The following is a 71,487-nucleotide window of genomic DNA, read 5'->3' as shown; positions in this document are numbered from 1 at the left end:
ATGTGTATTAGCTTAGGATTTATTTCATATTTTTATTAGAATCTCAGGTCATATAATTCATGATGTTTGTGGGTAACATCCCTGAAAACCCTCACGAGACAACACTCGTCCACTAGGGTAACCTAGGGGTTTAACGGCTTGTTGCACGTGCTAAGTGCAATCGTGATTCCTACGAAAGTGAGTACTTATCTTAATTTTTATGCAATTAGTTCTAATAAAACATCAAAGGATCAACCAACACTTTTTGTACTCTCATGTTATTGTTTACTCTGAATTGCTAGAGACTAGCATTAAGCTAGTTGGGGGGTGTGATGAGAGCACAAAAGTGCGATCTACATATCACTTAAATTAGTATTATTGCTAACAAATAATGATAAAAGTGCTGCATTAATATTATATTTTTGTGGGGTGCAGGTGATTATAAATCAAAGCTAAGATGCGCATTGGGTCCAAACATCACCGCAGGTGACCAGCCAACTGCATGTTTCAACCCCAGTTGCACACTAGAAGAAGTCTAAGTTCAGCCATCCAGTTCACTGCAACAAATTCCCAGCAGCCCGTGCAGCTCAGCCCGATGGAGCCCACGTGCAGCCCATCCTCTTCTCCCGTGAGCTATCCAAAGCGCCCAAGGCCATGCTATCAGCTCCTTCAGCCGTCCGCATGTGAATCTTCCGTGATCAGCTCGCTTCCGAGTTCCAAATCTCAGCTTCCTTCCGCTTCTCCCGCAAGCCAGAGCATACATCCCAGCCGTCACCACCGCATCATCTGTCGCGTCCGAAGATCCTGCATCCAGCTTCTCCCAGATCTAGGTCCCCGCGTCCACACTTCTTTCTCCCAGCAGCCCGTGCATCTCAACCCGATGGAGTCCCAGATTTCAGCTCCCACGCGATCAACGTCTGCTTCTGCCGCAGGGTCCGCGTCCAAGCCCCAATCTCGTCCGCGTTTCCAGCCTCCTCCCAGCCGTCCGCGTGCACCCTCCCAGCAAAGTCCAGCCATCTACGCGTTCATCCAGCCTTTTCCAGCATCCTGCGAGTGACCCACGTCGTCCGCTTCTTCCGCGAGCCAAGATTCTTTTCTTCCGCCCAGCTCTCCCGAGATCACACGCTCCCAGATCTTTCTCCCCACCAGCGCATCATCCGAGTCCGCGATTCCAACGGGGAAGAGATCGCGATCCATCCACGATCGGATCCTCCAGGCCACTGCAACCTCCCGAGATTCATCCTATCCATTCGTTTCCACCGCGTGCGAGGAAAGGGGGGATTGATATACCTCTCGGCTGGGATGGGTTGGGGGGGGGAGTTCATTTCGAAAAAAACAGAGTCTCAGCCCCATTCGAAAAAGAAGAAAAAAAAGAGAGGAAACAGGGCATTCCGAAAATAAAAAGAAAAAAAAAGAGAGAAGGAAGAGGAACAGGGGAGATTTCTTTTATGTTGATGGACGGCTAATTTCTTAGGGAGGGAGATGGAGGAATCTTTGATGTATTGCTCTTTAAAGTAAACTCTAAACTTTTGCCTGGAATGAATTATATTTACTGATATGTTTTTGATCCATGCATAGTTATTTCGTAGATAGCTCTTTAAGGGATTATGATTATTGATATATGGATTGCTTTAGTATTTGATTCGCCGTAGACGTAGAAAGCACGACGAATACTTAGAAATTGAGTTCATATGTTCATGAAACATATACCATGATTAGATCTATCCTACCATTCATTTTTAATCAAGAACCATAGAGTTTATTTCTTGGATGCAATATCATCAAGGGGGATTCCAGATCCCTACCATCTTTATTTCATTGAACTTTGTTTATTGCTATATTGTTCTCCGATTTTAATTTATGAAAATCAAAACATCATCTTAATCCACATATTTATTCAACTGAAAATTACATCTAAAAATTACGCTAATAATCTATAGATCGTTCCCTAAGGATTCGACCTCGGACTTCCGAGAATTTACTACTTGTGCGATTCTCCTATACTTGGGAGATTAGTTTCGCGAAAATATTTTTGCGAACGCGTCAGGGAGGCAGCGCTCGGCTGATCGGGAGACAAATCTTCCCAAGGCGGCGACCCGCCCGGTGAGCCGCTGCACTTCTTTAACTGTCCTTGGAGGTGTCATCTCTTGCAGCGCTCTGATTTTCTCGGGGTTGGCTTCAATTCCACGCTGGGTTACTATGAAGCCCAAGAATTTGCCCGAGGTAACTCCGAATGCGCACTTTGCGGGGTTGAGCTTCATTTAATATTTTCAGAGCTTAGAGAATGTTTCATTGAGGTCGGCCACATGGCGTTCCGCCGCTCGGCTCTTCACCAGCATGTCATCCACGTAGATTTCCATATTTCGGCCGATCTGGTCTTCAAAGATTTGGCTGACCAACCTTTGGTATGTGGCTCCGGCATTCTTCAGCCCGAATGGCATCACTTTGTAACAATAGGTGCCTTTGTCGGTGATGAAGGCCGTCCTCTCCTCATCTTCTGGCGCCATTCGGATCTGATTGTACCCCGAGAAGGCGTCCATAAAGGTCAGCAGCTGATGTCCCGAGGTGGAATCGACGAGCTGGTCAATACTGGGGAGGGTGATGACCCAAAGATTGAAGTAAAAAATGATTTTGATGATCACAAAACCTTGAAGTATAAATACTAATGTTTGTGTTGCAAGGAGAAAGATATTTATTTTGTAAGAAACATAGCAAGTTGGAAGAATGCAAGAAGGTCTCCAAAGCTCTCAAGAAAAGTTGGAAGAAAGCTACAATTTATTGGCCCAAGTTTCAAGTTTAAAGTATTCAAGTTGAAGGAACAAATTCTAAGGAAAAATTCAAAAGAATAGTTCTCGAGTCGACTCCTCGAAAATTCGAGTCGACTCCGATACATGCCGAGTCGACTCCCAACGTTTCCGAGTCGACTCAACAGAATAATAAAGGAAGGACAGAACAATAAATTTTAGCCTGCAACCGAGCCGACTCCAGAGGACCACGAGTCGACTCCGAAGTCAGGCAAGTCGACTCCTAATTATGCAAGAGTCGACTCCCAGAGAAAAGCAAGGCAAAAAGTCAGAGAGACAATTTCGGACACTGAGATCCGAGTCGACTCCCGCAAAGTCCGAGTCGACTCCGAGGCAGTTCAACCCCAAAGACAGAGGATCAGTTTTCGGGCTCTGAGAGCCGAGTCGACTCGAAGAGAATCCGAGTCGACTCGAGGAAGAAAATCAGAAAGTATGTCCTCTGGATTCCTGAGAATGAGCCGACCCCCAAGTGCCCGAGTCGTCTCCAGCTATTGGCGAGTCGACTCCAGTTTGGTCCGAGTCAACCCGAGGACAAGGCATGCACATTAATTCAAATTTGGAACAGTGGCCGAATCGTCTCCAGTCAAGCACGAGTCGACTCCTGCAACAGGCGAGTCGACTCCAGATCGCGCGAGTCGACTCCGATCCCAACGGAAATATTGTCAGGAGGTATAGACTGTGTCCAACGGCTCTATTTTCGTCTCTAACGGCTAGATTCTTGTTACCACGCCATCTAAAGCTATAAAATCAAGAGGAGAGCTAGGGAAGAAGGTATCGAAGTGGGAGAGAACACTTAGGAAAGAGATCTCAAAGAAGAATCTTCCAAAAGCACAAAAGGGCCATTCAAAGCAAAATAGAGAGAAGAAGAGCATCCGAGTGAATCCCAAAGCTTCCTCTCCAACTGTGTGCTGCCTCAGTGATCCTCTACCTCGTGCGAAATCAGAAGAGGGTCAAGTAAAGAAGAAGCCGAGTTTCCTCATCTACACAACTTGTTTGAGGGCTTCTCTTTACCTATTTGTTTATATTGTTATATTTGCTTGTTTAAGAAGCTTTGATTTGTTTTAAATTCGTGTTCTAATATCGTGTAACTTGATTCAATCAAGGGATTGAATCAAGGGGTTAAGGTTTGTTGGTGAGCCAAAGAGAAAACCAACATTGTAAGGTTGTGGTTGGTGAGCCTTTGGAAAAACCAACTGGATTGATTGTGAACCCGGAAAACAATCGTTGTAAGGTTGTGGTTGGTGAGCCTTTGGGAAAACCAACTGGGTTTGATTGTGAATCCGGAAAAACAATCGGTTGGTTCTAGTCGGTGAGCCTGTGAAAACCGATCGAGTTCGTTGTGATCTCGCAAAACAACAAGTTGGGTTGTGAGCTTGTAAAACAACCGGCTGTAATCTGGAGGATTATAGTGAAATTCCCAAGAGGTCTTGGGGAGTGGATGTAGGTGCTGGGGTGCACCGAACCACTATATGTTTGTTGTGTTTGTGATGCTTTTTGTCATTGTCTAACTTGCTCACTTACTTACTTAGATAAATTGCTTGCTTAACTCTTATCCGTGCATCCTTTAGTTGCAAGCATATTTAATTTACTTAATCAAGTCTCATTCAATAAATCAAACTGTTGCTAAGTTTAAATTCCACTGTGCATCTATACAACTTAGCATAATTAATTGAAAAGTTTTAGAAGTAGTATAAAAGATTTAAAAGACCCAATTCACCCCCCCCCCCCTCTTGGGTTGTATCTACTGGGCAACAGAGGGAAAAACTATCTTTCGGGCAGGCCTTGTTCAGGTCGGTGTAGTCCACGCACATGCGCCATTTTCCGTTGGCCTTCTTCACGAGGACTATATTGGCAAGCCAGTCTGGGTAGGAGACCTCCCGGATGAAGCCGGCCTCAAGGAGCTTATTCACTTCCTCGGCCGCAGCTTGCTGCCGCTCCGGGGCAAAGCCCCGTTTTTTCTGTTTTACAGGCCTGCAGGTCGGCTTCACCTGGAGTCGGTGGACCATGACCTCAGGGTCGATTCCTGGTATGTCGGCGGGCGACCAGGCAAAGACATCAACATTATCCTGTAGGAAGCTGATGAGGCGATCTCTCTCGCGAGCACCAAGGCCGGAGCCGACCTGCACGGTTAGCTCGGAAAAATTTTATCGTAGAGGAATTTGAATGAGAAGCTCACCGGGCTTTACTTGCTTCTTCCAGAGGTCGTCCCTCACGTCCAAGGTTTCTATGGGCAACGAGCGGCCCATTGCTTGAGTTGGCACCTCGGCTGATAGCTCTTGCCGACTCGACTCTTCAGTTGATTGCTTTGCTTTACAGCTCGCCATGTAGCACCGTTTAGCCATCAGTTGGTTCCCGTGGACCTCGCCTACCCCTTGGTTGGTAGGGAATCGCACGAGTAGGTGACAAGTTGAGACCACGGCCCGAAGGGCATTTAGCCCTAGTCGTCCGAGGATGGCGTTGTAGGCCGAGGGTAGGCGGACCACAAGGAAGTCCGTCCTTACTGTACTTTCTCGGGGGGCGAGGCCGACCGTCACAAGAAAGCTGATCTCGCCCTCGACCGGGACCGAGTCTCCAGTAAATCCGACCAGCGGGGCATTTATTTTCCGAAGCTGGCTTCCTGTTGACCCCATTTTTTGGTAGGCGTGGTAATACAAAACATTAGCTGAGCTTCCATTGTCAACCAAGACACGTTTTACATCAAATTTGTTTACAATCATAGAGATGACCACAGCGTCATCGTGAGGGGTCTCAACCCCTTCCAGGTCCTCATCCGAGAACGAGATGGCTTCAGAAGTGCGCTGGCGCTTTGGGGGGATTCCTTCCTGGGCGGGCTCTCCAGCCGAGGTCCCTCCAATTACATTGATGGTGCCGGCGATGGGCCTGTTGTCATTCGAATTTTCGGGCGGTATGGCATTTTCCACCGGCCTTCTTTCCCCACGTTGGTTCCTTACGAACCGATTGAGTACTCCGCGGTGAATAAGCGCCTCAATCTCATCTCGGAGCTGAAAACAGTCCTTCGTGTCGTGCCCGTGGTCTCGGTGGAAGCGACAGTACTTCCTGGGATTGCGCGGGACTCCCGTGTCCCGCATAGGAGGCGGGGGTCGGAAAAAATCTCGGCCTTCAATCTCCATCAGAATCTCGGCCCAGGGTGCGTTGATAGGTGTGTAATTTTCGTACCTCCCCAGGTGCATTCGAGGTCATAATGGGGACCCCGGCCGAGACGGGGACCTCGGTCGAAGCTGTCCCCGCTGTCGAGGTGGGCTTCTCAGCCGGGGGAGGTTCTTCTCTCGGCGGGGGGACCGGCTTCTTTGACAGCCGCGCTCCTCGCGGCGTTTCTTCTGCTTCTTTGAAGCCTGTTCAGTTGTACCCCGCCTGGAGGCGATAGCATCCTCAGCCTTAGCATACTTCCGAGCTCGGGCCAGCATCTCGGTGAAGTCGGCAGGGAAGCTCTTCTCGATAGAGAAGAGGAATCTGTAGGAACGAGCCCCAGTTTTTAGTGCCGACATGGCTATTGACTGGTCGAGCTCGCAAACCTCCCATGTGGCGGCGGTGAAGCGGTCAAGATACTCCTTGAGAGATTCTCCCTCCTTCTGCTTGATATCTAGGAGGGATTCCGACGTCCGCCGCTGGCGTCGGCTGGCAGCAAAGTTGGTGGCGAACTGTCTGCCGAGCTGCTCGAAAGAGGACACCGTGCTTGGCTTCAGCTCGGAAAACCAGAGCTGAGCTGTCCCTCGGAGGGTCGCTGAGAAGGCCTTGCAGAGCACGGACTCCGAGGAACCTTGCAGTGCCATGAGAGCCCGGTAGCTTTCCAGGTGGTCGAGGGGGTCGGTGGTTCCGCTGTAAGGCTCCACTGGAGGCATCTTGAACCTCGAGGGGATCGGCTCATCCTCAATCTGGCGGGAGAAGGGGGACTTGGTGGTGAATTCAAAGTCCCTCTCATGCCTTGCCTTCCTGCTGCGGAGCGCTTCAATCTGGCGCTCCAGGTTCTCGACTTTCCTGTCGAGCTCCTCAGCCCGGGGAATTGTCACCGTAGTTTGTTCCGGCTCGCGGTGGTCCGGTGCCGACTCAGCTTCGGAGAGCTGGGGTCTTCTGTCTAAAGATCCCCCCGGCAGCTCTCTCCGGGGAGACACTCGCTCTTCGTTGTTGGCTCTGAAAGAGCCGTGAAGGTTCTGGCCTTGGAAAATTGGGCCGTTCGGAGGAAGCACCGGTGGGACCTGGGCCTGCGGGGTAAGCGTATGTAGGGCTTCCTCGCGCCGCAGGCCTTGGACGATGGCGGCCGAGGCCTGGACTTGTTGTACCAGAGCGTTGAACTGTTCCGGCAGAACTCGGGGATCCGGATCAGCCGGAGAAGGCGAATTCTGGACAGTGTCCAGGATTATGCGGGGGACGCCGGGAAGCATTGGAGGCTCCCTTACTTCTCAACTTCATGACCGCGACTCGGGCCCTTCCTCTAGCGCCAACTGTTGTTGGAAATTGGACCCGGGGGCGGCCGTCGACTGAGGAGGAGGAGCTTCGGCGACCTCTGACGGGCGGCGATCTATCGGCGAGCGGCGTCCTCCGTGGAGGGGGGGACCTGCAAAAAGCCGGTGGCCGGGGTTTCCGGCGCCGGCCCTCCGATGCTTAAGTTAGAGGGGGTTTAAATTTAGGAGAGAGGTAGAGGGAAGAAGCGGTCTGCTTCCTTTCTTCTGTGTCCAACCCCCATTGAGGAGGGGTTCCTCTTTATAGGGGGGTCGGATTACCTGTGATGTGATGGGGCGAGGTCGCCGTACGGCTTAGTACGTCGCTCGAGTTGGTGCGCGATCAGGTGAATTAATGCTTCGATGTCGGAGGTGAGGCCGGGATCAGAGAGTTGTCATGGCTGACTGAATGCTGCCGAGCCGATTTGCCGTGGAGGACTGAGGATCCGTAGATAACAGGAGCCACGCGCATTGATTGTTGAGTGAGCCGGCGATACACATTAATTGTTGAATAAGTCAGAGATACATATTAATTGTTGAGTGAGTCGGGGATACACATTAATTGTTGAGTGAGTCGGGGGTTTGCAGAGGTCATGCGCATTAAATGCCGGAGGCGGTGGCAGGGTATGGCCCCTGACCAGACTTTGACAGGATGCAACCGCGGCAGGTGGGCGGCGAGGGCGGACTTCCAAGGCCGGGAGCTCTTCGGGTCGGATGTTCCGGGGTCGGGCACCGAGCTCGGCCGTCCGAGGTCGGCCGCCATCCGATCCTCTGACGGCAAGGTTCTCATGCACTCGGGGGGGAAGCTGCGCTCCCCCAATAAGGATGATCTTGGATTTTTGATCTCAAGGATGGTTGAATAATGTTGCTTATGCCTTGAGCGGCTGAGTTAGCTGCATTAAAGCTGGACGAGCAGGCCGGCACTTGTGCCGCACGGACCGCGTTGAGACCGCTAAGTCCGTGACAGCTAGCAAGCAAGCAGGCAAGCAAGAAATAAAAGCTAGGAAAACGTACTAAAGCGCGCTCTAACGCACAAAGGCGAAAATGGTGGCTCTACAGACCTATTATACTAGGGGAGACGGCATTGCGACTTAACCGCCACTCGCCAAGCTCCTTATGGTGGTGCTGTGAGAGTGAATTCCCAGTCTTCCGGACCAACTTCCAACAGCCGCGAGCCACCGCTTTCTCCCTCTTCGTTCTCCTTTCTTTCACGGGGCGTTATGCGTGATTTGGTTGGTGGTCAGTATCTCTGCTGGGTACCGGAGTGCGATCCCATAGCCAAGGGGCCTAGTGACGATCTAATCGCATTTTCCGTCGCCCTAAGTGTTCAGTTCCAACGCTACGATCGTCCGCGCGCACCGGTTGCACGCGTTAGCTACATAGAGGTGTGTAGCAGAAGAATCGCCATGTGAAGCTTACGAGCTTGTGATGGGCCGAGCCTAAGGCGTCCCTTCCTACCTGTGTGCGTTGGACAGCGCATATTTTCCGGGTCTCTTTCCGAACTTGGTACTAGCTTTCTTCTCTGTCTTACCTTGTTCTTGAGTTTCCAAGGCTCTTTCCCATCGAAGTCCTTGTTGGGCAGGTGCTATTCGGGCAGATTCAACTTCGAGCTAGGCTTTGCTGACTTGAAAGTCCAGGTGGAAGTAGTCAGAATTGCTGACAAGCGGAGCTCTACTGAACCTACTTTATAAATGCAATCGCCGGATGATTTCCCATCTCCTGAAAAATATCCTAAGTGAGGTGGACTTTATCCATACCGTACTGGCAGGTACGATGAGGTTTCTTAAGAATACCAATTCTTTCGGACCGAAGCGCGCTCAATGGCTTTTTGGGGCTTTTCGCGATGCCGAGATAACTAACTACCCCTCCTCCCAATGGGAATAGGGGTTACGTCATGTACGAAACTTTCTTTATAGTATACCACTTCTAACTTGACTACTTAATAGTATACCACTTCTGGCTGATTTATGGCATCATCGACTTGCTTTTCAACCTCAACGATTTCATAACCAGAAAGAAAAACCTCTCTTTCGGGATCAGTCTCGTCCCTAGATGTAGTAGTCAATCAGGGGGACATACATTTAAAGAAGCTATGGATGGGTATCCTATTATCGAATTGGATGGTGATTTGAAAAGTGAAGGTGATTTAAGAACACCATCTCATAGAATCTTCATGGTACAACCAAATACCGTGATCTCATCGTCTTCGTCCACGTCACCGATCACCCCTACCAAATGCCTCCAAAAGGCAACCTTTGGAGCTTCCCAACTTCCGTTTCCCCTGTTTCCCTTATCTCTCGAGTTCCGACCGCCTTCGTCCCCTTCTCTATATAGCCTCGGGTGCGAGCCATCGATCGAAGCGAGGGATCTAGCGATCGATCGGGGAGGGGCGTAAGGGCTGGGATTGGTCCGATCACCCAGGATTGGGAGCCCGTCGTGATCCGCAAGAAGGCCCCAACGCCGCCGCCAAGAAGGACGAGAAGGCTGTCAACGCCGCCCGACGTAGTGGAGCCGAGATCGACACGGTAAAGAAGTGTATGCGATTCTAACCTTCCCTTCTTTTCTATTTGATTGCCATGGATGCTAGGGTTTCTATCTTTCATCTCTTTGTTTTGCATGCCTCTCTCTTTTCTGTTGAAAATAATGGAATATCATTCGGACTTTGATTCCAAGTTTCTAGTTGATGCAATGAGTTCTCCTAGGTTTTGGGTGATTTCTGAGAACAATTTGTATACGAAAAATAGATTCTTCTTTCCCGATATGAGATTTTTTTTTGTTTGATTACTTGCTTTCTTATTCTGTGATTTTGGAGCTTTTTTCCCTTTTTTGGTTTATGCTCTTTTTGGTTGCCAAACAACTGAAAGCAAACAAAGATACATCACCGGAAGAAAAAAGAACATTAAGAAGAAAGAGAGAAAAAGAAAATTAGGTATTTTATTAAGGAAAATTATGACGAAATTTGAAAGTGGTTATGTGTGAGGATCTGTCCGGGCATGTGTTTTGTCCATCGGTTGTGCACTAGCAGGTTTGCGTACAGGGTAATGAACTAAAATGAGACTTTACGGCTAACTTTCTTGGGTGAAGTATGTGACATTGCAAATTGTATCAAAGGGGATCGGGCCCATTTGGAGCTAACCATGGACCGATTATGATAGGATTTGGTTGGATTTGGATCCTGACGAGGACGTCAAGGTTTAAATGGGGAGTATATAAGAACCAGCGATAGCATATGCTTAGTCCCCACATTAATTATGCATTAGAGAGTTCTTGGTTATATATACAGGCTAACGAGCTCAAATAATACCTAACACTTTCTAGCTAGCACTTTTAGGTGAGGTCCTAATTGTTACATATTATCTTGAACCACTTATTTACCTTTATTTTCTATTAAAATCACTACCTACCTTCTGGAGAAGAAAAATTTCAGGTTTGTTAGTGAAAATTTGGGTTTTATATGTTTCCTTTGATTTTCTCTTTGTGGATTTTCGTTCCAGTACCAAACAACTGAAAAGAGGATAAAATTGCCGATTTTCTCTTGATGGATTTCCTTTGATTTTCTGTTCATGGACTTCTCCAATATAGTTTCTTTTATTTCACTTTCCCAGCAACCAAATAGAGCCTAACTGTTGGCAATGGTTCTCTGTAAAGTAAACAGGCACACAGGAAGAAGATAAAATTGATGGTTCATAGGTTATTGTCAGCATATTACTATGATTTACTCCTCTTAACATTTCTTTCAGTTATGGGTATCGAGTGGGGAAAAAGATTTGACCAAGAGCAGCGCACTAGGATTGAATTTCGGGAGTAAATTCTTCTCTACCCAATCAAAAGTAGCCAATTTTCAGTCTCAACTCTTTGAGAATATTCAAATTCATTCAAAGTGTTATCTTTAATCATGAAGGAAAATGGCTACCCAAATGCAAAGTCAGAGGCTTTCTCTCCTCTAAATTAAAGGGGAAGCTGATCAACCCAGAACTTGCTAAGAATTTAAAGGCAGTTGCTGATTATTTTAATCCATTTATGAAAATGAAGTTTGAATTGGACATATGGAAAATTGTTGTTCTGTATTGTAAACATTTGATTGGGGAGAGTTTACAACATTTCTCCTGTTTTTTTTCCATCTTAAGTCCCAAAACCTTTTCATCATCATTAATTTATTATTGAAAATGTCATGTTTATTGTTAGCTCTTCAATTTTGTTGTTGGATATCAGCTTTTGCTCATCCTACTGTTGAAGTTCTAACTTTATACCCTCATGAAATTTCACATGTATTTGTCTTTTAAAAGTACTATTGTTTTTCTTAATATCACCATATGCCCCCAGGATTGTTATGCCCTGATTGTTAATACAAGTAAGAAGATTTATACTTTTATCTTGTTAAGAGTTCATGTGAAAGTGTTCTGTTTGGCAGTCAATTCAAGAATTTTGTTTATTCAATTGAGTGTAGTTGCTTATGCACTGGTGCACAAAATTTTATTTTTTGGCAATAATATTGTTAAGATAATATTTCTCCATATTATTTCAAAACTTTCAAATTCTACACACCGAAAGATAGTAGCTGTATGCTTATGATAGTTGTGAAATGATTCTCTGTTTTGCTGCTGTGCATTGTCCATTTTCAAATAATGTATTCCTTGATATCCAGAATATCTAATGAGCTAAACTATAACAGGATGTCAGACTTATAGGTTTAATTTTACTCTTCTTTATTCCTGTAGCTAATGCTGGTACAAACAAGGCTGCTTCTAGCAGCACAACTTTAAACACAAGGAAACTGGATGAGGAATCAGATAATCTCTCTCGTAAGTGCTCTTAGCTTAGTGGCAAACATTGTATTTGGTTCTTTATCGCCTTCTTTTTATTATTCTAATTTGCAGATTAATTTTTTGATTTAACTTTCCCATGTCAGAGTTTTGCATCCTAATTAACATGTCTTGCTTTTTTTCCTTCTCTGCCAATCATAATGCGTAATGTTGGTCTAAAAGAGAAGAGGGAAGGAGACTGCAGAATCATGTTAATTAACTTTTCTTTGACATGCTAAAACATTGTCTCTTGTTGCTAGAATTTAGTTTATTTCCTTCATTCCATTCCATATTCCATTATATAGGGATTTTGTGTTATGCTTTCTTTGCAAACATTAATTGTCTCTTCACATTTTTTAGTCCTGCAGGGAGTTATGATTATAATCTGAAGTATTACTTTATAAACAGTCTGAATGACAATGCGGGATTAAATTATGCTCCTAATCAAGTAGTCATTTGTATTATTTCCATATCATGTACTATGCAACATTCTTCTTCACCCTTTTGTTGTTTAATTATTTTGTAGCCCTTCTATCTTTATTTTGTACAAACAAATAACTACCTTGAGTGCAATATCTAGAATCTTAAGTACTACCAATATATAGGAACATATTGGACATTCTAGGGATCTTGATAACTATTGCAAACAGGTGTTCTCAACTCTATGAAACTTGACTTGGCAGTACCTTTTTAATGGAGGCATAAGAAAACATCTTTTTGCTTGTTTCATGACGACCCCGAGCAATGTTTTGGAGTTTTGAGTTCAATCTAGTGAAATACACCTATATAGAGTTTGGAATGTGCATTGTAACAGTACATCTACAAATTGGGCATGTACAAAAAGAAATAAATAGAGGATTTATATTAAAGTTGATCCAGAAGGATCACCATACTTGATGTGGACTACTTTGGCTATTATCGGTAAGGCTGAACAGAGTCTAAGAGTGAAATCTACCACATCGAGAAATCGAATTGCGCGCCAAACTTTCGGAGGCCATAACTTGGTCATACGATCCCCAATTGAGATGATCTTTTTTTTTTTTTTTTTTTGAAATTCGGTAACTTTTCGAGATCTACAACGTGGTGCCACCTCCTAAGAGGGGTCGTGCCCCTAGCGGTTGACTCAAATTTTATCATTTGGGCTTTGAAACGTGTTGATGAAATCGAAAAATTTCTTAATGGAAAAGATTTTGACTAGGTATATCTTCCAATTCGAGAAAAATTAGGTAGAGCGACAGAATGTAAAGTTGATGCAGGAGTCGAGATCAATTAAGTAGAGGATTTTAGCTTTTTCGTGTTTATTTCTACTGGTTATGTTTATTTTTGGAAAGCTATTTCTATTCGAATTAGGAGAGAAATCCCATCCGGATTGTGCAAGGACATACTCCACCATTATAACTAGAGGCAAAAGTACCTCAGTTTTGTGGTTATCAATGATCAATGAAAGAAAATGGCATGTAAACACTACCTTCACTATTTTTTCTACCTTTTTCTAAATTTCTTTTGAGATATTTAAGTTGACCGGGTTGAGGAAATTATTCCTTTCCCCCGATCGAATCAACAGTGGACCATTGTAAATTTCAAAGTAGTGATAGAAAAGGCCTTAAACAAAGACATCTGACTGTTAGTTCCTTTTGAGCTCTAGTTCGAGCTAGTCTTGATCACAGTGACAAGCGTCAGTAATTAGTCCTAGGCCTTAACAAAGACATCTGACTGCAAGTTCCTTTTGAGCTTTAGTTTGAGCTAGTCTTGATCACGGTGACAAGCCTCGGTAATTAGTCCTAGAAAGGTATTACGTTGACCTTTATACAAGTACAGACTTACTGAAGGGAATATAAGCTGTAGAATCTGTTAGTATGCTCGTCCAGATTCATTAGTAGCTGGTTTCTCTCCATCAACAAACGGGTCATCAAATACACCTCTAATATAAGTGAATGGGTGTTGCGTTGTTTCTTCCATGAAATGCTACTAGCGTCTTGCTCAAGGTCCGCCGTACCGGTACCGGTCGGCGTACCGGTGGCCGGCCGGTCCGGTCCGGTACCGGTCCGGCCGGTACCGGTACCGGTCCGGCCGGTACCGGTACCGTACCGGCCGGTACGCGGTGGTTTCAAAAACCACAGCGCGAGGCGCTGTGGTTCTATCAAAAAAAAATCGTACCGATGCGAACCGGCCGGTTCGGCTAAAAAATCAGGAAATACCGATTTTTTAGTGGTTCCGGTACCGGTCTAGGACCGGAACGGTACGTACCGGCCCGTACCGGCCGGTACGGGCCGGTACGGCATTCCATGGTCTTGCTTTTAGTTCTCATCTGGAAGCTCCATATATCATATCCTACCTTATTTAGTTTCTACTTGTAGTTGGTAATATCTAGCTTTCATTAAGTGTAGGACTCTTGTTTCCATAATCATGATTTTCAAGCAAAGTAATGGATAGATTACTGTTTTCATTCTGTTTATGGCTCTTATGACAAGGATTACAATGCTGAATTATTAACCAGTAATTTAATTGAAATTGTTCACTAAATTTAGCATCTTAGTAGTTTGAGACTGCCAAGGCCATTAATCATCCAAAAGTTGAGACCATGGTTTTCCTCTCACCATCAAATTTGCTGAAACTTTGCTCATATCTAAAGATATTCGACATGGGATATTACTAGTTATTTTTCTAATTACATTTCTTGGAGTTACTAATGATTGATTAATTGCTTTTTACTGTTCATATATGCATTAATAGAATTCTTATGAAAAAAGACCTTAGGGTGTGTTTGGTTGCAAGGAAATGCATGGTGAAGGAAAAGTAGAACTCTTCGATGGGAAAGGAAATGTTTTTTGGAGAACTATTTATAAACTTTTCAAATTTGTTAATTTTTAATTAAAGAAACAAACAAAAAACAAGATTTTCCCAAAAAAAATCCTACTAACTTTCCTTGCAACAAAGCATACCCTTAGATCATGAGGATTCTTCATATTGAACAGCATTTCATAGAAGTTGCATGATATTGCTTGTTAATAAGGTGAAACATGGTTTTAGAGTCCCATCCAAAGTCCATATCTTAGTACTGAGAACCATACTAGTACATTACCAATTCGGTATGGTACAAGTTGGTATAATATGGTATCCATCCTATACCGGAATAGTTCTTGAACCATTTTTTCATTTTTTATCTCGGTATACCTCGATGCAGGTCAGTACACTTCCGTATGGGTCGGTTTGTACTTCAGTCCGTCTCAATACGAGACAGTACACCTTGGTATGAGGCGGTATAGAGCCTGTACCGACCCGAATATGAGTTCTGTATTGGTTCCGATCTGGTACAATATGGTATGGCTCAAATTGGGCAGTTCGAGCGGTACATCAATATGTAGCCCCACCTATTTGGCAATTCCATATTATTCTGAATGTGTAATGTATGAGGTCCATAATGAGGATTTTTTATCATCAAGCCATTGAATCAGCAGAAATTGCAACTTCTGTATTTTGCTTTTCGCTATTCAAATGAGTATCACATTTTCACTTGTTGAAGGAAATCTAATCGTTAATTTGTGGGAAAATATTGGACCGATAATTGCGCAAGTTGACAGGTTTGAAAGTCCCAAGTACTAGATTATGTGTGATGTTTTTAAAAGCAGTTATTGATTTGATCGGGTACTGACAGCAATTTTAGATTTGGCTCGCTAATGGTGAATTCAACTTAAAAAAACCGAGAAAAAGGTCTTATGGAAGAAAATCTCCTAGAAGAGGATAAAACTCTAGTCTTAGTGAACTTGTGTGAGGAGTGCCTCATCACTATGTACAGTGTGAACCTTCTACAACAGATAGGCGTGTTCTAGATAAGAACATTCTATATTTCAATAAGTCACATGCTCTTATGGTCATTTCCATTGCTAATGAATGGGCAAAGCAATTCTAATTCCATTAAATACATCCCATAAGTCAGGAAAATGCATGGCTTCCAACCAATGTGTTTTCGAACTTTCACTAGGCATCTCAAGCATGAGAAATGGAATTTTGCTTTCAAATGTCTTAAATAGACTGCCAATGCATAAGGTTCCATTTTAGAGCCTTTGCCGATTGACATGGGATGAAGAATAACTATGCCTGGCTAAAATATATGTGAGGTTTTTTTGTGATAATACATGTAGTTCTCATCATGCCATTCTGTTGAAGAGGAAATATGCTTTTTATAGTACTCAGTGACAAGTTCACATATGCTATAAGTACAGGTGAAGGTATAGCAGATCCTAAACCAATCTATGCTGGACCTGAATTTGGCTACACACATGGTCAAAATTCTGGGTTGGGTATGGATTTTGCAGATCCTGGTGAAGCTGGACCTGGACCTCATTCAAACCATGTAAAATCCCAGCTACAAGCTGTCTGATCAATTAGAAAACCAGATGACAAGAACAAGAACAGAAGTCTCAGTCCTTATTTTATGAAGAGGTGGCACATAGCAATCCTGGTGCTATCATCCAGTATTGGAACGTGCATAAAGACAGATATCAAGCATATATGAAGCCTTTTAATACATATTTCACCTGCTGAACAATTAGCACTAAATTAACAATCAAACATCTTGAATTCTTAAATTGTTTTTACTTCCTCCGGGCAATTGCATCCCTTATCATTTTCTAGCCTTGGTCACATGATTTTCGGCAACTAGCCTGTTTTCAGCTTCAACTAGTGAAAGATGATGATAACTCCCAATTGCTTAAATTTACTGTTAAGCAATAGTGAGTGACATTCTGCTTACAAACCATATTATTCCTGTTGAGCTCATCCATTTTGGTGGGCTTATCTGGTGTATAAGGCCTACGATGTATGATTCATTACCTATACAACCTGTGTGAGCTGTTCATTATAAAGCAATTGGTTCTACCAGTTGAACAGTTTATTGAATCGATGAAATTCCCATTTCTCCAGCTCCATGACCCAGAGGATTATGTTATTCCTACCTAAGATGCCCAAGATACTCTTGCATCATAACAACACATTAGGTTCAACCAGTGAGTAGAACTACCTTTCGTGTTGCTATAGCCTCTTGAGCTATTTGGCTACGTGGAAGCCTGCCACTTATTTTCATATTCTTCTCTATGTTTCTACTGTCTTCTCAGTTTTCATGACAATGGAGTTTTAAAGAACCAATGGAAGCTTATGATATGAGAAAAGAACCCAATGTCATGTTGCACTGTGGTTGTTATGCAATCATACCTTCTGCCTTACCAGCCAACCACTTTCCTTGTGACCAGTTGCAAAACATTGTAAGTTTGATGTGCTAACGAGTATGATATTCTTGATCAATTAAATACACAAAAAAGAATATTATATGATATCTGAATTATTTAATGTTCTACCTAAATCATATTCTATAATCTACACTATTGCTTGATGGGGCTGGCCATAAGGAGTACCTTCTGTACACAGCAGACCCATCACCATCACAACATACATGGTCTATGATGGTTGGCCATAAAATGACATGGACCATATATACGAGCACCATAGAAGACCCATGACACGTCAGTCTCATAACCAACATGATTATTTTTTATGGTTAAAGTATTATGATATTTCTAACAATGTTTCACATAGTGGGCAATTTTGCATTTATTGCATATAGAATGGAACTACACTTATTCTGAGTACACATTGACATGTCAACTAAATAGAAAAACAGCAAATCAGTTGGTGGCACCTCAACCTTATTGTTTTTTGTCCAGATGTGGATCTTGGTTTTGGTATGCTATAACTTGTCTTTAGCTTTGTAAAGTTGTTTCTAAAATTATATGGGTGCGGACTGTTGGGCCGTTAGTTTAAATTTAGGTTTGAAATTTGACCTGGGGCAGACCTAAGTATTCATATTGGGGTGAAAATAGGTCGTATCAGGTCAGGATGGTGTTTCGTTCTGATGGGACCTACTTACAACCTACTTACAATTATTCTAACCAGATCAGGTACTGTATTACTTACCAGGCCTAAACTTGGAGCTGGGATTGATTAAAGAGGCTTAGTATTTGCACCTAAACTTTTTTCCAGCAGAAATTACAGAACTGCCTTCTCTTGTCTGTAATAAGAGAAGCAGCAGTTTGCATGCTTGAAGATTCTTACTGAAAGCATACAATGGGTAGATAACGCGGTCATTTTGTATAGGTTACCCTGAGCCTGAGCTTGTGAGAAATTTGAGTTTTACGTTTGAGCAGTTTCTAGCCAGATCATCTTCAGAGTTGAGCTGATCAGTTTTATGTTGTGTTTCATTGCTGTGTGAAGTGCTTCAATTTAACAATTAAATAATAGCTGTTCTTTGATTTCTAATGCTGTGAAAGAGGAGCATACTTTAATGGCAACAGTATCTATGCTTTTCACCTGAATCAGATGAACGAGTGTCAACGGAGCTCAAGAAGAATATCATGCAGGCTCGAATGGATAAAAAGTTGACTCAGGCACAACTTGCACAGGTACCTTTTATACTCCCTTTGTCCCTTAAATTGGAGTTGCTTTGACTTCTTTCACATTCTCTGACAATGTCCGATGTTACAGCTGATCAATGAGAAACTCCAAGTGATTCAAGAATACGAGTCTGGGAAGGCCATTCCAAATCAACAAATAATTACGGAACTTGAAAGAATTCTTGGGGCGAAACTGCAACGTAGAAAACGATGGCAAGCCAGCATGTGCTATCAACCGTCAAGTCTATAGTATGGAATTTCATGTGCAGCATTTGTATCTGTTTTGAGTCTGTGCGGTTTGGTTTTGGTCCATTTGTGAAAACTCTGTTGCTAAGGAAATGTTTTAGCTCTTTTAATTTGTATGTTTAAGCTGTAACTGTGAGATCAACATGCAAGTTATCCAATCGCCTTTATAAATAGTTCTCCTGGTTTGCAATCTCTTTACGTGCATGTTTTGGTCAGCCAGAGTAGTTAATTAGTAGGGTAAAATCCAACCATCCCATCAATGGCACTCGCATATATCTGGATTTGGCTTTATGATTGGATTCTGTGTCCTACGTCGACTTGAATTGACCTGGTCCTGAACTGGATTGCTCATTTGATCATGCACAAGGCACGCACCCCAAATACAAATAGGATTTCTACAAGCACCCATTGTTGCTTTGACATCCTCGCCGTCGCCAGCCAACTTATCTCGTGTTGAAAAGAATTTCCTATATAAATATCGCCATGCATCTATAGGGCTGATCATGCAGCCGTCAGTGATGTTGCTGTTCGTCATTGCCACCTGACGGTCATTGATGGGGGTGCTTTGGAAGCTAGCTTTATAAAGGTCGCAAAAATCTAGGATTTAGTAGTTGGAGACTCGGTGAAGAAATATTTTTGGATCCTCATGATGTTTATTTGTGATGTAGGCCCACAATTATCGTAGGATTTAAATTTAATTCACGTTGGATGTGATTAGTAATTGAATAATTACTTCTGGCTCGTTGTAATCCCGATTGAGATTGTAATCTCAACTAGTTTCATGGTAATTGGTTGATTCCTCTGGGGTCCTGTGCCTGGAGTGGCCTGGGAGAGCACAGTATTTAGCCTTTTCGGTCTTCTTTTAGAGTTTGTTGCCAGCCCAGTATTTAGCCTTTTCGGCAAAGAATTTCCTGACAGCGTGGAGCAAGGGATTAGAGCAGCCTATCTAGCTTATCATTACTGGTTAGATAGAAATGCCCGAGTTTTTGAGGACAAAGGTGCGCATCCAAGGTTGGTGGTAGACTGGGCCTCACTCATGTGGCGGAGGTCCTTCGCATTGCTGGCTAGGAGAATTTGAGGCTTTCATTCCGCTCTTATAGCACTCAGAACTATATCTGTATCTTGGGCGCCCCCACCCTCTGATTTTCGTAAGGTGAACTTTGACGACGGTGTTAGCAAGATTGGAGGCAACGGAGATGCTAGATATATCATCAGAGATTAGAAGGCCAGATTTGTGGTGGCCGAAGATCGATGGATCTTCGAGCAGACTGTAGTCAAGTGCCGAGGCCAGAGCTGCATGGAAGGGTATCTCATATGCGAGACAAGTATCTTTTTCGATTTTATGTGCTGTACATATATCCGTTGTGTGTGAACCATCGTCGTAAAAAATAAATATATATATATATATATATATATATATATAAAAGAGAAAAAAAAAAAAAAGAGTTTGCTGCCAGCAACTAGCGTTGAGCCATGTGGTCTCTCTTCACATGTTATTAATCCATGTAGGAGACCGCGAAGGGGAGGATACACGATGTCTTCGTTCGCACCATAGATCGGAAGGCTTGGGGCGTTCGTCCCCTTCTCGATGGATATCTCGGAAGTGCGATCCCTAAATTCCCTGGAATTGGCTCTGGAATACCCCCGGTAGGTGTCCTGGCGGCGGCGCCGCTGCCCTTGCCTGCTCCATTGTTAACTGGTTCCTGCGATGGTTCCGGCTCCCGGAGAATGCCGACATGGATGATATCAAGTGCTCGCTGGAACATGATGTGCTCAGCGTCACGGTTCCGAAGAAACTAAGTTACATGGTCAGCTCTTGAAAAAGAAAAAGAAATCAGTGTTGGATTCTCTCCGGCCTTCAATGATCGATATGGACTTGGAACCTTCAGTTCGAACGATGATACAACTCAGTTTTGAGGCAGTTCTTCTATTTCTGTCCTCTAGATCTAATCGATGATTAGCCACTCATGGGTACCTCTCAACAGTTCTATCAATCGCCCTCGTCCTATATCACTTTTCGTCAAAGGAAAAGCGCATTCGATTTCCTATCTTTAGAATTAGATATAGGATTCATTTGGCTCCTGAAAAGAATTTTTTCTCAGATCCCGTTTAGCTTAGTCCGACATGGAAAAATAAATCGCATATCATATTATTATGTTTGGTACGCAAAGTAGATTAAAAATATAGTAAAATAAATGGTAGATACTATATCTATATTTTTGAGAGTGAAATTAAAACAAATACGGCTTGAAAGCTGGTATTTATTTTTCAATCTAAAAATATTATTTTTTGACAAAAATATTTTTACTTATAATATATTAATAGTTTAAGATAAATGCATGCATTATTTGCACAAAGCTTTTATTGTCCCTTCTTTTTATTTTCACTCTTTTCTAAAAGCAACAAATCTTAACTACCAAAAATTTAAGATTTTAGAAGTGATTCAAGAAATTAAAATTTTTCACCATATATTGTTCGATCTAGTTTGTTTTTATCCTCAAGATTTTGGAAAAAAAAAGAGAGAGGAAAAATACCAAACTGGCCTTAGATTTTCCATTGCTTTCTTGTAACCAAACCAACCCTAACAGTAAAGTCATATATTCCAAGGAAAAAGAAGAAAAGAATTTCCCGTAACAAGCAAAAACACAAACAAAAAGGCTTTTATTGGGAAAGAAAACTAGCTTTCCAAAGAACAGAACCGTAGCAGCTACAAAGGAAACCACCAGCGAAAACATATGCCTCCAATAGGAAAGAAACTTGTTTTCCAGGGTTGACCTCGAAGGAGACCACCCCAAAAAAACATAAGCCTCAAACAACACAAAACCAGCTACCAAATCCTCCCTCACCTGGTTCACCAATTTCCTACATAGTTCAAACCAACCACTCGAGACTTGTTTTTTCTTTTCTTTTTTTATTTTTTTGAGTTCATCAGAAAACTAGACTGTTTAAGTTTCCACGGTTGGTGGCACAAGACATTACATTACATATCACAACTAAAAACTAGAAGAAAAGATTCTGAGATTGGATTGGTCTCATTGCCACGCCATAAAGTATACAATACATGACATGCAGATTAAATCCTGCGCAGATATGAATGCTCAAACAAGACTTCCCCATCCCAGCAAGAAAGGAACAAAAAGTCCCAGTCTCTACAGCTACAACACAACCACATACTGCAGGTTAACATATTCAGGGAGGTTTTTATCCACAGGCAAATTTTGTACCAAAGCTGGTAAGGCAGGTGGCAAATGCCAGGAAGGCTGAGAGTGGCTGCCGGTAGTCCATGGTAAACATGTCGTCACCAACCTTCCCAAACTGAAGCAGCACTGTTTCCTCATCTCCAATCCCCCATGGCTGGCTGGGATCTGCCGTTGCTACCAGCTTAAAATTTTTCACTGAAGCAACTGTGACCCGGCCATGGAAATTCAAGCACCAGCACTGCAGATGCTCTTGCCACCTAGGAGCTTTGTTCCTCAAAACTGCAAAACCCCCAGGGCTGTGTGCCTTCGACTTCTCAGAGTCATCCTTTGCAGTTTCTTGAGCTGCAGGGCATTGCAAAGTGCAGTGCATCCTTCTCGGTCCTCTTGATTTTAGTAGGTTGAATTTGTAATGTACCTGTCCAACTTTGAAATTACTGGATGAGACCTGCGGGCTGATTTGCTTGCTAGCAAAACGCCGGCTTGCTCGGCTGCTTGCTGCCTTTGCACCATCGTATGGTGGCCGGCTGTCATAGATTGTAAACTTTGTCCCCAAGAAGTCAGATCTGCAAGGGACATCTGGGCAACAAGTTAAATATAGGAAAAAGGTGTATTTAGTCAGCATGCTCACTCAAACTAGGGTGAATTGGTTGGCATGTAAAAATGGTTTATATTCTGAGATAGGAAAAGTAATTTACACAGAAAGGAGCAATTTCTTTAGCTCACACTCAGACAAGATGGCAGCTTCTGTTTGCATGTAAAACTGGTCCAACAAACTGATTTAAACATGCCTTAAGAATTCGTACATGGGGCGCAAAAGAGCACACTATTCAGCATGCGTTCAAAAACTAGGCTGCCAAAAAATTTGCAAGTAAAACAGGTAAATAAAGAAATCTTGAGATAAGCTTTGAAATGCAAAGTACAAGCATACAAATGGGTCAATCCTCTACCTTGTCTCTTATTTTAAAGATGAAAACTTGGAATTTTATACAACTTGCAGCATACAGCATAACAAATGCATATGTGTACAAATTTTAGTAGGCTAGAACTGGGCACATACATTTGAATGTGAGATATAAGATGAGTGCTTGGGGAGAAAATTAAGGTCCAGATGTCCAATTTTTTTTTGAAGAAAATATGTAGTCATCAGGACTCTAATGATAAGGCCCATGGGAGAGCTGAAGGCTTGGGGCAAATGTAAGGTGGCTCCGCCAGATATACCACCAGATGTATCAATATATGCATATGGAAATCAATGCCAACTAGCTATGTTTATGTACACATATCTACATGACAGAAAATGAACACATTTTTGTATTTATGTACATGTAATCTGTACATATATTTCCATCTAATTATTAGGCAAACAGTCCATACTGCTTGAACAAATATGAAAATCAGATGCATGTTCCAAGAAGTTGAGTGGAATTGTTAATTAGGGAAACCTCATAAGAAATGCAGTTTTTAATGCAGAATAATAGATAGAATAAGCAGGCATAGTTCCAGTTGGAGTTTCACCAAAGAACAACTAGAATAGAACTTGTTGAAGCAAAACCCGAATGTTGCTTGATGAGATTACAGATTCTATATAGTGCTTAAAGTAAGCAGACACTAGAATGCTGGAGGCTCACCTCAACTTCCCCATATATGCATTACTTCCTTGGGCCAGGTCATCAGCATCAAGAGAGATAATATACTCAGTGTGGGCACCATGCCTAAATCTTCGAGCTGCCAATAGGAATTTCCCTTTATCCGTGAATGCTGCAACAGATTTTTTTTTCCCATCATTCAAGGTTAACAAAAAGTACAATGTAGCAACACACTACAGGTTGATAAAACATCAAACGATCTTTTACTGCATTCACGAGTGCATAAATGCAGCCTCAAAAAATTCCTACTATAGAATTTGAAAGAATACAGAATATGCAGAAATCAAGTGACAAGATCGCCGCACCATGAAACTCTCACATCATCAAGTTAGCATTATTCTACCTTCATCCATGTTTTACTAAGATTATTGATAACTTAAAGTTGGTCTCCAAGAAACATAGGTTGCGGGTGACAGGGTCTTCCATTCTACAACACCATGAACAAGAGTTAGACACCTGCATGGTTTCACATTCCTACCCAGTCAACAGATTGTGTCATGTCACCCTTTAATAAGAAGCATATTCTTGTTGCCAGTTATAGATGGCAAAATGCTTAAAAATGTGGTTGCTTCAAAGATGTGAAGCAATTTTATTTAAAGATCAACCTGTAGAAAAATGCACAGATGTACAAAGCCCACAGATAGGGCACTCCTGTATATTCCTTGTAGGTACCAATAGTCCAAATCCTCCATCAAAGATAATTTATTTTGCATCCCCCCATCCTCACATATATGTATCCAATCCAAAGTAACATACTTCAATTGTTCTTGTGTAGACATGCACACTACCTAGAAACGTGGTCGAGTTTTGGTTAACTTATTTCAAAGCTGGTATCAGCTAAATCACTAGCCATAACAGCATAGTCAACAAGCCCTACATATGGGTTTAGACATGTAGATCTTGAGAAGCCATTAAAACCAAGCTGAAAAACCTTACAATGTGCTATACCAGGCTAGTTGAATTTAAATCAATTGGCAACTTCTCTAAAACCATGAACACAGATGCAGACCCAATCTGACTAGACCTAAATAAATAGGCATGGCAAGAAAGGAACAACAGGAGCAAGGAAGAAGAAGGGAACTGACTTACCACAAGTAATAGATAGAGAAGTAGTGTAAAGAAACTGATGTGGTAGCACAGAGCCTGATGTGGCAGAACACAAGCCGTTATAGCAGCTCATAAACTGATGTAGCATATTAGGAGTTGATATAACAACTCAGAAACTGATATGACAGACATATGTGTCAAGCTGATGTGACAATACATAATTTGATATGGCAAAATAGAAATTGACATAGCAGCTTAGAAACTGATGCGACAAATTAGAAAACTAATGCAGCAAACTGATATGTTTGGCAATACTGACGTAGCTAACTGATGTGGTAGACTAATGCATCCACCGACATGACTGACTAACACGGCAAATCAGTGTCTGTTGACGTGTTTGACTGATGTGACAAAATGACGTGTCTGCCAATGTGGCTAATTGACCTGTCTGATAATGTGGCAGCGAAAAGACGCATATAAGATAACAGTTGCAACGAGGATGGACAGAACTCAGAGAGAAGACAACTGAAGGTCAATGATTTTCGTAAACGGAGGCACCATTGAAGAGGAGCAAGAGACCTCGAACTAGATGGTGAAGGAGCCAAGGGCAGCAAAATAAAATCGGAGATGGAGAAAAAGGAACTGAGCGATAGTGAGGAGAGACGATCGAAGATCTGAAGCTAAGAAGAAAAGCGGTGGAGAGGAGCTGCGGATCCATAGAAAACAAAAGATCTTCGGATATTAATCCACCAAAAATGGAGAGTATGCAAATCTACTAAGGAATATGAGATCTTTGAATGTTGATTCACTAAGAAATAGAGGATCTGTGGTAAAACAGAAGATCTGTGGTAAAACAGAAGATCTGTGGATCCAAAAAAAATAAAGGATCTTCGGGTGTTGATTTATTCGAGAATAGAGATCGATAGATCAACAATGGAATCTTCAAAGCTTCTAGACGTGGCAACGACGACCACAACAATGACGGAAGAGATGGTGGCAGTAGATTAGATGATCGGTGGCTTTGATACCATATTAAAATATTTGTAAAAAAAAATAGAAAAAAATAAAGAGAAAAATGATTTTATTTTTTTGTTTTATTGCATTCGGTATATCTTAGGGGTTATATATACTTGTGTACAGACTCCATATAAGAAAAATAATATAGGTTGATACATGATCACACTAACAAAGAAAAAAATTATGGGTGATATAGGTTGTTATGTGATCCCTAAAATCACTTTAACAAGATCATGCTAACCCAAGAAAATAATATAGATTGATGCCGGATCATACTAATAAAGAAAAATATTATGGGTGATGCAGGTATTACATAATCCCTAAATTATGCTAATAGTAAATAACCAAGAACACAAGATTAAGGACTTCATACAATCCCGCAAGATGAACATATGATTTCAGTACCAACCTAAAACCTTTTTCAAAATAAAACATAAAGAGGTAGTTGAATTCTAGCTATCATATCAGGGTGATATTTTGTGATGAGCACGAGAGGCACTTAGAATGGCACTTGTTGGAGAGGGTTACTATAATTGAGTTGAGTTGAAATATTCATTCACATACATTTCACAGAAACCACAATCCATCACATAGTAACAAACATATCAGCAACCTAAATGAAGGCTATAAATTAGAATTCCTACAAATATAAAAGATATAATACTAATGAAGTAGTCAAGCATCCAACCACCACCTAGAAGTTAAAATTTCCCAAGGACATGCTAAGAAAGCTGGCCCTCAACCATTGCCACCATCATAATAAGGATCATGTTGCATGTAAAGTCCAATATCTAAATGGACCCATCCCATTACCAACCAAATTCAAAGACATAAGAAAACTGAAAGCTTTCTGTTCACAACTAGCCATTGCAAGCGAGCGTGTTCTTTTACCATCAGCCATAGATCAACTATATAGATGAAGAAAATATTGAAATAACACATCATGAGAAGACACATTATGTTCAAATATCTGCTTACTTTGTGTCAAGCTGAGATATAAGTAAAATGTTGAATTCTTCTTGTTCCTTTTGATGAAGCATTGGATTGGCAAGTCCTTTGGCCCCGGCTGCATTTAACCCCACATTTCACATCCAATTAATCTCAACCTTCCACAATTACATAAAATTATGGAAAAGTAAAAAAAAAACAAGTAATTTAAATGAACAATGGAACTAATCGATCCCCGAGTCGCTACGAAATCTCCCACAAGATGGGATTTTTCTGAAAAACAAAAATCCCCAACAAGAAGACCCAAGATCACAAGTTTCCACCAGATCCACGCCCAATCCTTGAATATTTAAGGGGCGAAAAAGAAATCAAGAGCAAAAACCACGCAGGCAAGGAGATAAAATGGGCGAAAAGTTCCGGCTTTACCTGTTTGAGGGAGGAAGGGAAGGTGATCCGCCCGCTTTCCAACGGCGATTGGACGATCCCCTTGGTGATCTCCCTCCACCGACGGCAGACGCAGGCACAGGACACCACGTTCTTCCTGAGCGGCCACCGCTCGCCGCCATCCTCCACCCTCTTCACGATCTCTTCCAGCAGCTCCGGCAGCATTTTCTCCCACCGTCCCTCCTCCTCCCCCGCCGCCACCGGCGGCGCTGCCTCCCCCTCCTCCTCCCCCTCCCGCGGCGGCGAGCTCCGCGCCTCCACGAACAGCTCGTCAGACGACACCGACGAGACCGACGACCCTCTCCTCGATTGAATTTCCCTCCGCCGGGATGCCATCTCGCTCTCTCTGCCGAAGAGAGAGATGGGTTTCTTCCTCTCCCGGGGCCTTTTTTCTCTCCTTATTTAATAATTTTTCACTTCTTGGTTGTGGGGAGGACGGGGAAAGGGAAGGAGGGACGCGGAGGGAGTCCGTGAAGATGGGACGGCGTATTTGTAATATAATTAATATTTAATCAAAACTTTTAATATAAGATTTTTTTAATCAATGAGATAGACATATCATTAATTAATATATATTGACTCGGTCGTCGGTAAAGTCCAAGATCTGATAATGTTAAGTTGTTTGCACTCAGGAAGACTATTTTGGCGAGGATCAGGGGTGGCCAATGTAAGTAAATTTTTTATGTAATTTTTTTTAAAAAAATATTAAATTTATATAATATTTTTTTAAAAAAATAATATTTGCATATATATAATATTTGTTTTGCTTGTATATCTTTTATTTTTTTTTTCTTGCATATAAGTCCATACCACCTAACGTTGTTAAAAAGTTAGTGGTTTAAAATTAAAAATAACTGAAATATTCTTAATGAATAATATGCAAAAAAAATATTTATAAGGGTATATATGTAAATAATACTTTACAAGAATATTCATACAATTTTACATATTTAAGAAGGTTTATATGCAAAAAATTCTAATTTTATTTTTTTATTTATAAAATCTTTATATCAATTTGAAGGGCATTTATAAAAAATTCAATATTTAAGAGGGTATTTACGCAAAAATTTAAGAATTTTTTGTGTGTGTACCCTCCTAAATATTTAAAATTGTATGGATACCTTCCAAAATTACTATTTGCATGTATATCCTTATAAACATTTCTTTTTGCATATTTACCCATTAATGATATTTTCGCCATTTTAATTTTAAACTGCTAACTTCTTAATGGCATTAAATGGCATGGGTACATATGTAAAAAGAAGAAGAAAAAAAAGGGTATACATACAAAACAAGTGTTTGATGAGGCATAAACATGCAAATATAAATTTTGGAAGCGTATTCACATTAATTTTAATCTTTAAGAGGATATGTACACAAAAAATCCAATGTAAATTGGATCCACCTCAAGCCAATCTTGGTTGATAATAGGCGCACCGCACCATGAAAGTTCTAGCTAAGACCTTCACTCATGATTGTGAATGAAAAGCTTTATAGAAGGATAGGTTTGGGGATCATTTTTTTCAAGTAGTTTGGAGGGTAACAACTTGTTTGGCCGGAGAAATCACCCGAAATTAGATATTTTTGGCTTGAATTTAAGTCCTACTTTCATCGTACGTTATGATCTCATTGATGTTAACCAACTTCGCCTTTCTTGTTAAAAATGTTTTCTTTGTCTCCATCTAGAAGCTCAGCTACATAAAATAGCGAGTCGAGCCTTTATTTTTAATAGATGTGATGGCACGTTTTCACTTCCCTTTATTTGGTTAGATCATACCTTCTTGCATCCTCCCTCTATTCTTATCAACCACCTCCTACTTTCTTATGAAAAAAACATATAGCAGACGTGAGACGAATACTGGATGAAGACCATATTATTCTCGAGGGCAACTCGATTATAGTAGTTGAGTGGATCCAGAAACAGGGATGGAAACGCATTGCTGAGGATTGGTTGCTGATCCTTGAGATTCGTAGGTTGATGGAGAAGTGCAACTCCTACCAAGCTTCACACGTGTTCAAAGAGGCCAATAGGACGGCCGACTGGATGATCTCCTATGCGGCCTACCACTTCGGTAGTTTTGTTTGGGTTGGGGTGGGTCTGTTCCAGAGCCATTACGTGGTGTTTTATTTTATGATTTTGTTGGCTGCATTCACACATGCAGTGTGTAAACCGCCATTGTACTAAAAAAAAAAACACATATAGCATCAGGGACAAAAGCCAAAAGCTTTTTGAACTAATGGTTGTATCATCAATACCACATTGTCGCCTTTCTCTAGCCAACGACTCATAGGGTCTTCCCTGTAACATTGCCCATTCGTCTTGTATAGCATTATTGCAATCTCTTTTCTTCTACATTTTGGAATAATTCAATGTGCGCTGTTTATCTTGAGGTATGGCCATATGGGTCTCATGATGGCACCCAACCTGACTTCCATGGGAAGGTAGCAGACAGATGGGCGTGCACTGGACTTCTGATGCATTCTTTGGTGGGGAATTGCATCCATAGTTTGCTGTGGGCCACTTGACATTTAAGTGCATGCCCACTGCCATTGAATGTAGCGTTTCTTTTTCTTCCTTTTTTTTTTGGCCCTTCTCCACCCTTGAGAAATTGGGCAGGGTGGGGAGGGAGTTATAGTTGGTTGATCTGGATAAAGAGGGGCCTAGGATTGGAAAATTTAGATTTGTATATAAGCATGGTGTGAGCTGGATTGGAGACATTCATTTGAGACACTCAATTATTGGATTGCGTCGGATTCCGTTACCACCGAATCTTGTTTTGGACCCATTGAGGGTGTGGATCTATATTTCAAGTCGAACATGATCCATCCAAGCATCGGGTTGGATCCGAATCAATAGAATAAGGCAAATATCACTCAGATTGGATCCAGTAAGTTTGGTTCCAAGGTTGGGTGTGATTGGGATCTAATCTAGGTCAAATACGATTATTTGGAAGTCTCAAGTTCATTCATCTGCTTAAAATTATCCATGATATATTTGCTTCGACGCATACCTAGGAAGTTTTATAAGAAATATGAGGTATAGGGACAAAATTTAATACTGCATATCAAGTAAACTATTGGGTAGGATAAGGTTAGGAGACTCTTTCTAGCTTGATTTGGTTTAAAAATAAAATAATAAAAATTATAATTTATTAAAATAGAATAATGTTATTCTAAGGGATTATCTTTTCTGTTTGCTTGTTTCTGTGGGCTACAAGGACGTCAACTAGGATATAGCCACAGATAAGAAATGCCCTAGTCCACCATAATATAATAAGAGTAGCTATGTGCACATCTCTTGGTCAATCAAAGCAACCATCTTAGCATTATATGTTTTTAGACTAGGTCGACGCCATTTAGAACACTATTTAGATGGTTTTGTGTGCAATAACGAATTAAATCCAGTGACGAACCAAGTTGAGTAAGTTCAAGCTTCACAATATCGAAACCTAATCTATATACAATTTTTTATCATAACATTGAGTGTATACTTGTGATTGATTTTTTCCCCTTGTGATAATAGAGAAAGTACTTAATCTGAAAATGGTCAATAGTAGACTGTCACTGATTTATGTCATAAAAGGGATTTGAACCTCCAATCAAGCATGATCCAAACACGAAGGTAAAGGTAATTTTGATTTTGTCATATATGTTACATCCCTTCCAAGAGTAATTAATTTTTCCTATGAGTAGGTAAATGCATGGATCTCCTAGAATCCATGCAGTGAAGTTTGACTTTTCAAACAAGCATGCTGATATTAAATTACCTATAATGAATTGGAAGCATCCACACAGAGAAGTGCACCAAATGCGGTTACATGGGATTTTGGGGATGATTCCAAATGGCACCAACCTTCACAACATTGATCTTATTCACTTGGATCCAAAGTCCTGCCAAAGGCCAAAGAAGGTCAAGATCATTACAGCTAACAGTATCTTCGAGGAGATGACAAGAAGAGCGACGCAACCTTGATGGTTCAAAGTTGTCAATGAGTAAGCAATATTACTTGCTTACTTCTCAGTTCTTATCACTCATATCATAACCATCTTACTAGGGTACACAGAGGCTCCATTTAACATAGTTCCAAGGTTTTCATGTCGGTGAAGACATTCATGCATGCTAGTTACATACCCTTACCTATGAGATATATACAAAATCTTAACCTTTATATTTTTAGCCCGTATAAATTTATATTTTCTAAGTTATCAACTGATATGATATCAAAATGATGGATAAGATGATCACTATTTCAGCTTTTAAGAACTTTGACATAGTTCATGCTTAAGGATATTTTTATATATATACACAAATACGCATGCACGCATCTATGTATGTATGTATTACTTGAGAGATGTGCAGCTGGGTTTTTTTTTTTGTTTGGTACATCGGCTCTCCATACCAAACGAATATGAGTGCAACTAACAAAAGAAGTTGTTTAAGTTGGGTGTTTGTTGGAGGGGTTGTTTAAACTTTTTTATAAGAAAACAAAAACTAACCTTGTTTAGCCTTCCTTATAACAAATGCCTGACACGTGTCATAATCCATCATATATTTTGCTTATTATGATAAACAATGAGATTTTTTTTTTTTTTTTTTTTTGCCAAAGAGAATGCAATACATCATATTATTATATTTTAATGACAAATAATTTGATTTCTATTATTAGATGACAGGGGACAAAGAAGGAGGAGAGAGAGCGAGGTCAAATGAGGAAATGGAGGCACGACGTGGACGGAGAGGGAAGAGCTGGTCAAAGTTGGAAAACCCGTCGATGGGACTTGGGAGGTTGGCGTTCGCGCGTCCGAACCCGACGGTTGCGGCGGGCCCACCCCTCTCCCGCCACGAAATCGCGCAGGAAAAAGCACACAGCCACCCAATTCCCCGCCGCCGGCGACTCGTACCCGCCGTCCCAAACTGCCTCATCATAGTGAGAGAAAGAACGAGAGTGGTCTAGGAGAAGAAGTTAGAAAACCTTATAACAAAATAATAATAATAATAATAATAAGAAGAAGAAGAAAAAACCAAAACCTAACGCGGAATCGGTAAAAAGAAAAAGAGAAAAAAAAGAAACAGAGAAAGTGAGACGCTGCCGAGCATTGGGCAAGAAAAGGATAGGCCCAAGGAGAAAGAGAGAGAGAGAGAGATGGCGTATGGAAGCCGTCGCCTAAAGATGATGAGGATTGGTGGTGGTGGTTGCTATTGAGAGGGACCTCTCCAAAAGAATACAGAAACAAAGGAAAGAAAAAGAAAAGAAAAGAAAAAAAAGAGGGTAAGTTGTCCGTGCTACTTTGATTTCCGAGTGTAGTATCATTTATTATTATTATTATTATTATTATTTGATCCAAAAAGTTTTCCTTTGGAAGTCGAATCGCTTGCAGATAAAGCATACTCAGATTCTCTGAAAAGAAATTATTCTTTCTTGACGACTATTTTTGTTCGATTCTGGTGTGTTTTTCCGTCACTCCAGATGGGCAGATTGCGATCGTAAGAGGAGTTTCTTGGGAATTTTTAGTAGAGGAGATGAGAGATTGGGAATTCGCAACCGCTTTCGCCGTCCCATGCTGAAGTTCTGCCGATTAGGAGGTTATGTATGGTGGAGATAATAACTTTGACAAGAATAGTTGGATTATGAAGCTATTCCCTCGTCGGCTTCGTGTCGGAGAAATCGAAGAGGGGAGTCTTTGTAGGTTTCAAGCATAGGAATTTTATTTTTTTTTGTGGTCAAATTTGAATTTTTGGGCACCAGAGATGGGGGGAAGGTGGAACCTGTTCACTTTCCAGCTGCACAAGGTTTTGTGCGCCGTGTTGTTGATCCATCTCCTAAGCGATGAATGCTTGTCGCTAAATCCTGAAGGTAATATGATAGCTAAGCTATTGATGCTTCTAGTATTAATAGTTGCAGTATTGCTAATGATGTTATTGTCATTCCTCTGATGATGCTTGTGAATTGGCGGGGATGAAGGATTTGCGCTGTTACAGTTCCGCGCAAGAGTGGAAGTCGATCCTTATGGAGTCTTTGAGAATTGGGATCCAAATGACAGCACTCCTTGCAATTGGACTGGCGTTCGTTGCATCGATGGTAATGTAATGATTCTGTAAGTTCATCATCCCTTGTTGTTATGCTTTTTTTTTCCCGGATCTTTCTGCAACTTGTTATATATCTTTTGATGTTTTAATTTTAACACATCAGTTTGTTACAGTTTAATATTGTTTAAGCTTGAATTTTCAGACTTTCCAAGAATCGTTAGCTCAGGTAATCATTGAACTGCTGTTTAATTCCCAATAAGATACATCACAATCTATTTCGGATTGGGTCGTCTCGACAGGCCTATGTACTTTCGAAACACTATTTTGCTAATCCGCACTTAGCTTGAATCTTTTCTTCCAACTTTCTTCTTGGTGGTTTGAAGTCTTCTCTTCTCGTTCTTTGATTCTTTCTCATAAATTTGTGCCCACTCTTTTGTTAGGTTTACGATATTTGTTATGCTTCATGTGACTACCTGTATTCAGTCTTAAATTTTGATCAGTACCGTGTTGCCAGCCTAATCACTGTCTCAAGAGGTTTCTCTTAAGTTGCTTTAGAATGCGGCAACAACTAGAGAGTGCTCTAAAATCATCCTCATTCTTCACCTTATTCACCCTGCTTGAGTGAAATTGGATAATGGGACTTGGCCTGGTAAATGGAGAGGTGTGGATTGTTGTGGAAGAGCTCGAAAGAAGGGAAAGAGGAAGAGGCATGCTAAACAGAAATGTGAAGACAGAGGAATAAGAGGCCAGAAAAATCTTGGTGGAAGCAAAAACTGCATAAAAGTTGGAGAACAGATTATAAAATGCTTGTATTGATGGGGACTTAGAAAGGTTGATTAAGTGAACACCAGTTATATGGGACAATGCTTGTTGCTTTTGGTTATCCTTATTTACATGGAACCTGGTTCGTGAACTGACAATTCAGTTTTAATGTGTGCCTTTACATGAAGTGCAATCAGAGTTGACTGTTGAGCGATAAAGATGTATCGACTCTATTTTGGTTGCGAGATTTCTCAGCTCTTTCTTTCAGTGTATTAAATTTCAACATATGAAATGGGCATTTCATTGTAATGCTTTTTCTTTTGCAGTTTTTTCTTTCTTTTTTTCCCATGAACTTTTATGATGAGAGATTATCTGAATCATTTGGCTGTTCTAAGGTCTGATAGCACTGCAAATTGCAGGAACCTAAAAGAGTCATCTCTGGAAGGGGTTTTGGCACCTGAGATTGGAAAGCTTAGCCACTTGAGAGCCCTGTAAGTAGTGTTTTATCTGTTTATTTTCACTCAAAATAATAATTGCTACAACTTGACCTATAACTGGATGGGTAGATAACTTCATAAACCATAAATCTTTTCCCCTTTGCCAAATGCTTAGTTTCATAATACCTTTTCAATATAAATCTGATCTCTCTCTCTCATGCGCGTGCGCACATGCATGTGCAAATGGTGGGGTACCCAGCGATTCATTTGGATATCTTTTCAATGGCCTGTCCTTCAATTAATTCAAGGTGGTAGAAAGGTGGAGGATGACATAAAACTATGACCTTTATAACTGTGTTACATGTGAGAGTGATTAAAAATTCAAATTTAGAAGAAGGAAGGGCCAAGAATAGTCTCATCATTCTATTTTGAAGTAATATAAGCATCCCATCTCAAATGAAATATTGATTGAGACTTACTCCTCCATTTTCTCCTCTAATATGGTTGTTGGTCCATCTCTTACTCCAATATCATCTACTAATCTCTGTTGCATCTAGAATTTTCTCATTTTTTCTTGTTTATGTGGCATCAAGGTGTTCAAAAGCACATCTAATATGGGTCTCTTAATGGCCTTTTCCTAGGCATTTGTACCTTGATCTTCATCTCTTTTCCTAGCTAGTCAATCATCTACTTTCATTTCACAGCAAACATAAATAAGCTCAATTTGTGTTTCACTCCATGTTCTCAAGCAGTAACCTCATAAATAACTCGATATCGACTTGACAGTTTCATAAATCAAATTTAATATGCTTCACATAATGGCCCAACACTTAGCATAATAACACTCCAGTTGCTTAATATTGAGAGTTGAGACCATTAAAATTGAACATGAAACATCCAATCTAGTTATGCAATAAACTACATTTCTATACAATTGAAGATAGTGTGCTTTGAATATCTGATATCTGTTAGTGTCTAGAAGATTGATTTGGTCATCAAAGCCAATCGACTTTTTGGCAACTTTCCATTTAGCAGGCAAAACGTAATTAAATGCAATAGTAGAGAATTCAAATAGACGCACCAGTTTTGTGCTTATATCTTTGAGTGGTGAGTGCACATATTAAGCAGATTGGAGGCCTTAATACCATGTAAATTTGAGGCAAGAAGCAAGGTTTAGAAACTGTTGCATTCATGCTATAGGCTCAAATGATGCAAGGCCATGTCCCTTCTATAGTATGTCTTTAGTACACTACAGTTCATATTCACATTACAGTTAATGTTGGATCCTCTATAAAACAATTTGTCTAACAGCTATCATATATGTATCAAAAAAAAGCAGCTATCATATAATATGTATATGGCTTACTTACCAAAAGAATATATATACAGTGTTTGGTAAAATCTAGGTCTTTAAAATGCATGATTGCTTAAAATATTTTTTTATCATTTTTTATAGATGCCAATTTTCTTAGTGTATTATTGATTATGTGTATTCTACTGGCAGAGTGCTTTACAAGAACAATTTTTCTGGCATCATACCTAAGGAGATTGGATACCTAAATATGCTGGAGCTCTTGGATTTGAGGAATAATAACTTGAATGGAACAATTCCAATGCAGATAGGAGAAATGCTATCACTTAAGCACCTGTATGTCTATTATCACATACATGTCTTTGCTTCATTTGCCAAGAGTACAAATTTATGAGAGATAGTTTCTGTTTTGTGTTACAGTCTGCTTTGCAGTAACAAATTTCAAGGCAGCATACCTTGGGTTGACAAGCCTAACATGCACTCAGATCTGATATATGATGGAAACCTTTCTTGTGATGAGGCTACTAATGTAGGTTGCTTAAACAGAAAATTTGGGCACTGGTAAGGCATTATTCATTGCTCAACATTTCAAGGTTGTGAAGGTTTTTTTGTCCAAGTAAATAGTTCTACCTTCATTAGATATGATCTAAAATTATTTGCTATCCGTAGTCAATTTCATCCTTTAGCTTTCTTCTTTTTTTGGTAATTTTGGTTTCCTCTTTTGGCTTTTTTCTGAATAGAGTTCAAATTAGAAAAGTAAATAGGTTGGTATTGAATCAATACCACAAGACACTGTCAAATGGTAACCCACATGTGATCGGGTCATAGAGGTTGATCCAATGAATAATAGTGTAAATATATCTACTATATGAGCTCAGTTGGTTATCAATGAAGCACAATTGTTGAAAAGCTAATATAATAGTGTCAATTTAAAAAAAAGGAAAATATAACCTTATATCTACTCAGGAGAAAGCTGGTCACTTCAGCTTAATGGGTAGAAGTTACTTTACTTCGGCTTCTTCCAGTTCAACAACAAGGGCAAGTCCTGACTCGTCAACAATACCATGCCAGGCACGAGCAGTAAGCACAGAGGCCCATTCTACCTTTAGTCTGTCTAGCCGTCTAGGAAAAAGAAGATCAATGCACATCTACTTTCCAAACAGTATTGAAGAGTGTTTGAGATTAAAGATCCACGCGAGAATAGAAGGCAACAATTCTTAGTGGTCACACTCTTAGATAAGCCACTGGCTTCAGATCTTCCTTGGGACAAGATAGGTAGAGACTTTTGGTGTGGAAAGTCTGTCTTATTGTCCTGCTGGAGACATGCCAACAATTCTTTGTGAAGAACCACTAGCTTGGATTAAATATGCAATCTGTCAACTTTCTTCTGTTTTTTTATGAAAGAAACAAATGATTATACAAAGAGTAGCAAAAAATAATGACATCCACTTAATGGAATGACTCTTTTAATGCTACTAATAACTCCTCTAAGCCACATCCTGATTGTTAGTGACTCAAGAATGCAATCCACTAGTTAAAGAAATCACTCTATAGGAATAAAGTTTGAAAACATTTTAGTGCCGTCACCTACCAAAGTTTAGAGTAGTGAGAGTTTGAGATTAAATTGGGTTGAAAATGGATTCTATTTGGATATTTGTGTTTATGACCATATCCATATCCACTTTTCTTGATGGATGTAAATATGGATACGGATATCAATTGAATGTTAGAGCACATTGGGTTGGATGTTATCCAATCCATTTTTGATATGGATTGTGGAAATTAGTGCAATTTCATTTTGAGTTACATAGCAATTTAGAACTGATTCGACTTTTATATCATGAAATTAGTTTATAACGGATGAAGCCATTTGTATTTTTCCTTTTTTTGAGAATAGGCGTTTGTGATTATATATTGATGCCAATATGTACTAGTACTTGTCTTGATATTATCTATATATGCATGGTATATTCAACAGTATGTGATGCTAATCTCCTTCTAGATATAAGTATATGATGTTAAATATTAGACAATTTGGGTGGGTTTTAATATTACAAAGAAAAGTGACATATTTTGTTTCCTTCTGAAAGCAATTCAATAAGCCATACCATCTATCATCTGACGCTACCAGTTTGATGCGGTCCTTAAATTTTAGAGTTTTTTCACTTTTCAGAAGATTTTATTCAATTCATTCGAATACATCTAAACAATTTTAGGAAAAAAAAAGAAGAAGAATTGTAAAAGATTCTAGTTAGTTGTATTCATGTTACTTTTCTTTTTGATGCACACACTTGTTGTTCTAAATGTGCATTTTGACATTGTATGCAACTACACATAATTTATCTAATTGCAAATATATGCCAATGTCATCTACATTTCAGCATCTGGCAGAGTGGCTTGCAAAAACTGAAAAAGATTAACTCTTTTTTGACCCATCTCAAAGGAAACATTCTACAAGTTTTGGACATGTTACCCATGTAAGTATCATTCTTGATCCCTTTCCTCTTTGTCCCTCATAGTATTGACTTCTACCATTATACATTCTGAATACAAATTTTAGAAACTTTTTCAACTACAGAAGCCTTTTACTGTCAAACTACGGCTTCAAAGGAGGCTCTATACAGGGATATGAAGAAAGACATGGTGACAATTTTCATGGTGAGTACGAATATGAAGAAAGATATCCATAACAGCAACAAGAATTTTCAGCCTAATAACATTACCAACAAAACTAACTATGATGATCTTTCTTATATGCAGCTGATTTTAGTGAGCCATATTTTGCACGAAGTGTATTTGTGGATACTGTTCGCCGTAGACTGCTTGAAGAAACCAGCAACCTTGCTGCTGCACCTGGAAGCAGTGCAAACCCTAAGGAAATTGTCACGGTTCCCTCTACGGGAAGTGGTTCATTTCCTGCTGTACCGAGTGGAAATGTTAAGAAGAAACCATCTCCAGCATCTACATCACCTGCAAGTCCACCTAATATTCCATCTAGGTCATCAAAGCCTCGAGATTCAGTGGAGAACAAACATGCATCAAGAAAAGGATCACTGAACTGGGTGTATATTCTGGTACTCCCAGTGCTTGCATTACTCCTTATTATCATGGCATGCATGATTTTCGTGTGCCGGCACAAGGGAGTGGCTACAATAGGTCCCTGGAGGACTGGATTAAGTGGTCAGTTACAGAAGGCATTTGTCACAGGTGCGTTCTTTATCCCTGTTCAATGTTATGAAATATCATGTAAGTGATGTGCTCCTTTACTGACATATGTAGGAGCAATGGTGAAACCTTTGTCAGAAGGCCATTTACTATTGTAGTTATAGTCCATATTTTATTAGAAATAGGTCAAGGGTCATCTCATTTTGCAAAACATATGTAGTTTAATATGGGAGCAGGCTGAGAAGAAGAGAAGGGGAAAACAATTGTAGTCAGTATAAGTGATGGCATTAGCCCCCGTTGAACACTATATATGACCGGTAATCATCAATATATACAGAGATGATCTTTCTTAATAAATTCTGTCTAGGGGTCAGCCCCATCCCGTTTCCAACTATGGTATCTAAATCTTAACCAACAAAACTCAATCTAGTCAAGTGGTTTGTCTTAAAATGAATCACACATTCTGCATAGTAGATGTAGTTTTTCAAGACAGAGTGGACAATTAGGTGTTTTATGGAATGAAGTCCAATTATATGCTCGTAGGTTTTATCTATTGCACACACTATTTAATCCTCAACTGATGAGGTATTAGAATATCAATTAGCAGAATCAACAGTTAATTCAAAGAATATGCTGTTTAATGCCATAATGGCATGGTTTCCAGCATTTCTGCTAATGATACATAATGGTATAGTTTTTTAGCGCCGCTACTGTTTTTTGTCTTTTAATTTCCCATTAAATGCAAGCATTTGGCTTTCTTTGAACATCTACAGGTGTACCAAAACTAAATCGTGCAGAACTAGAAGCTGCTTGTGAGGATTTTAGCAATATTGTCATCTCTTATCCAGATTACACTGTGTTTAAGGGAACATTGTCAAGCGGAGTCGAAATTGCAGTTGCATCCACTGCAGTTCCCTCTGCCAAAGAGTGGTCAAAGCGCTCTGAAATGCATTTCAGAAAAAAGGTTTTTCATTCTTGGTGTCTTCGTAAAGCATATTGCCTTCTCTACATGTTAATATCCCGTGTATGGCATGCCAAATAACTAACATTTTTTGGGGGTTCTTGGATCTACAGATAGACACATTATCACGAATAAACCACAAAAATTTTGTCAATCTTATTGGTTACTGTGAGGAAGATGAGCCTTTTATGAGGATGATGGTGTTTGAATACTCACCCAATGGGTCACTTTATGAGCATCTTCATGGTAAGAAAAATGAATGAGTGAAATTGATGAATGTTTTTATTTGAAGGCAATTCTGGACAGAAGGAACATACAGCTGGAAGTTTCTGTTTTGCAGATGAACAATTTGATCATCTTGATTGGAGTGCTAGAAAGAGGATCGTGATGGGGATTGCATACTGTCTTCAGCACATGCATGAGCTTAATCCACCTATCGCACACCCTGACCTACAGTCAACTTCTATCTTCATCGCAGATGATTATGCTGCTAAGGTCAGCAATTTTTTTTCTTGCAGTGCTTTCACATATTTGGTTTATATGCTCATGTAATTTTGTGCAGGTTGCGGATATCAATATTTGGAAAGAAGTTGCTGCTAAAGGAAAGATACTTGGAGATGATGATGCTGATTTCTCTGAATCTCCATCTTCAGATCTTGCAAGCAATGTTTACAGCTTTGGAACTATTTTATTAGAAATAATCTCTGGAAAAGTTCCATATTCTGAAGAACAAGGCTCCCTCATAAACTTGGTAACCTGATATGATATCCTTCTGTCAATACTGGAAATTCATATGCAAATATTTCTCGATTCTTTTTCTTTTCAGCTGTGTCAATGTTGTTGCAGTTTCCTCACTGAAGGATACTATGATGTGTCAACGAATCTAAGATTTCTACTTTGCTGAAATAACAGGCTGTGGAATGCTTGAACAATAACCGTGGTATTCGCTCTATGATTGATCTTTCATTGAAGTCCCATAAAGAAGAGGAGCTAGATATCATTTGTGATGTCATCCAAGATTGCATTCATGAGGATCCAAAGAAGAGGCCAATGATGAAGGAAGTTTCATCCAGATTGAGGAACGTGCTTGGGATTTCACCTGAAGCAGCAAACCCAAGACTTTCCCCGCTTTGGTGGGCTGAACTTGAGATCCTTTCAGTGGAAGCTAGTTGATTGGAAGGTCATTGCTCGCTCCAACCTGGGATCTCTTTGAAGATCTAATGCAACACCCCTGTATATTTCTTACCCTTCATGTCTTGTGGATTCTCAGTACTTGCCTACCCCTCCCTCCTTCTCTCCCTCTCCCTCTCTCTCTCTCTCTCCCCTTCCTCGGCATCACTATTTACTCCATCAGATCCCACATTTTCTTCTTTCTGAGCCATCACAGTTAATTGTGATCGAGAGTGTCTTGTTATAGAATATATACTTTATCTGAGAGACCAAGGTACAAGAAAATAGGATGCCTAAAGATCTCACGACGTTTTAATGACCTATGTTTCAAAAGTGCAACTTGATGCAGAATTGCACAAACAAGATGCAGTTATACAATAGATATATGGACTGTAAGTTTTCATGAATCCTTGGGTTTCAAGCTTTGAGTTTGGATTGTTCCTATAAACAGTTTACTTGTGTCTGATATGAGGTAGGCAGGGTGTCCAAGGCCATGGTGTTTTGAAAAAGGTTAAACATCCTTTTAAAGTCATGTTTGGTTGCCCTGTGAATGGATAGGGGGAAAACCATGTCAGCCCCAATCTGAATCAAATTTCAAGCTCTTGCCCAGATAGCAAGAGGTGATACCATCCAAGCAGATGCTCGGTGGTTGAAGCTTATAATATTATTCCTACTTTATTGTGGCAAGCCCTTTCCTTAAACCACTATTATACCATAAACCCCGGTTCTTGGTTACATGGTCATTACTTCAAATTTGTTAAAATGCTTCTGTTGGGACCTAGTATGGGCCATCAATGCATTGCCATTACGCTTCAGCTAGGTTAATCTATTTGACCTGTTATAAAAAAAAGAACTTAAAAGCAAAATACTTAATATTACGGCGATACATTTATACAAAACTTTTATCATGAGCATGCACAATGGAGCCGTAGATTTAAGAAAAGGAATGTCTATTTCATTATTTTTCGAGATCTTAAAAAAAAAGGTGGGGAAACACAAAACTTTAGAATAGAAATTGAAAAGGAATATAGCTTTAGTTCATTCGAAAATGTAAGATCTTTGGCTTTCATTTGGAAGTACTGAATATATCCATAATTCTGAGTTTCATGTTACTTTTTCCAAAACACATGTCAGAGCCAAGACATCCCATTCAATTTGATTGGGACGATAGTTTCTCAGTCCAAATCTATAATGAAATGGACAAATTTCTTTTCTCAGGAATACACAAAAAAATTATCCCATGGAGACATGTATACTTATTGGGTTTATACCAATGAACAAAAAAAAAATATAACTTCGAGCATCTTCTTTCAGTCATTCTTTACCCTCCGTCAATTAATAACAAAACAGATTAGTCTAACATATAAAATATAAATTCTAATAGCTTTTGCTACTATGACTTTCCTCAACCACGATTTTTTATTCCTTCTAGGCATTTCATCTAGAAATAGGAAATTTTAACGATACCATTACAAATATCAAGACTGGAATAACACTTGTGACCAAATCTCAAAACTAATTCAACTCATAGAATATAGAAGAAGTGGGTGAACCAAAAAAAATTGGGTAGAGTCGGATCCTAGTGTTGGCTAAGCAAGCATCCTGCAATATGAATAGCAGCAAGAGGAGTAGCATGGGGGCGGTGAAGATAGAACCCAATTAACTAGTTATACCTCATTAAAAAAAAAGACTTTTATGGAATTAACCATTTGCTGACTTGGTTTACGAATTTATTCTAATTATCAATGAATTCTTAAGATTTTAGGTGGAATGATCGAAAGATTGTCGAACGAAAAAATCTCTAATCCGTGTATTGGGAGTTATAAAAACGTCGCGGGGGCGCATATTGTTTTTTCTGGCTTGTACTTCTTGGTAGCTATCTGGCATTGGGCATCATGGTAAATGGAAGTTAGCAGTCTCGTGTCTTGATATTTCGAGCATGTTGAGAATTTCATAGTTAATTAAAGAACGTCCACAGATGCGTGATATTTGATCGACAATAAGAATCATTTCAGATATAGACCTCAAGAGGTCTGTGATCAAGCACAGGATTAGTGAACCATGAAATAGGATTTCTTGGCTCCTCAGCACATCAGCCTTACCATCGGATAAACCAGGAACAACATATACTGTCTAATCCTGTATTTGAGCATTGATGTTGGAGATGGTCTGCTATAGAACCTCGTTTACGATTTCAATTAAAGGTCTTCTTGATATCTCTCTTGGTGGTGTCGCTGCATTGATAAGAGATGTCTCATTTGTTTCATTTAGAGCAAATTAAATAGCTCGCATATCGTCGAACCAACTTGTACCCTCCGTGAAAGGAGTATATATCTAGCACGTAGCCAGCTGAAACTTGGTCCAGTGGATGTCTCCTTTGTCTTGGGCAGGAGAGTTTGGTTCAAATCCTTATTATACTCTAGGTGATACATATTAGCACTAGGAATGCAAATGGGTCGGGTTGAGCCATGACCCGACCTGGCCCAATTAAATTCGATCCGACTCATTTTAAAGGACCCATGAGACCGGGTTGGGTTTTAAAATTGGACCCATTCCATTTTAGGGGCTAGATCTGATTTTCTGAATTCTGACCCAATCCGACTCAACCTGATCCGATCCATTTGAAATTTGAGTAATTTTGGATTTCTAATCCTACAACCCGCCCCGCCTCGATCCGAACCTACAAAGCTATTCGGGCTAAAATTAGAATCCGAACAAAGAACCAAATTGGGTCGAGTCACTCATGACCTGGTCCGATCCGATCCATTTGCACCCACAATGAACTAAGTTCCACATTACTAAGTAGACAACCCATTACGAAGTAAATGTTTCTTAATTTATTAATCAACCAATTACTTGGTCACGCTTATGCGCGGGGTATCTAAATAGACGATCACGAAATTTACTGTCAGCATTCCATTAAAAATAAGAAAAGAACGAATGAAAGAAAGAAAGAAATCAGCACTTTTTGATAACTATAACGGTCGTTTAAATTAGAAATTATCAAGACACATCCCCTTCATCTTGTAGCATATTATAGGCAGCAAAGGATATGTTTCAATAACAATTCTTTATTTTTATTCACCAAAAGAAAAGGATATGCTTTAATATTAATTCCGTTTAACTAATTTTTATCAGAATTGAGCAGCGCAAGGCCTTGAAGTTTGAGAAGAGTTGGAGCATCCATGCTACTTTTTTCCACCCCAAAAAAAGGAAGAAGAAGAAGGTGAACTGGACTTTTCGGTTCTCAAGTGGAGTCAAGAAGATCTGAAATCAATGCAAATTCTCGGGGTTGTAGGTATTATTTACAATGAGAACATATGGTGGAGATTGATTAGTTATGCAATTTAAACCTGCAGCTAAATATGAGAAATATGATTAATTTTAACCTTTAATTCTATCAAAAATTACCATATATTTAAATTATAAAATTTTCTGCAATGTTGGTATATTGGAAAAGATTTGTCGTTTTGAACACTTGACATCAAAGTGCAAGCAAGATTTTAAATAATGCATAACAATGGACCCCACCATAACCATTATGGATTATTATAACCAGGTTGTAATGACTATTATTTATCTTAAGTAACTTTTAAACTTTTCATAGAATAATCATTTTTTTAATTTTTACTAGATAAGATTATTATCTTAGATTATACAATCATTTTTGTTACAGAATTTTGAGATAAAAATTAGATTTTGAAAATAATATTATTTTTTAAGAGGTGGCAGACCAAGCCTCCATTACGTGACAGCTGCCTAACATGCAATGGTCCTTTTGCCTTCAGAAGAAAACGGAGAGATCAGCATGGGACGTGCTAGGTTGTTCAATTAGGAGTTTATTCTCCTCCACCTGTGTTGATCCTATGCAACCAACTACAGATGGGTCAAGTTGCCGTGTGATCTAACCTGGTCCCGACATAATTAAACCCGGCCTGATCCAGGTACGAAGACTCATGACCTAGGTTGAGTTTAAAAATTAGAATCAGTCTAAATTACATTTTGGGTATACATCTCGTATTTTTTAATCAAACCTGTTCTGACTCAATCCTATATATCATCCGAGTCTAATTTGTGCCAATAAAAATGAACCTAACCAAACATGAACTAATTCCATCCGTCCGAAAATCCGAATCATATAAATTTACTTCTCTGCAACTTTACTCTTTTTCAATTTATTGAATGAACTCTTGTTTAAACTAATTTTCTTTTCAATCTCAGCAACTACTATTTTGGTAAAATCTTATTTATAATACCCTCAAGTTTATTAATATTGATGGGGAGCGAAATGGATAGTTCAGCCCACAGCTAAAAGGCCGTCTAGTTTTGGCCCAATAAACACCAACACCGACCGGTTGAATCCTCGGTCCGGCCCAGAATCAGCTCAGCCTCGGACTCTGCCCAAAAGTTCCATCGGCTTCGGATATTCGCTGACTCCTCCGACCAAGTTCGGGGCGCCTCCAATACTCGCCAACCCGCCCCGACAAAGCTCGGGGTACTCGCTTCAGTAGTACGCCCCAATCCTCGAGCTCGGGGCGCTCCACCGAGCACACCTCGGAATCCGGGGAGCCAAGCTACCCTCAGCACCCGTCAAACTGACCTCGCCAAATGTATGACCGACCTCTCAACGGGTTCGGCCTCGCCAACAACCGCACCCACGTGCGTGCCCACGCCCTCCTACGTGGTCGTACATTACAACACCACCGTGCCATGCTTCGATAGCTGGCCCTCAATAGTCAAAGAACGGCACCATGACTACTCCGGCCATACCCTGTTGTGACTGTCCATACCCAACCGTTCTCAAGAATGAACAATACCATACGCCACTAACCAGCCTTAGCTACGAGCCATTCGGCTCAAAGCCACGCTTCCGCTCATGATGAGGGCAAACAGTGCCTCTGCCACCTGGGCCTCTCCACCGAGACTATAAATAGCCCGGTTCAGTAACTTCTAAGGGACTTTTTGGCTGGACCAAATTTATCTCACTCTAACTTGATAGTCGGAGAGCTCTCACCGGAAACACCGTGAGGCTTTATGCAAGTTCGTTGCTGCCATTGCACAGGAGGTGGCCTCCGTCTTCTTCTTCCAACCACCTGCGCCTCCCTCGACTCCTTCGGCGTTGTCACCCTCGGGCCAAATTTGAACCAGAACAAATATATATATTAAAAATCATAGCTTTTAAATTCAAGAATGATCAAGTAATTTGATGAAATTAAAAGTTTTTGAATAAAAAATTCAAGTCTATGTTGGGTTCTTTTAATTCTAGTATTTTTTTTATAATTTTATATCAAATTATGCTCAACTCAAACTATAGATCCGATCTGATCGGATCCAATTTAGATTCAAATATATTGGGTTGAATCCAAGTTATATCAGACCTTGATTTTATCTGAATGACCAGCTAGGTCTCAAATCCTTTCCATGAATTTGACACAACCTAACCGATCAACTAATGCATTGTGTCTAGGTTCAAAATTATAATCCAAACATGAAATCAGATTAGGTTAAAGATCAAGCATACTCTAATCTGACCTAACCTATTTGCATCCCTAGCTTAAGCTACTACTTTCATTTGCTTATACCAATTAATCATGTCTAATAAATATGAGGAAGCAACAAAGCCATAAACTGACATAATGGGCTCTCAAAATTCATGGCCTTCGCTAGGTTCAACCTTCCTCCTTTTATTTAAAAAAAAGAAGGCTTATACAGCTACAATTTTATATTTTTAAACTATGAAAACAATTTACGTCGTAAGACAAAATGCGATACAAGATATACAGAAATATCATTCACGGTTTATCTTCTCTCTCTAAATATAAACAGCAGCCTAGCTTTAATAGTCTTTGATGGATCCCAAAACGGATGACCTCACCGAATCTCAGAATTTCCAGGAGGGTGCGGCAGTGACCTTCCACCAGGGTCAAGTCTAAAGCCTCCATCATGGCTGACGATGCATCTCAAACCTTTATTCATAGACCGTAGGCAATAGTTTCCATTCTATTTCTTTTCTTCTCTTGATGTACACAAGAATTGGTCATGGGTCAGATATAAGCACCAAAAATATTAAATTTTAAATAAATTTGATTTAAAGCCTGACTAATAATGAATATAGATGAGGCCAATCTGACCCACAGCCAATCTGATGTATATGGACCGACCTAAGTGATCTGTAGTCATCTACCCATGCCACAAGTTTTTTTTGGGCTACTTGCCACATATAGGGCTCGTTTGGTTCGTAGGAAAAGAAGGGGAGAATATATGGTCAATGGAAAAATAATGAGATGCCTTTTATTTGGTTGGAGTTTTCAAAGGAGAGAGATGGAAAAGTTGTATTCCCATGAGAATATGATTCCCACATTTCATGAAAAAGTCTTTTCTATTAAAAACATGGAAAAGTTACTTTCCCATGAGGCGGAAATCACTCCATCTTTATTTTTTCCTAAAAAAGCCCTTCAGCATTAAAGAGGTATTAAAAACCTAATTTTTATTAAAGATATAATAGGAATTACACATAACTTTTCTAGAAAAGTGGATGGTCAACCAAACATAAACACTCTAAAAATCTGTTACTCTTTCATATTTAACCAAACATGTCAAAAATACATTCTCAGACATTCTCTTTCTAGAATCTTCTTTCCAAGAATCATATTTCTATGAGGAAAAATGCTTCCCGCAAACCAAATGAGCCTATAACTTAATTACAAGCCTAGGTAATCTAGCTAATACTTAACAGTTGTTGGGCTCATCAATGCATTGTGTAGAACAAAATATTGGAATTAATATTTGGCGCCTACCTCTCCAAGACGAGCAATCTCAAATTCAAACTTGTATGGTAATAAATAATTCTAATATTCTTAAAAATAATATAAAATATTACAATTGGAACAACTAATAATTCTTTCTCACACTCAACTTTCTTGGGGACAAAATGTCTAGCCGAACCCGAATATGGTAATGATATTAGAAATATTAGGCGGAACCTTAGTTTGGGCGATAGAATACGGTCTTCAAATCTTAGAAGCACTATGTACCGAGAGAGAGAGAGAGAGAGAGAAAAAAAATCTTTTAAGCACCCGAAAGTGGGCAGTAAAAGGTGCATGACGTTTTTTTTTTTTTTTTTTTTTTTTTGCTAATGCAGGTGGATCAGACCTGACGGGACCGGATACACCAAATAAAGTCAGAAAATAGAATACCTCGGAGTGCCAAGGGCAACTCCCCATCGCCACTCCATAAGGTGCCTCCGGAGTGAGAAGCTACATACGCAGCTACCCAATCCGCAGCACCATTACCTTCACGGTAAATATGCTTGGCCCGAAAGGCCCATCCATCCCTCGCCATAACCCAAATGTCACGGAGCAAGGGATGGTCACACCCGCCACGCCTTGGACCCCCCTGGATCTAACTGACAATGGTGGCTGAGTCACTCTCCAGGATAATGGACCTAGCCCGTAGGACACATCGGGCATGGCAAAGGCCTGCCCAGGCTGCTGTCAGCTCCGCACTCGGAACTGAAGTGTCAAATAACTGACTGTCACCGGCAGCCACAACCCTGGCACACGGGTCCCGGATAACAAAATCCGCGCCTCCCCGCGTGCCACCATCCAAAACAGACCCATCAAAGTTGACCTTGAGGAAGCTCGGGGGTGGGGGCTCCCAGGTGAAAAATACCGTACGAGAGGCTGCCGAAGCAGAGTGGGAACCCCAGGTGTCCCGAGCTATCAAGGTCCCTCCAACAGGAATAGTGTAACACAGCTCTGCCGCCTGAGCGCAGGCACTCTCGACAACAAATCGCGGCGACGTACGTCGTTCGCTGAAGGTGCGAGCATTCATGGCCAACCAAATCTGGTAGGCAATACAGGTAGCTCGGACAACCTCCTGACGAAGCACCAAGGACTCCGATCCCTGACGCATGGCCTGTAAGAACAGGTCCCTACATCGCCATACCACCGGTGGGACCCCTGCCAACCGCCAAGTGTCCCTAGCCCATGTGCACCGAAACAGGGCATGGTCCACGGTCTCGGCCACACCACAAGCCCCACACACCAATGGGATCCTCACACCTCGACCTGCGAGTACAGCTCTCGTAGGGAGATGGTCCCAGGCCACCTTCCAGAGGAACAACGCGACCCTCGGGTGGAGCCCCAATCGCCAGATCCAGGCAAAATCCGGACCAGGCTCATAATTCTGCCGCAGGATATGGGAGAGATCGCCCATCCTGACCCTGGATCTGGTCGAGGAACCCCACACACGTACATCTGGTCCGCCACTCTGTGGTAATGGTAGTGAACGAACCCGCTCCGCCAAAAACTGCCCGAACAAACGGGCCAACTGAATCTCATCCCAGCCAGCCACCCCGGGGGTCATGAGATCACAAACCTGTAGATCCTCCCCAGCCTCGACACTAACCATAGTCGGCCAAAGCCGCAGCAGGAGGCCGTCGACCCATGGGTCTCCAGCTACATCGATGCTCCGTCCGTCGCCTATCAGCCATCGGGTGTGACTCAACACCAATGGCAAGTACGTCGCTATCTCACGCCATAGAAAGGAGCATCTCCGCCCTCCTCGGGCCCAGCCCTCCGGGCTTGCCCCCCCATAGCGGATAGTCATAATCCGGCTCCAGAGCCCCTGCGGCTCCAGGATGAGACGGGAAGCATGCTGGGCAAGAAGTAGCTCTCGTCTCTCCAGGAGAGACACCACCCCTAGACCACCCTCCCTGCGGGGAAGGCAGATACGCTCCCATGCCACCATGTGCACCCCACGACCCCCTCCATGTGAGCCCCATAAGAAGCCCCGAAGAAGTCGCTCAATCTTCAATAGAACAGACCTTGGCACCACCGTATTTGCCATAAGATAGATGGGCATGGAGCCCAGTACAGCTCGAATTAGCATGACTCTGCCCATCATAGACAGGGACGCTGCCCGCCAGCCCTCTAGTCTACTCTGAACCCGCTGCACCAGCCCGGTGCACTCAGAAACTCGCAAACTCCTGCCCGAGATCGGAACACCCAGATAGGTCCAGGTCCCGTCCTGCTCGGGCATCTCCAAAATCCTCCGAATCCCCCGTCAAACCCCGAGTGATGTGCTAGGGCTAAAGGAGATGGAGGATTTCTGGCTATTCACTCTCTGACCGGATACCGTGCAATAGGCAACCAAAACCCTCCTGATAGCCTGAGCATCAGCTACGCGAGCCCGGGTCAGGAGGAGACAGTCATCGGCAAATAGTAAATGTGATATCGGCTGGGCCCCTGGAGCTGGGACATAGGCCCCCAACTCACCGGCGGCACACGCAGCCCACAATGCCCACGACAAGACATCAGAGCAAATAATAAATAGATACGGAGATAACGGGCATCCCTGCCGAAGCCCTATAGTAGAACTGAAGAAAGGAGATGGGGAGCCATTGACCAAGATAGAGAACCTCGGTCCCCGGACACACCCCAGAACCCACCCAATCCAAGTCTCATGGAACCCCAGGCTCTCCAAAGCTAGCCTAAGAAAACTCCACCTGATTCTATCGTAAGCTCGTTCCATATCTAGCTTGACGGCCATCAAACTCCGCCGCTGCGAGGCCCGTCGAAGGTCCCACATCATCTCCTGGGCCACCATAACGTTATCGGAGATACTCCGACCCCTCACAAAAGCACCCTGCTCCTGACAGATGATGCCGGAGAGGAGGGGCTTCATACGATCCATCAGTATTCTTGCCACAACTTTGTATAAAGTATTACACAAGCTGATCGGCCTAAAATGACTCGGTTCGGCCGCGTCCTGACGCTTTGGTATAAGCGTGACAAATGTGGCTTTCCAATCGTCAGGCATACCTGCATGATTGAAAAAACACAAGACCGCTTCCACCACTGCAGTCCGAACGATCCCCCAGTATCTCCGGAAAAAGAAAGGTGGGAAGCCATCAGGACCAGGGGCCCTATCCGCACCCAGTGCCCAGATAGCCTCACGCACCTCCCCCTCCGTCACTGGACGAACCAACATAGCGTTCTCAGTCATATTGATTCGGGAAGCAGCCCTCGGGAGCTGACCGGCAGGATCGGACTCGCAATCCTCCGTCCAACGAGAGCGAAAGAAATCAAGCAGGATATGGGTGATGGCCGAATCGCCTTCAACCCGGTGACCCTGCTCATCCCGCAAGGATCGAATCATATTCCTCTGCCTCCTGATAATCGTAGAGCGGTGAAAGAAACTAGTGTTTCGATCACCCTCTCTGACCCATTGAATTCTGGATTTTTGCCTCTAGAAGATCTCATGTTGCCGCAAGATCGAGTGGTGAGTGGCGAGGAGTCCCCGAAGGCTGACCATATCGGCCTCGGGGAGCGCACCCATCTGGTCTTCTCTACTTTGGTGGTCGGCAATCGCAGCCTCCACCCCCTCCAACTTTCTAAAGATATCCCCCACTACCTCACGGTTCCAACGCCATAGCCGACGCTTAGTCAATTCCAAATTACGTGAAACCCTCTGCATGGGGTCACCACGAACCGGCAGACTCCAAGCTCCTCGGACAATGTCCCAGGATTGAGGGAGAGACAACCAAACCTTCTCGAAGCGGAAGAGGCACTGGTGAGAAGAACCAGATACAGTCGAAATCAACAAAGGACAGTGGTCCGAAGCAATCCGGGGTAGATGACTAACCCTGTAGGAAGGAAATCTGGTAAGCCAGTCAGTGGAAGCAATAGCCCTATCGAGCCGCTCCCACACCCTGGCTTGACCGGACTGGTTATTACACCAAGTAAATTGCGGGCCAGAGAATCCTAGATCCACTAGGCCGTTTCGCGAGAGAAAGTCTCGAAACTCCCTCCTATCCACAGTGTCAGTAAAAGCCCTACCTCCACGTTTCTCACTCCCCTCCAAGATACAATTAAAATCACCCACTATCGCCGTTGGAAAACCTTGAGCTATTAAGTGGGTGAGCTCATCCCACAGGACCCTCCTGGTCCGATGGTCAGTGCTAGCATACACACCACTCAGGACCCATGGTGCGGTGTTAGGTGCCGAAATAATCATCAGGACCTGTTGGGAACAGTTATGGAATACATCGACTGTAGCCCCACCCCGCTTCCACAGAGCCACAATACCCCCGGACAGCCCCTGGGACTCAACTACATATGACTCCCAGTCGACCTCAAACCGGCGTACTACACGATCCAGTCCACTACCGGATAGTCGTGTTTCATAGAGAAGGCAGATCTCTGGACTATGGATCTGAACCAACCGCCTAAAGGAAGACATGAAGGCCGGCTTAGCCGCCCCTCTACAATTCCACGCAAGAATCCTCATGGGGAAAAATCCGAGAGGTCGGCCACAGGTGCATCCACCCTCTGGGCCGCAGGGTCCATCATCAACTCATGATAAGGGTCGTCTCGCAGACCCTCATCCACGCTAGCCCCGGACACGACTCGTAACACTGCCGCCTTCACCCGTTGAACAACCGTCGAATGATCAGCGGACCTACTAACCGCCCCCTCAAGGCTACTCGAGTCCCCTACCCCTGGCTCCACGAATGCAGGCGCGTCCCGCCCTGCCAGAGGGTCCCTCGCAGGGCAGTCTCCGCAAACAGGGAGTGCACTAGCCATAGTCGCATCGCCCAAATCGGGCCCGCTCGCGACATCAACCCCCTGTCCCACATCCACCTCTAGAGGGCCCAAAGTAATAGGAACCTCAGACGGCGGAACCACCCCCAAGGCCTGGGCCCTAAACTGGAACCCAGGCGCACTGGGCCCCGCCAGCACAGCCAGCGACTCAGGCCCAATAGCAGGCCCCAAGTGGGCCATGAACAGTGGAAGGCCCCCGTCCACAGGGGCCTTCCCTGAGGCCTCTACGCGTGGCCCAGCCAAAATGGGCCACGCGCTCTCCACCGCGCGACGGGCCTGGGAGCCCGTCGCGTGATTCACCGCATGAACCACACGGTGCGCGCGATCTCCCATGGGTCCCGCGCGACCCTTACCGGGTTGACAGGCTACATCCAGTAGCGGCCCAGCATTTCTGGGCTGCTTCTTGGACTGGACCATGTGCTGGCCCACCCAACCAGCAGCCGGCCCGGCCTAAACCAACTGGCCAGCCCGGACCTCACACGGCCCACTCGAACTCGAACTCCCCCCTGTTGCCGAGTCAACACGTCCCATGACCGTGTCAACTCGGGAGCCCCCTTTCTGCCCACCGGAAGCCGGGGCCTCTACCACCACCGGCGGGGAGTGGCGACGGGCCACTTTGGTCGGCTTTTGCCAACCTTCTAGGTCCAGTGGTGACACCGGAGGCCTAGGCGAGGCGACCGGCGAGGAGGGCCGAGAAGGGGGAAGCCCACTGGAGGGCTCCGACACCTTCCCCGTTTGCGTCGGTGGCCCACGCGAGGGCTCCGTCGCCTTCCCCGACCGTGGTGGCACTTGCTCCCGTGGCTGCCGGGCGCGGGATGTCACCAACCACGGGCCATAGATCGGCCCGGGAACCTCCTCCCCCGGTAGGCTCACTCCCATCGGCGCCGGAACCCCAAATGGGCAGCCTAGCTCGAGGTGACCGATCCTACCGCACTGCACGCAGAGATCCGAGATACTCTCGAAGACGAACGGCTGCCAGAGAGCCTTCGTCCTTCCGAGTATCCGGATTCCAGGAAGGAGGGGGGCGGAGGCGTCAATCGCCACCTTGACACGCGCAAACCCCATGGCCCGGCGTCCCTCTGTGACACCGTCCACTGCCAACGGCCGCCCTGCCTTGGCAGCGATATCCATGATGGTCGAAGTCGACCAATATTCTGGAGGAAGCCCGGGAAGCCGGAGCCAGACTACCGCCGTTTTTCACCGGATTTTCCCTAGGTAGGAAATCCGGCGACCACGGCTCCATGGCAAGAAGTTGCCCCGCCACCACCCAGGGCCCCTCCACCAGGGCACAGTCCCGGCCCTCCGGCGACCTAAACCGCAGAGCGAAATGGTCCTCGGCAAGGGAAACCGCCACCACTTCGCCTGCATTCTTGAGCTGGGCGGCCACGTCCTTGGCCACCCACTCGACCGGCACCCGCCGACCGAGGCTCCGGCCAACCACGGCTAGGCCATCCCACTCCCGGCGCGCCGCCTCGATGGGCTCCCCCGGGAGCTCGAAGACCGACGAGAAGTGGTGGCTCAAACTAGCCACCTCCGTCTCCGTCAGCCGGTGAGTAACCCACGGTCCAGGCCGTGCCCGGCCAGCGGGACGCTCCCCTTTTTCCCCCAATGGCGTACCTTTCCCTTGAGCAGCGACCTGCGCCCACGTCCTCTTCATCGGCTCCGCAGGCAGCTCCGTCGGACCATTTCCTTCCACCGTCGACGACCCCGACGCCTGCTCCCCTACCGAGCCCGTCGATCCCACCTACGGCTGCTTCCCCTTCTTCCGGCCCATTAGCACCTGAAAAGAAAGATAAACTCAAACCAGGGCAAGCAATAGCTTGCCCGCCTCGATCTCCGCCGCCGAACACCGGGCAGCAGCAGAGCACTCCGACCACCGATGAAGATAGCCGTTACGGAACTTTCTCTCTCCTCTGAGTTTCTCCTCAGAGTTTGTTAGGTGCATGACGTTTGGTGTCGGGAGATCAAAGCTAACTAGGCGTTTAAAGCAGCGTAAGGGTAGAGTTGTCTGCAACCAAAATGAGGGGAGGCGTCTCCACCACGTGGCACGCTTGCAAGCCACAAACGGCTGAACGAGACACTTGCCGCTAACGCCGACCAACGGAGCAAAGGCCCTTTTAAAGGCAGCAGTGCTGCTGATAGTCTCGGACACCGACGTCAAAAATAACCCAACTTCCACGAGCCACGTGTCATGATTACTTGGTGGAGCCCAGTCGGCTCATCATGGGTACAAGCAGCATCAGCGGATCATCGTGTTTGCTGCTCTTCACCACACACGCCAAAATTCTCCTTGCTTCCGCCTGGAGGAGCTCGCCGCTCTCCTCTTTAAGCGGCAGGTGGCAGCGCTGCATGGGAGTTTAGAAGGCCATACACCGAGCACGAAGCTACCCAACGACCGCTCACCACGTGCTCCCTCGATATCCTTGTTGCATCCCCCCAAACCATACGTGGGAATGCGCTCGCTCCTGCCTCGGTCGTCGTCGTCGAACCTGGCCGCAAAGAATGCGTTTGTTGTTCGTCACCAAACACCACGCTATCGCATCCCCGCAGCTTTATCCGCGGCCTCTGCGACGGAGGCTCGGGCAAACCAAACCATACTCCCATACTCACAAAAAAACAAAAAGAAACCAAAAGAAAGAAAAAAAATAAGCCATCAGACTTGTGATTAAATCAAAATAGTTATTTCTCTTCTACTAGTACTACAATGGACAAACTATTTTTTTCACATTAAAGTTGTCACGCCATCATCTCTCGCTCTCCATCCCTTGCTAGTAGGATAAAACTACTGAGATCAATCATTCTTTTGCGCGAAAGATACGACCGGAACCAACTCGCAGTAGTCATACCAACTTTCTCTCTCTCTCTCTCTCTCTCACACACACACACACACACACAGAGGATATATATAGCCTTTCCATTTCAGTAGCATATAGCATATGACATCTTATACGTATTCACCCCTACGACGTACGGTATATAGTAGTAATAATACACGAGGCTCGGCTCAGCCTCGTTGGCGGCGGTGGAGGTCCCTCCGCTGGCCCCACTGGCGAACGGAGAGGTGGAGCTGCTTCGCTGCCACCAGGAGCTCCACAGCCTGCAGCGGGGTCAGTATCTCCACCACCAGAGTCCTCAGAGTCGCCACCCTCAGCATGTCCGCCTCCTCCACCATCCCCGCCAGCTTCTCTGCGTACACATTCATCGCCGCCTCTACCACCCCGTGCCCTCCGTTCCCTTCGGCCCTCTCCGCTCTCCTGCTTGCTCGATCCGTCGCGATGGGCAGCAGCGGCTTGTCCGCCACGTCCTCCTGCAGCGTGGCCATCTTGGAGGACAGCCTGTCCTCTTCCTTCAAAGTTTGGCAATGGAGGTCGTTGACCGTGGTCAGCTGGGCTGGGGAGAGACCCACCAGGCCTCTCCGGATGGAGGCGGCGGCGCCGCCGGGGGCGAGGAGGTCGTCGAGGTGGGCCTCGAGCTCGTAGCCGGAGATGGCGTAGAGGAGGCGGATGGACAGGGTTGGGCGGCAGCCGCCGAGCCAGAGGAAGGAATTCTCGAAGGCGGTGCACCACGGCGGGCAGAAGATGGTAGGCCCGTCCTCCCTCGCCAGCAGGCGCCGCTTGTCGGAGTACTCCTTGTAGTGCCTCATGCTCTTCTCCACCAACTCCCTCAGCTGTGCATCATTCTCCCTTCTCTCGCTTTGCATGACCTCCTGCAGCTCATTCAGGTCCGACTCCTGCTCTCGGACCCACTCCTCGAAGCAAGAATGAAACCGACTGTCCATTTCTCGACTTCTCTAGCAGTGTCTTTGATGGATATGTTATGGAGACCCAGTTTGGAATTGATGGGAGAGGAAGATGGCAGAGAATTTATAGGGAGTGGAGGTGGGGGCCGGGGTTCGTGGTTGGCATGGGGGAGTGAAGGAAAGAGAGCGAGGAGAAGACGATGGAAAAGGATGATATGTAAAGGGGCCCGGATCGGAACCGGAGGATTAGGTAGAAGGACAACCGGAGGTTCGACTTTCGAACTCTCCACTTTTTCTCTCTTCTCTATTTTATCGGTTTGTACTTTGTGTTCTTTTCTCGTCCTCGCGTTTGATTCCATCCAGACACTGTGTTTACACTTTTTCTTTTGGGTGAATACTGCGTTTAGACTTGCCACCCAGAGATGCATGCAAGGCAGGAGGCTTAACACGTACTATGTTTCCACTGGACCATAAACAATAATTACCGTCCGTCATTAAGATTTAAACTATTTACTAGTTGGGAAGGTTAATATTAGTGCTTAAATTAGAAGACTTTTCTATTAGTAGAGACATGATGGTGTCTGGAAGAAATTATATCCTACACCCGGTGTATTATGTTATCAGTATACTGGGCCACTAATATACCACCATGTTGACTTTTTGGCCACCTCAGCATAAAGCCAAAAAAAAAAAGGGCCAAGCACCCCTTCCCCTCCTCCGAGCGCTCTTCCTCTCATCTCCCTAGCGAGTGAAACATACACATAGAGCGGCTTCCAGAGTCATGAGGATCTGGAGCTTTCCGATTCCGACACCAAAGAAAAAAATATCAAAGAAGAAATACAAAGCACTCCTCATGATCCCCGCCGACCGAAGCCAATCCAAAATCTTAGCCTCGACTCCAACCTCCCTCGACGCCACTGACGAGAAGCTCCGATCCCTCCACATCGGCGGCAGCACCCGCACCGCCTACTCGATCACCTTCGAGAAGCTGATCACCTCCTCCTTCTCCTTCGCTCGCTCCTCCGACGACGTCAGCCCGGGGAGGTCCCCGAAGTTTTACGACGCGCGAGCATCAGAACTGTCTCTGATTACAGCTACGGCCTCAAAGCGATGGAGGAGAACAAGGGGAAGATCTCCGGAATAATTTCTTTCTTTCTTTTGTAATCTTATGCCGTGGTCACCAGCAAGTCCACGCGGCGGCATATTATTGCGTCGGTGTACCACCGAGCTGGTAAACTAGGCGGAGAATATAATTTCTCCAGTATCGACTTGTTGTTGACGTGATTTGAGGGAAGTAAGACAGATAACTGGGGCAATCTGAGGGGATGGTGTCTTGGACGAGCGGAGCGGAAAGAAGCAATGGGCCCAAATGGGGATGCCAATCTGGACGCTTGCGGGACAGGTGTCATCGTGCATGGTAATAGTGCCGCCAGCTGGAGCGTTTTGGCCTATTCTCGTTGGAGTTTCCCCGGTAATCACGTGATTATGGCGGGTAGCGCAGCCAGCCGTTGCATGCATGAAATGCGAACCTGTTCTTGTATTATATATAGATCCAAAGTGGCGCTTCTTTATCTCACCTTTTCTTTTTCTTTTCGGTGGATGATTCGGAAAGAAGCAACTGATAAATTTAGTACGAATCCATGCATCTCGAGTGCCGGCACGTATCCAAACCAAGGTTTTCAATGGACTATCTGTAAGTGGGTCCAGCCCACTTGAGGAGGCCCAATAGCCCATTGGGGCTTTATCTTTGTTTTTTCTTTGTAGGACCGCATGGGGGAGCGCGTGATGAAATAAAAAGGAACGCGTAAACTTGGGGGCTGGTGGCTGAGAAACAAAAGGAAAAAAAAAAAAAGGGAGCCAAGGGGTGCTATGACAAAAGGACAGAAGGGCAACTTGCACCAGCAGTGAATGAGATTTGCACACCGAACGGAGAAGAAGAAAGGAACTCAAAATAGGTTTTTTTTCTTTGCCTTTCTTGGGTGTGGTCTTTCACACAATGATTTAACAAATTAGGTTTCTATCTAAGAGTTGTATTGGATGCTATAGGAAATTGTAGTATTCATTGTTAGGGATCTCATTACATTATTCGGTTCATCACATTCAGGGGCGGCCCAATACATTTGGGGGCCTAAGGCGAGTCCAATGAATGAGGCCTTTTTTTTAATAATAAATTTTTTTAATAAATATAAAATGTTTAAAAAAATGATATGAAAATGGATAGCTATCAAGTACACTATTTCAACAAAGATACATGAATCTAACAAAGATAGGCAAGAAATCTTTTTAATTTAATATTATTTTTGAATGGAAGTGCAGAAAAGTAATTATCCTAAAAAAAGGGCCATAAAACTGATTAAATAACTGAGATAATGCTTGGCAATATTGTTTATCATGTCAAGCAAGAGCGGAATAGGAAAAGGTCATCTCATGGCACTTCTTGGTCAAGGTAAAGAAAAGTATTTGTCCAGAAAGGAGCTTCTCTATAAGAGAAAGTAGGGGCATTATGGGAAATTGACTCCATCTAATTAATAAAAGTCCCATCCCCCCATCTCCCCTTCAAGTGAGTACCCAAGCAGCAACCGCAACATCACAGCACAGCAGCCATTCAACCCCCTCCCTCCTTCTCTCTCTACCACCCAAGAGGGGAGAAGAAACCGAGAGGAGAAAATTAAAAGAATCTCCACCCTCCAAGAAGTCCATTTCCAATCCCCCTTTCTTCCTGATGGCCTAGCTGGATCAGGAGTAATGTGAGGGAAGGAAAACCAAGACCAAAACCAAACAAGAGAAGGGATGAAAGATAAGAGTGGCTTCAGGCGTGTATCAAGCCAACCAAATCCCTCCTCTCTCTCTCTCTCTCTCTCTCTCTCTCTCTCTCTCTCTCCATCCAAAACAAAACTACCGTCCCCAACTTCCTAAATTTCCCCTCTGCAGGTCAAGAAACTCTCCACCTCCCTTCCATCAAGGGGGAAGACTCGATATGGGGCCTTTGCTTCCTTTTGGTCACGCTCAGACCGACCCTCTCTCTCTCTCTCTCTCTCTCCACCTCCCGGGGGCCTTCCATTGGCCCGGGGCCTTAGGCGACCGCCTCGGTCGCCTAAGGCTCGGCCCGGCCCTGATCACATTATGGTGGTTTGGATGAGATCATTTTTACTCTTAGGGATGTGATATTGGAGTTTTCCCAATTTGTTGTGAACTCAAGTTTTGGACATAAACTTAAGGATTTTGTAAACTCTATATTTATTATAATGGATTGATTGGATTTGCCCCGTGGTTTTTTTCTCTACCCTAGAGGGTTTTCCACATAAATTTGGTGTGCTTTCTTTCTGCTCTTCAGGTGTTTGATATATTGCCTGTGTGAATATTGCTTCTAGTTGGCTTTGGTTTTGGCCTAGTTTATTCCATAATATCTCTGTTTTTAACCCAACAAGTGGTATCAGAGTTGAGGTTGTGTGGGTGTAGAGATGTTGTGGGAGTAGATGGAGAATTCTTCTGGTACCATAATGAAACTTAGTGCTTCTAATTATTCTATTTGGAAACCTATGATAGAGGATATCCTTTACTGTAAGGATTTATATGAGCCTATTGAAGGTGCTAATACTAAGCCAAAGGATATTAGTGATAATGACTGGAAGAAGATGCACAGAAAAGCTATTAGGTATATCAGACAGTGAATTGATCTCAATGTGTTCCATCACGTATCTTAAGAGACAGATGCCTACAATTTTTGGATGAAGTTAGAGGGTCTCTATGAGAGGAAGACAGCCCAAAACAAAGCCTTTGCAATTAGAAGGCTTGTGAATTTGAAGCTGAAAGAGGGAAGATCTGTTGCTGAGCATTTGAGTAAGTTCCAAGACTTGGTGAATTAGTTGACCATAATGAAGATAGTGCTAGATGATGAGTTGCAGGCATTATTACTGTTGAGTTTATTGCCTGACAGTTGGAAGACTTTGGTGGTGTCACTTAGCAACTCTACTCCTGATGGGGTGCTACAATTTACTTTGGTGAAAGATAGCTTGTTTAATGAAGAAACAAGAATAAGAGACATGGGTAAGGACAGTGCACAGGCTCTCGTTACAGAAAAAAGGAGAAGAGGTAAGAGCAGAGATTTTAAGGGGCGCGGTACTTTCAAAAGTCAGTCTAGTACAAGAGAAAAAGTCAAGTGCTACTACTGTAATAAAGGGGGTCATATGAAGAAACACTGCGAGGCTTGGAAATTGAAATTGAATGAGGAAAAAAAATCAGAAGAAGGTCAACAATGAAGACACCACTGCTTGTATTTCAGATGAAGCAGTATCAGTTCTCTATGTGAGAGAGGACCAGTTTTGTCATGTTGCAGATCCCGATGTGAAGTAGGTAATTGACTCAGCATGTTCCTGTCATATCACTCCAAGGAGAGAGCTCTTCATTACTTACAGAGCAGGTAAATTTGGCAGGGTGAAGATGGAAAATGACAGTTATGCTGATATTGTGAGAATTGGTGATATCTATTTTGTTACCAATGTTGGATGCTCCTTTACACTCAAGGATGTGCGACATGTTCCAGATATGCATCTGGATCTAATCTCTACTAATGCTCTTGATATAGCTAGGTATGATAATTATTTTAGCAACAGGAGATGGAAACTATCAAGGGGGTCAACGGTATTTGCTAGAGGAAAGCTTTGTTGCACACTCTATAAAACACAAGTAAAGTTGTACGGTGGTACAGTGAATATGACTAAAGACGATGCTTTACCAGATCTGTGGCATAGACATCTGGCTCACATGAGTGAGAAGGGATTGTAGATTTTGGGAAGGAAGTCCTTCATTCTTTTTCATACAAGTATGCCATTGAATCCCTTTGATTACTATTTACTTGGCAAGCATCATAGAATTTATTTTCAGAAAGCCTCTAGTAGAAAACTCAATATATTAGATTTGATATATTCTGATGTGTGTGGTCCCATTGAAGTGGAGTCCTTAGGTGGCCGCAAATATTTTGTTACCTTTATTGATGATACTTCACGAAAAGTGTGGGTTTATGTTTTAAAAACAAAAGACCATGTATTTCAGTGCTTTAAGCAGTTTCATACCTTGGTGGAAAGAGAAACAGAGAAGCCATTGAACTGTCTTTGTATAAATAATGGAGGTGAGTACACATCTAATGAGTTTGAGAATTACTGCTCAGAGCATGGTATTAGACATGAGAAGATAGTTCCCAGTACCCCACAGCATAATAGTGTTGCAGAGAGGATGAATCACACCATTATAGAAAAAGTCAGATGTATGTTGAGGATGGCTAAACTGCCTAAGTCATTCTAGGGTGAAGCTGTACTTACTGCGTGCTACTTAATCAATCGGTCTCCATCTGTTCCTTTAAGTTTTGATATTCCTGAAAAAGTGTGGACAAGGAAGGATGTTTCCTACTCTCATTTGAAGGTATTTGGGTGCAAGGCATTTGCACATGTGCCTAAGGAACAACGAGCAAAGCTTGATGATAAGGCTATTCCTTGCATATTTGTTGGTTATGGAGATGCAAAATTTGGTTACAAGCTATGGGATCTAGAGAAGAAAAAAATCGACAGAAGTAGAGATGTAGTTTTTCATGAAGACTAGACCTTGGCAGACTTTGAAAAGGTAGAGAAGCCCAGTCAAACAGTTGAAGGTGTTCCTGACTTTACATCTATCTCTTTGCCTCCAGAAAGTACCACTGATAGAGAAGAGATGCAAGTTGAAGACCAAGGTGATGAGCCAGTTGTTGATGAGGACGATTTGTTTGAGCAAGGGGAGCAGTCTACTATGCCAGAGAGTGTTGAGCAGGGGGAGCAGCCTACTGCGGTAGAGCCTCAGGTTGGGAGGTCTACCAAGGAGCGTCTTCCATTAACTAAATACCCTGAATCAGAGTTTGTTTTGCTTACTAAAGAGGGGGAGCAAGAGAGCTTTTAGAAAGTGCAGACTCATAAGGACAAGCAGAGCTAGGTGAAGGCTATGCAGGAAAAGATGAGTTCTCTACCGAAGAATGACACTTATGAATTGGTAGAGCTTCCTAAAGGTAAAGGGCTCTAGGAAACAAATGGGTGTTCAAGCTAAAGATGGATGGTGAAAAGCTAGTGAAGTACAAAGCTCGATTGGTGATAAAAGGCTTCAAGCAGAAGAAAGGTATTGACTTTGATGAGTTCCAGTTATCAAGATGAGTTCCATTCGAGTTATTCTGGATTTGGCAGCTAGCTTGGATCTTGAACTTGAGCAATTAGATATGAAGACTGCTTTTTTTAATGATGATTTGGAGGAAGAGATCTACATGGTTTAGCCAGAAGGATTTGAAGTAAAGGAAAAAGAGCACATAGTTTGCAGGTTGAAGAAGAGTCTGTATGGGTTAAAGCAGGCTCCAAGGTAATGGTATAAGAAGTTTGATTCATTCATGATGGGTCATGGCTATACCAAGACAGAGGCATATCATTGTGTGTATGTCAGAAAATTTTCTAATTGTAATTCATTATTCTTTTTTTATATATAGATGACATGTTGATAGTAGGATCAAATGTTCCGTTGATTCGCAGTTTGAAGATAGAGTTGTCCAAGTACTTTAACATGAAAGACCTTGGGGCAGCACAACAGATTTTGGGTATGCAGATTTTTCGTGATGGAAAAGCCAAGAAGTTGTGGTTATCACAAGAGAAGTATATTGAGCGGGTACTTGAAAGGTTTAACATGAAACAGGCTAAACCAGTCAGTACATCTTTTGGTAGTCACTTCAGACTGAGTAAGAAGACTTGTCCTTCTACAGAGGAAGAGAAAGATAGCATGACAGTAGTTTCTTACTCCTCTGCAGTCGGAAGTTTGATGTATGCTATAGTTTGCACATGCCTAGACATTGCTCATGCTGTTGGAGTTGTTAGCAGGTTCCTTGTTAATTCTAAAAAAGATAACTGGCAAGCAATGAAGTGGATCTTCAGATACTTGAGAGGTAGCTCCAAGATGTGTTTGACTTTTGGGGGCTCAAATCCAATTTTGGAGGGTTATACAGATTCAGATATGGCGGGTGACTTTAATGGAAGAAAATCAATTTCAGAGCATTTGTTTACTTTTGCAGGAGGAGCTGTATCTTGGTAGTCAAAACTGCAGAAATGTGTTGCCTTATCTACCACTGAGGCTGAGTATATTGTAGCTACTGAAGCAGGGAAAGAGATGCTTTGGATGAGACGGTTTCTTCAAGATTTGGGTTTGAAGCAAGATGAGTACGTAGTTCATTGTGACAGTCAAAGTGCATTGGACTTGAGCAAGAATGCTACATATCATTCACACACGAAGCACATAGATGTAAGATACCATTGGCTACGTCAGGTAGTTGCAGAACAGTTAGTACAACTACAGAAAATTCACACTAACAAGAACCAAGCTGACATGATGACAAAAGTTGTGACAAGAGAAAAGTTGAAACTTTGTGCCAGATTGGACGGCATGGATTCTTACTAGCAAGTTAGAGTTCAGTCTCCTTCCTCTATGGGCTGGAGGGAGAGATTGTAAGTGGGTCCAGCCCACTTGGAGGAGGCCCAATAGCCCATTAGGGCTTGATCTTTGTTTTTTTTAAGGACCGCATGGGAGAGCGCGTGATGAAATAAAAAGGGACGCGTGAACTGGGGGCTGGTGGCTGAGAAACAAAAGAAAAAAAAGGGAGCCAAGGGGTGCTGTGACAAAAGGACAGAAGGGTAACTTGCAGCAGTAGTGAATGAGATTTGCACGCCGAACGGAGAAGAAGAAAGGAACCCAAAATAGGTTTTTTTTCTTTGCCTTTCTTGGGTGTGGTTTTTCACACAGTAATTTAACAAATTGGGTTTTTATCTAAGAGTTATATTGGATGGTATAAGGAGTTGTAGTATTCATTGTTAGGATCTCATTACATTCTTAGATTCATCATATTGCGGTGGTTTGGATGAGATCATTGTTACCCTTAGGGAGGTGATATTGGAGTTTTCCCAATTTATTGCGAACTCAAGTTTTGGGCATAAACTCAAGGATTGTAAACTCTATATTTATTATAGTGGATTGATTGGATTTGCCCCGTAGTTTTTTTCTCTACACTGGAGGGTTTTCCATGTAAATTTGGTGTGTTTTCTTTCTGCTCTTCAGGTGTTTGATATATTGCCTGTGTGAATATTGCTTCTAGTTGGCTTTGGTTTTGGCTTAGTTTATTCCGCAATATTCCTGTTTTGGCCCCAACACTATCAAAGCTCTGGTGTAGTACTTGAAAACTTTTATACAAATGCCTGTAAAATTTCTCTTTTTTACGTATGCTTGAACAGCATGTCGAACAATAAAAGAAAGCGTTTCTTTCTGGAGGACATTGATTGATGATTAGTTAATATCAGAATCCTTTCCATGTAAAAGGTGACAAAAGGAAGTGAATTGGCAAAATTTCCCAAGATTTAATATAATGTGGATTGTTCTATGCAGCAATATATCTAGATTATTACCACGGGAATTACCAATATTACCGACTGATGAAATCACCTCCAGCGTTGCAGCTTGAGATGCCCTGTGAGAATTTTCAGAGGATGAAATTTAGGTGGTTTAGTGTAATGTCCGGGCCCAATACAGACTAGGCCCAATACTGTAGGGCCCAGTTTGAGGGTATTGGGCCAGGATGCAGGGTTAGCAGGCCCAGAAAGAATAGGCTCCCATCTTCCCCGAGGGCTGAAAAGACAGGATCACAGATGGCCAACGGAGAGACCCCCACAGGCATGCACAACCGGAGCCCGCCACCTCCCTCCTCCTCGGCAGCTGGGCCTCGAGCTGGCCTGAAGAGGGGGGGGGGGTAGCTGGTGGCTGCCGAAGCCCTGAGCAAGGAGAGGATGCCACCTCTCCTTGGGGTCAAATCACAAGCTTAGTTTTTATAGACCTAAGCCCTGCTAACCCTAATCTTGGATATACCCTCTTAAGCCTCTAACCCTCTGATATTCGGCACCAGAGAGCCAAGCCTTGGAGCTGGAGGCGGAAGGGACCCTGCAGCCCTAGGAGAGGAAGGAGGGAGTTGCCGAGAAGGAGATACTGCCCAACTCCAGTCAACCGAATCAAGGTAAGGCTCTGTAAGTAGGGTCTCTAGGCAAGGACAGAGTGGAGGTACCCCTCTGTGGGGTATTCTCCCCTCTGTTTCACTGATGAAACAGAGGGGAGGAGACTGGCACAGAGAGGAGGAGACCGGCACGGGAGAGAAAAACAGGAGGAGGGCCGTGGGCCGGACCCACGGGCTGCGGGCCGGACCAACAGGCCGCGTGCCGGCCTGAGAACGGCCCAAGCCGAGCCCAACGCCACCCGGGCCGAGCCCAGCCGGACTCGGCCTGCGGGTGACAGGCCCCGGCCATGGCTGCCCTAGGGCTGAGGGGCAGCCAAGGGCCGCCGGGTCTGCCGTGCCGGTGACCAACGCGGCCTCAAGGCCGCCAGCCCCAGCCGAGCCCCACCTCTCCGCCGGCCGAGAGGTGGTGGCGAGACCCCCACAAGAAAAAGGAAAAAGGGGGAAGAGGGAAACAGAAGAAGAAGAAAGACAAAAAAAAAATATTAAAATACTTACCTCGGGCCACGGCCTTACCTAGCCGTGGTCGGAGCCGGTGAAGACCCCCCCCGGAGGAGGTCCGGCCTCGATCTCACCTCCCGGCCCTTCCCCCCTCTTCTCCGGCAACACTTCGGAGAAGGGAAGAAGGGGCCGGCCTCCCGCCGCCGTTGCCCGAGGGAGGAGCACCCTTTTTCGGCCGGTGGATCGGGGGGCGTTGCATCCCCCGGTCGTCCGCGAAGGAGAGAAGACGGTCGGGAAGGGGCTTCGGCCAGAGCGGGAGGGATTGGAGGCGGAGGAGGCCGGGAAGGGGCTTCGGCCAGAGCGGGAGGGACCGGAGGCGGAGGAGGCCGAAGAAGGGAGAGGGGCGTGCGAAAGAGGCAGAAGCCTCTAGAACCCCCTGGAAAAGGCCCTTAACGGGTCTGCCTAGCGGGTCGGATCTGAGTCCGGATCCGAAACCCGTTAGGCCTAAATCCTTTAATTCGATTTGGGTGAGTCCGATGAGGGATTGATTCCAGCCCAATCGAGTTAAACGGGTCAATTAAGCCTAATTGGTGTTGAGTCTGAACCCAATCAAGCCTGATTGAACCCGAATTAAGTAGATTGGGCTAAATCCAAACCCAATAGGAACTGAACCGAGCCCAATTGAATGAAATGGGTTAAATTAAACCCAATTGAGCTGGGCCTGAACCCCCATTTATGCAATAGTAATCCCAGCAGGCCTAATTAATTGTAAATCAGGCCCAGTCCAAGCTAATTAAATTGGCAGAGGGCCTAATTGGCTGAAAGAGGCTGGACTTAGTTTTAAATCAGGCCCAACCCTGTCATTAAAAAGCCCAATTAACCATATGGACCCAAATGGCTTTAAATGAACACCAAGGGCTTCAAATTGGCTAAATTAAAATGGGCTAAGATCCTTGGTTGGGACCCAAGCAAGTCCATGATAAGATGAACCAAATTCTATAATAAATAGAGAATAATATGATTCCTATAATGTGGTTTTAGGAATCAATGATTTGCCACCAAGACCTTGGATAACGAATTTGCTGTAAGTAATCTGTTTTAATCCTATCGTAGATCTTGTATTACGAACCAGTGTTTTTTTTATACAATTTGAATTGTATGCATGATTAGTGAAGAATGTAAGTAACCTGTCCTAATCCTGTTATGGATCATGTCATTAATGTTTCCTACGCATTTATTTTAAGTATATATGTTTCATGCATGATATGTTACAATGCATAAGTAACTTGCATGATCCCAGAAGCTATGGCTATGTATGCAACATGATGATACTGATATTTTAATCATGCATGTAAGTTTATAAAGTCTTAGCTAGCCCAGAGGCACTATAATGGGCTCAAAAATGCTACTGAGAATGACTGAGCCGCCAGTGGCTGAATAGTAACTGAGCTTACCCCGCCAGTGGCTGAATAGTAACTGAGCTGCCCCGCCAGTGGCTGAATAGTAACTGAGCCTGCCCCGCCAGTGGCTGAATTGGAATTGGGCCTGCCCCGCCAGTGGCTGAATAGTAACTGAGCTTGCCCCGCCAGTGGCTGAATAATAACTGAGCCTGCCCCGCCAGTGGCTGAATAGTAACTGAGCTGGCCCCGCCAGTGGTCGAGTCTGACTTCGCAGTAGCATCCGAGAGAAAAAAGACCACGGCATGCCGGGGGCACGGTTTGATATGCATATATTATGAAAATTTTTGTGATTTTGCACTACTGCTTTGTTTAATTTGCTTACATGTTATGCCATGATGATTATTAGATAAACATGCATGTCAGCTTCTCAAACCCTGATTTACATGTTTAGCCTACTGGTTGATCCGGTAGGATTATGCAGGATTACTTACTGAGCCGTGTAGCTCACATCTGTTTATGCTTCGTTTTCTTTCAGATCCTCATCAGTGATCGCCATCAGATATGTTTTTGTCTATTTTGTTACAGAGCTTCGTATTTTTGGAGAAGCTTATATACTTTTGTACATTTGAATAGCATAGAAGCTCTGTATTTTTTTGGTTTCAAACTTGAAGGTTGTACTGCAAACTTTTAACATGTATATAAGTTTGAATCCTTGTGGGTACTTGTTACCCCTGTATGAGGCTGCGTGCTACTGTGGGCCATAGTCGGCAATAGCACGGCCGTGTCACGGATCCGGGTCCGGGGCGTGACATCTAGTGGTATCAGAGCCTTAGGTTAAACAATAGAATAACCATAAAATGCCTAAGGAAAGGGGTAGTTAAGAATGTCACCGTCATAGAAAATGTTATAATATGCTAGTTTATCATAATCTCACTTTAAAAAAAAAAAAATTGACTGCTAGGCGATCATTAGGAAGACATGGACGACGACCGGAGACCACCCTCCCCAGAGCCCAGCGAGCGGTCAGCTTCCCCGGATACTCCACGGTCTGCAGCAGGTCAAGCAGGCCTTGCCGGGGTATATCAGCTTATGGCACAAGTGCTGCAACAGCAACAGATGATGCAGCTGGCCGCTATGCCACCGGCAGGCACCTGCTATGAGAGGTTTCGCCGACTAAACCCTCCGACCTTTGAGGGTGGGCCTGACCCTATGGCAGCAGAAGCATGGATCCGGGAAATAGAGAAGATGTTCCGAGCTCTTCTTTTCCCCGATGAGGTGAAGGTCCGGCTGGCGGCCTCTATGCTGACAGGAAACGCCGAATACTGGTGGACGGCCATGGAGACGGCTTATGCCGTTGACGGACTTACATGGAGGGACTTCAAGAGGTTGTTTTACAACCAATATTTTCCGGATTCAATCAACCAGTCTAAGCAGAATGAATTCTTGGTGCTGACCCAGACCGACCGGATGTCTGTTCTGGAGTATGCCAATAAATTCAACGAGCTGGGACGATTTTGCCCCCAGTTCATGGAGGAGGAGAGAAGTAAGGTGAACCGGTTTGAACAGGGATTGAGGTACGGGATTCGATCCCGAATATCCTCCCATCTGTTCTCAAGCTACAAGGATGTACTGGACCGAGCCTTGAAGGTTGAGGCTGACCTGGTACGGTCCGGGAGAGAGAGGGAGGACCTGAAGAGGACCCGGTCATCGGGAGCACCGAGTAGTGGGTCTGGAGGCAGCAAGGGGTCTGTGCCCAAGAAGAGACAGAGCAGAGGCTGCCCCACCTGTGGCGGAAACCATAAGGGTACCTGCATGAAGAAGACCGGAGCTTGTTATTCTTGCGGGCAGACAGGACACATCGCCCGCAACTGCCCTAGCCGAGAGAAGGACGAGCCCAGACACACTGCACCAGAGGACCAGAGATCGAGGGGTAACCCTCGAGTTTTCGCACTGACTCGACAGGATGCCAGTGCTAGCGATCAGGTGGTGACAGGTACACTTCTGGTCAACTCGGTTCCTGCCCTCATTCTATTTGATTCTGGTTCTATGCATTCTTTCGTGTCAATTAGCTTTTCCAGACAATTACTTAGCACATCTGAGAAATTAGTGGAACCATGGCATGTTGCTACACCCCTTCAGAAAACCGCAATTGTTGACACTAAATATAAAGATTGCATAATTCAGATAGGGGAAAAAGAATTAGAGACAAATCTTTTACAGCTTGACATGCAAGACTTTGATATTATCTTGGGCATGGACTGGATGTCACAGTATCACGCCCACATTGATTGTTACCACAAGAGGGTGGTATTTCGGATACCTGGGGAGCAAGAATTTTTCTTTCAGGGCGATATACCCCTTCAAGGTGCTCCTACACTACACTTTATTTCAGCCTTGAAAGCTGGAAAGGCTCTGAGAAAAGGGTGTATGGCCTATCTGGCCTGTGTAATGGATACCCAGAAAGAGACCAAACTGGAAGATATTCCAGTAGTCAGAGAATATCCGGATGTCTTCCCGGAGGAATTACCAGGATTACCCCCAGACCGAGAGATCGAATTCACTATCGACCTCGCACCAGGAGAGGGGCCAGTCTCCAAGGCTCCTGATTAAGCAAAGGCTTCAGGCTGCCCAAGACAGACAGAAAAGATGGGCTGACAGAGGAAGAAGGGCCTTGGAATTTTTGGAGGGAAACTTTGCCTACCTGAAAATGTTCTTTTCAAGGGTGTTGCCCGATTTGGGCGATACGGCAAAATGAGTCCTCGCTACATCGGTCCACTTGAGGTGTGACTAATTTCGAGGACGAAATTTATTTAAGGGGGGAAGGATGTAATGTCCGGGCCCAATACAGACTAGGCCCAATACTGTAGGGCCCAGTTTGAGGGTATTGGGCCAGGATGCAGGGTTAGCAGGCCCAGAAAGAATAGGCTCCCATCTTCCCCGAGGGCTGAAAAGACAGGATCACAGATGGCCAACGGAGAGACCCCCACAGGCATGCACAACCGGAGCCCGCCACCTCCCTCCTCTTCGGCAGCTGGGCCTCGAGCTGGCCTGAAGAGGGGGGGGGGGGTAGCTGGTGGCTCCCGAAGCCCTGAGCAAGGAGAGGATGCCACCTTTCCTTGGGGTCAAATCACAAGCTTAGTTTTTATAGACCTAAGCCCTGCTAACCCTAATCTTGGATATACCCTCTTAAGCCTCTAACCCTCTGATATTCGGCACCAGAGAGCCAAGCCTTGGAGCTGGAGGCGGAAGGGACCCTGCAGCCCTAGGAGAGGAAGGAGGGAGTTGCCGAGAAGGAGATACTGCCCAACTCCAGTCAACCGAATCAAGGTAAGGCTCTGTAAGTAGGGTCTCTAGGCAAGGACAGAGTGGAGGTACCCCTCTGTGGGGTATTCTCCCCTCTGTTTTACTGATGAAACAGAGGGGAGGAGACTGGCACAGAGAGGAGGAGACCGGCACGGGAGAGAAAAACAGGAGGAGGGCCGTGGGCCGGACCCACGGGCTGCGGGCCGGACCAACAGGCCGCGGGCCGGCCTGAGAACGGCCCAAGCCGAGCCCAACGCCACCCGGGCCGAGCCCAGCCGGACTCGGCCTGCGGGTGACAGGCCCCGGCCATGGCTGCCCTAGGGCTGAGGGGCAGCCAAGGGCCGCCGGGTCTGCCGTGCCGGCGACCAACGCGGCCTCATGGCCGCCAGCCCCAGCCGAGCCCTACCTCTCCGCCGGCCGAGAGGTGGTGGCGAGACCCCCACAAGAAAAAGGAAAAAGGGGGAAGAGGGAAACAGAAGAAGAAGAAAGACAAAAAAAAATATTAAAATACTTACCTCGGGCCACGGCCTTACCTAGCCGTGGTCGGAGCCGGTGAAGACCCCCCCCGGAGGAGGTCCGGCCTCGATCTCACCTCCCGGCCCTTCCCCCCTCTTCTCCGGCAACACTTCGGAGAAGGGAAGAAGGGGCCGGCCTCCCGCCGCCGTTGCCCGAGGGAGGAGCACCCTTTTTCGGCCGGTGGATCGGGGGGCGTTGCATCCCCCGGTCGTCCGCGAAGGAGAGAAGACGGTCGGGAAGGGGCTTCGGCCAGAGCGGGAGGGATTGGAGGCGGAGGAGGCCGGGAAGGGGCTTCGGCCAGAGCGGGAGGGACCGGAGGCGGAGGAGGCCGAAGAAGGAAGAGGGGCGCGCGAAAGAGGCGGAAGCCTCTGGAACCCCCTGGAAAAGGCCCTTAACGGGTCTGCCTAGCGGGTCGGATCCGAGTCCGGATCCGAAACCAGTTAGGCCTAAATCCTTTAATTCGATTTGGGTGAGTCCGATGAGGGATTGATTCCAGCCCAATCGAGTTAAACGGGTCAATTAAGCCTAATTGGTGTTGAGTTTGAACCCAATCAAGCCTGAT

At 43.7% G+C, this 71,487-nt stretch overlaps 4 protein-coding genes and 1 pseudogene across 5 annotated transcripts; 2 read left to right on the top strand and 3 right to left on the bottom strand.

Moving 5' to 3' along the window:
* The first annotated feature begins 9,332 nt into the window (after positions 1-9,332).
* Positions 9,333-18,924, top strand: LOC103706911 (annotated as a pseudogene).
* A 2,811-nt stretch (positions 18,925-21,735) lies between these two features.
* Positions 21,736-27,503, bottom strand: LOC103706886 (tubby-like F-box protein 1). The gene is made up of 4 exons (XM_008791150.3): positions 27,019-27,503; positions 26,623-26,710; positions 23,563-23,692; positions 21,736-22,497 (listed from the first exon to the last, which is right to left on the bottom strand). Exons 1-4 carry the CDS (start codon positions 27,370-27,372, stop codon positions 21,936-21,938), a joined length of 1,134 nt encoding a protein of 377 aa, XP_008789372.2. The 5' UTR covers positions 27,373-27,503; the 3' UTR covers positions 21,736-21,935.
* Positions 27,504-32,086: 4,583 nt separating this feature from the next.
* LOC103706885 (protein MALE DISCOVERER 2-like) lies at positions 32,087-41,292 on the top strand. 2 transcript variants are annotated; one of them, XM_008791149.3, is made up of 14 exons: positions 32,087-32,306; positions 32,505-32,891; positions 33,000-33,132; positions 34,246-34,317; positions 35,768-35,911; positions 35,996-36,136; positions 37,957-38,052; positions 38,136-38,233; positions 38,336-38,782; positions 39,514-39,704; positions 39,815-39,947; positions 40,042-40,196; positions 40,264-40,452; positions 40,614-41,292. In XM_008791149.3, exons 2-14 carry the CDS (start codon positions 32,786-32,788, stop codon positions 40,872-40,874), a joined length of 2,166 nt encoding a protein of 721 aa, XP_008789371.2. In that variant the 5' UTR covers positions 32,087-32,306; positions 32,505-32,785; the 3' UTR covers positions 40,875-41,292. The 2 variants fall into 2 exon arrangements, with proteins under 2 accessions (XP_008789371.2, XP_017698210.2); XM_017842721.3 differs by lacking the exon at positions 32,087-32,306 and having other exon boundaries at positions 32,347-32,891; positions 38,154-38,233.
* Positions 41,293-51,122: 9,830 nt separating this feature from the next.
* Positions 51,123-52,163, bottom strand: LOC120110621. The gene has a single exon (XM_039126189.1). The coding sequence runs from the start codon at positions 52,161-52,163 to the stop codon at positions 51,123-51,125; it is 1,041 nt and encodes a 346-aa protein (XP_038982117.1).
* Positions 52,164-55,168: 3,005 nt separating this feature from the next.
* Positions 55,169-56,321, bottom strand: LOC103706883 (protein DOG1-like 3). Its single transcript, XM_026804546.2, has one exon. The coding sequence runs from the start codon at positions 56,253-56,255 to the stop codon at positions 55,482-55,484; it is 774 nt and encodes a 257-aa protein (XP_026660347.2). The 5' UTR covers positions 56,256-56,321; the 3' UTR covers positions 55,169-55,481.
* Between the last annotated feature and the right edge of the window lie 15,166 nt (positions 56,322-71,487).

Source organism: Phoenix dactylifera, chromosome 4 (assembly GCF_009389715.1).
Source record: "Phoenix dactylifera cultivar Barhee BC4 chromosome 4, palm_55x_up_171113_PBpolish2nd_filt_p, whole genome shotgun sequence".
In the NCBI taxonomy this organism is placed as follows: Eukaryota; Viridiplantae; Streptophyta; class Magnoliopsida; order Arecales; family Arecaceae; genus Phoenix; species Phoenix dactylifera.
The sequence above is the reverse complement of the archived record's forward strand: the minus strand, read 5'-3'. Positions and strand labels throughout refer to the sequence as shown.

Coding starts and splice junctions, on each gene's coding strand:
- LOC103706886 (XM_008791150.3), bottom strand. CDS start 27,372: ATGGCATCCCGGCGGAGGGAAATTCAATCGAGGAGAGGGTCGTCGGTC. Junction 23,693..26,622: donor ATATCTCAGCTTGACACAAA/GTAAGCAGATAT, acceptor AATCTGTTGCAG/CATTCACGGATAAAGGGAAA. Junction 22,498..23,562: donor GCATATATGGGGAAGTTGAG/GTGAGCCTCCAG, acceptor TGTCCCTTGCAG/ATCTGACTTCTTGGGGACAA.
- LOC103706885 (XM_008791149.3), top strand. CDS start 32,786: ATGGGGGGAAGGTGGAACCTGTTCACTTTCCAGCTGCACAAGGTTTTG. Junction 38,053..38,135: donor GTTTTGGACATGTTACCCAT/GTAAGTATCATT, acceptor TACAAATTTTAG/AAACTTTTTCAACTACAGAA. Junction 38,783..39,513: donor ACAGAAGGCATTTGTCACAG/GTGCGTTCTTTA, acceptor GAACATCTACAG/GTGTACCAAAACTAAATCGT.
- LOC120110621 (XM_039126189.1), bottom strand. CDS start 52,163: ATGAGGATTCTTGCGTGGAATTGTAGAGGGGCGGCTAAGCCGGCCTTC.
- LOC103706883 (XM_026804546.2), bottom strand. CDS start 56,255: ATGGACAGTCGGTTTCATTCTTGCTTCGAGGAGTGGGTCCGAGAGCAG.